General features: G+C 38.6%; 1 protein-coding gene and 1 long non-coding RNA gene across 2 annotated transcripts; both read left to right on the forward strand.

Annotated features, from left to right (window-relative positions):
• The first annotated feature begins 7093 nt into the window (after nucleotides 1–7093).
• gal3st2 (galactose-3-O-sulfotransferase 2) lies at nucleotides 7094–22317 on the forward strand. Its single transcript, XM_081369685.1, has 5 exons — nucleotides 7094–7342; nucleotides 7454–7700; nucleotides 13472–13582; nucleotides 18335–18986; nucleotides 20465–22317. Exons 2-5 carry the CDS (start codon nucleotides 7627–7629, stop codon nucleotides 21596–21598), a joined length of 1971 nt encoding a protein of 656 aa, XP_081225811.1. The 5' UTR covers nucleotides 7094–7342; nucleotides 7454–7626; the 3' UTR covers nucleotides 21599–22317.
• A 42140-nt stretch (nucleotides 22318–64457) lies between these two features.
• Nucleotides 64458–65141, forward strand: LOC308693070. Its single transcript, XR_014030404.1, has 2 exons — nucleotides 64458–64576; nucleotides 64823–65141. It is a non-coding gene; the product is annotated as an uncharacterized lncRNA (long non-coding RNA).
• The last annotated feature ends 6948 nt before the right edge of the window (nucleotides 65142–72089 follow it).

Raw genomic sequence — 72089 nt, forward strand, 5'->3', positions numbered from 1 at the left:
ATATATATATATATATATATCTATATCATATTTCAGAAACATCTGAGATATTAAAAATATCTTATTTGTTATTTATCCATGCTTTGGGCTTCATTTCTGTTCAGCATTATGTAAATTGTAATTCAATTGATTAAACTTCTATTTGTTGCATTGAAAGTCTATATTATTATTTGAGAAATGTATTATTCCATATTTGGCACATTTCTGCACTTTCTCCTATGCTTCATTAGTCACTATTTTTTTCCACTAACGCTGTGCTCCATCATCACTAAATTTTTACATATTTATTGTTTTATGTCTGCCTCATTATAGTCCTTGAATAGGCCTGTTATATTCAAATGTTTGTGGTTACTAGTGAGAGATTTGAGCATGTGAGCATGTACAGTGTGTGAACATGTTTGTGCGAGAGATAAGGGAGGGTAAGAGAGAAAGGGAGCTGCACAGAGAGAAAGATAGAAAAACTGTTTGAGTTTGTTTAGGAATGTGAACCAAAAAACGGAGAGCTAGGCATTCCTGAGCTGGAGCAGCGGCGATTTGTCAAACAAGGACAGAGAGCATCTGGTACTGATGGAGAGCAGATTGAGGTAATCCAACACTTGGGCTTATGGGTAATGTAGTCCCCATTGAGATTGATTTTTGGCTGTGAAGAGAAAAAATGACTAAGACTCAAATAGTCATAGAATAGTTTCCAAAGTGGTTGAAGTGGGAATGGTGTTAACGTGCCAACTTTGCTCTTTTTGTTTTAGTTGGGCCGAAAAAATGTTCCTCATCAGACTGCTGTTACAGAACTGATCTCTCTGATTTTAAGAGGCTATTTTCACTTCATGTGTCTTAATCATCTGAATTGCTTTGCCCATTTTTGGCATGCACATAAACGTGCCTCCTAAAATGGATAAAAGTACGCTTATTCCAACTATTCCCAAGGTATGTTTAAATATAACAGTCCAGTTTAGAGATGATGCTAATGCTGTTTGGGATAGGGAAAGTTTACATACGTGGCCTGAAAACCTGGTTTCATCTTTTAATGCATCTCAAGTGTTGTTTATCTCATTCTCATTATTCACCCTGTTTTTATAAGAAAATCAAGGGTTTATATTTTCTTGTCCCTCTTTTGCCTTTCTATTATTCATGTTATTTTGTATTGTGTCAGTGGCTATGCATGTTTTAGTGCAAAAGAGAGTGATTGAGGAATCCAGATCTGGTTTCGGAGACTTCTTTTTTTCCTGTATAAAACTTTAAAGAGCTTGTTGCATTATTCACTACTTCAACCACAGGACACACAAGCACATACTTACATTGAATCACTGAGAGCCTGCTTCTACTTCTGCCCGTGTGTGTGTGTGTGTTTTGGTTCACTGAATGTTATAGGTGATGTTTGACTTTAATAGCTGTAGTGGGAGAGTGTGTGGTGTTTTAACAGGACTTGGGGGAGTATTTGGCTGAGTTTGGTCAGTCTGCTGGATATCATTATGAACTTCTGGCAAGTAGTTATGATGTTAAATCACATATGACAGCGAAAGACGGTCTTTAGAAATCCACCAGGATATTCACATGTTCACGGCATGCACTCACACACTGGCTCGGGTATGCTTAATTCATTCTGCTGTCATTAGTTCCACGGTAGCAAATCTGAACCTTTTTTCATTCCACATTCACAAGAATAATTTACCTTACAGAATGATTCTTGGATACACTGTTTATTACAGCAATAAACATCTTACTTAAAGATGTGAAAGTGTAAGTAAATTAGAGAAAAGGGGAAGGAGGGGGTGGGAAATGTCTGGCGCTCTTTTTTTTTGAGCGTCACTGTTGGATCAGCAAACACCCAGGCCCAGCTGTACTCAAACATCACTGTGTTAAAACACACACACACACTGAAAAAAGAGTCCTGCTTGCTTAAGTTTAAGAGTTTCATAATGTTAAACTGTAAATTTTATACACTCATGTAAAAGGCAAGCCACATATTCACACTTCAACACCAATTACTTACAATGCAAATGACAAACAAAATCATGTTGATATTTCCAACTGCTCATTTAGCCAGATCTCGTGGCAATTCGTATACAAGATGGCTAATCGATTGCTAACCTCACTCGTATGATTTTTGCTAAATCATACATATTTTTCAAGTTGCACAATTCGTAGGAATGACCTACCCCTGACCCCCGCCCCAAACCTACCCGTCACTGCGGTTTAGACAAACCGTACAAACTCGTACGTAAAGTATTGGCCACCTCGTACTAATTGGTCGTGAGATAGCGTTGGCTTATTAGTGCCCTCTTATTTTCATCAATTCTGTTTGCAGAGAGTGTGCATTGTCCTTATATTGTCTTCTTATTTGATATATTTCTGTAATATTAGTGACTTTGCACTATTTCATTAAATCTGAGTTTGGTTTGTTATGATCTCAATCAACCGGGTGCAACGAGCACAACATTTTTGTGGGTTTTGTGTGTGTCTGGGAATGAACTGAAGAACAGAGCAGCGTATTTTGTGTAGGCACGGCCTTCTGTCTCGCTCTCTCATTTTTAATGTGGTAGAATAATTGAATTATTGAACGCCCTCTGTCTCATTGTCAGCTATTTATAGAGAGATGCTCAAGGCAGAATTTTGTATCCAATACTTTACTAATGGTAATCTAACATGTAGTGTCATAATTGCTGCTGTACTCCACATCTTAGACTGCTGTGATTGTACTTAATATTCATGATTATGCTTTCACACTGGTTTAATATTGCATTTACTGCACTGCAATTTTTATACTGGTAGCAGCACACTGCTTCACACACGCTGAAATATGATTCAGTATCAAGTCAAGAATTAATATGGCAAGACAAATATAAAAAAACATGTTCAAGAAAAACAAAGGTGGATGTTTTTGTTCTAAAAGTCCTCAAGTTTAGTTCACATATCCGATATCTGAAACCGCTGTATGGTGATGGTGAACGGAATGTGCAAGTGTTTTTTTTTGCACAGATGAAGAGTGCTAAGGAATTCTGTGTGGGCGTCGTATGGTTTTCTGGCTGTCATGCATCCTGTTGGAGCCGTTGCTGTGGCAGCAGAGCTTTCCCAGGCGATTTGGAAGGCATCTCTGAGCCGCCCGATCGATTGGTGGAAAACTGTCAGCCTGTAGGCTTTTACTGATGATGTCATCGTTATTGATCTGCCTGTGGGCTGAAATGAAACTAAATAGAAAGCTGCTTTTTTTCTAATGCATGTGAATGCAATGACAGCAGGGAGCGCTGAGCTATGCAGCACAATGATATTTATGAACAGAAGTATTATTCAGCTTGCTTGCACAGTAAACATGTTTTTGGAAGTAAAAAGTATGAATTTCTAAATAATATAGAGAATTTTTTTATGTTCAACAAGACAATATATTGCAGTATTGTTAAACTGTTTTTATAAGGGTAAAACGACTTATAATGTACTGTGAAATCAGTAAAGCTTGTTCCCGTAAGTTCCTGTATATGACACATCAAATTTGATTTGTTACAGTTTGTGTTTGTTTGTTCATATTAGAGTTTGTTTTTGATCTGTTCTGCTCGGTTTAGGTTGGTTTTCAGTCTGTTAATTGGTTTGTCTCTCCCTGTTTGAGTAATTAAATCCATCTTGATGTAAGATTTTTTTAATATTTTGACTGGAAACAAGAAGACAAAAAGTCTAAGTAAGAAAAGCATTTTTTTTTTTTGCAGTGCAGTACATTCATTACGCATTTTTCTATATATATTCAATATAACATTTTTCTATATTGGATATGCAGAGCACATTAGTAAGGCCACTGTATCAGAGCGAGAAGGAAAGTGTGCCTTGCTCTCACGCTCTTTCTGAGAGTTTTTGTGTTGTTTCCTCGACACAGACCCGTATGAGCCAAGAAGAGTTTCACAGGATTGCAGGTCAGTGCTGGAGAAATCAGTTTAAATGAGGCTAATCTGATAAATGGCGTTCACTTGATAACATCTTGCTGTGACCTCTGGAAGTAACCTAATAATTAGAATTTCCTTTAGGATTTCCAGTGTGGTTGGATGCAGTGATGACACACATAATCCCATCATCGCACCTTCCGAAAATTAAACAATACTGAATGGGAGGATGCCAGATGGAAGGGTAGAGATATATGCCGTAACCACCACAGCTGTTAAATAAACTAATTATTCACAATCTTTGTTTCCTACAAATACAAGAGCAACAGTAATTATTTTTCCTGTTGGATTTTATATTTTTTCAATATTGTGTATCTCCTCATCTATCAGTGGTGGTGCAGGTCCAGCCTCTACATTCTTGCTGTTGGCAGAGTAACTTAGAAATTAACAGCTTGGATTAGAGAACATTTAATTATGTGAAAAGAGCATTGTAGGCTACTACATGGAAACCGCAGCGGCACATTGAAATAGACATGGAATTATATTTATTTAATATATCAAATGTTTGTAAAGTCGTGTAGCCTACAGCCATGAACCTTTTATGCTTAAAGATTTAACTGATTGAATTATGGTTTTATTGTTCATTTTTAGTTGCTGCTCCATTTTTTTTTACCTGCAGGGATACCATGAAAATTAGTATTAGTTCAATAATTTACCTTTCTGCCAGTTTTCACCTGATAATATAACAGTGATAAAGAATTATACTTGTGTATTGACTCGGAAGTATGCGGACACGTGAAAGCAACACGTGAAAGCAACACGGACTCGGTTGCGCACTTGTTCAGGAAGTAAAGTAACTTGCGCATGCGTTTTAGCTGATTATTATGTATTTAGTTAAATAAAACGAATGAAGGGATGATAGTGTTGATGATTTACCTTGGATATGAGCGAGAGTGAGACTGCATCGCATAGCGTGTGCAATCAGGGCAACAAATGAATGGAAATCCTCCTCAAAAGAGTCCGTTGCCAGCAACAGAAAGCCACCTTATGTGACACACACAGTAAACCTGTGTTGTTTACTCAGCTGCGCATAATAGCACCCAATTAATAAAAACACAATATAGGCTATTGACCCGCGTTCTGTTTTCTATCATGCGCCGTAGACGTTTGCGATGACGTAAGATGCACACGAACGCACCAGAGTTCGATGTAATCAATGCAGCGTTCCAGTCCAAAATTGTCATGCCCTTCACTGGCTAACTTCCCTCCGTCTCGTTCACTCGGATGTACGTCATTGCTTACGTTGCACGAGTGCCCACTACTGGCGGAAACTGCAATCGGCTGAATTGAAATGTCCTAAGCTATGGAGTTTATTTATTATAAAAAAAAAAAAATCCCTTTAAGAATTTGTTTAATGCAGCATCCAAATGTATATAGGTGTGTTTAGGTTGTTTTAAATTTAAAAAAATATATAATTAATATATCATAGAGTTTGATGATTAGACGAGATATGTGGTTACGTCACAATCGCACTGCATTGTGTGAAATATAGGTACCTGAAGTGTATAGAGCTGGTAAGTCCCGCCCCTTCCGTAAAACCCCGCTGGACCTCAAAGTTGAAAAATCGTCAATGCAAGTGAATGGGAGAAAATAATTATTTTCTGGTCCCGTTTGAATTGTGCCATGAATGTGAACATATGTTGTCTGTGAATTTTTTATATAACTTTTCATGTTACGAGTTTGACAGTATATGGTATGATTCTTCGGCTAGCAGTTGTGGAAAAGACATAACGAGAAAAACTACATGTCGCCTATGTGACGTCACCCCATAAAGTTGACTTACCCGTGGTTTTCACCAACTTCAACGATTTTGTCCTCTCCCTGAAAGAAGGCGGTGAAGTGCACCGAAGACACAGCCATGTTTAGCGGGATCCGTGAGCTAGTGTCCGTGTGCGAGTGGTGTTGACGTTTCAAACGCGTCGAAAGCAGCGAAGAGTTGTAGTCCACAAAGTGCTCTCGCACAAAGTCTAACCGTATCAAACTTCTACCCGCTAAATTGTAGCATTCTTTGCACGAAAAATTATATAAAAAAATTCACAGACAACATATGTTCACATTCATGGCACAATTCAAACGGGACCAGAAAATAATTATTTTCTCCCATTCACTTGCATTGACGGTTTTTCAACTTTGAGGTCCAGCGGGGTTAGCGGAAGGGGCGGGACTTACCAGCTCTATATGAAATAGACTCGCTCCCACGGTCAAAATCGAAGGAACGAGGGTCTGTACATAAACTTTCCTCGTCCACTTCACGAAGTGGAACGCACTTCAAATTCAAAATGCTTAGGGAAGTTCGCAAGTGCGTGTCTAAAAGTGGACTGGAATGCAGCCCAAGTTGAGTGTGAAACCAGACCAACCAGTCGGGAACAATCACGCCCGGGTTCGGACCGCAGCAAACGAGCCCAGTGTGAAAGCACCCTCAGAGTCAACCTACTCAGAGTTGATTGAACTAACTCAATTCAGCTGTTCTGAAACCAAAAACTCAGAATTTCCAATCTCAGGGTAAATCAACTGAAACAGCCCCCTGTTCTGCTCGTGTCTGTTTTTAGGTTGGTTTTCAGTCTGTTAATTGGTTTGTCTCTCCCTGTTTGTCACTATGGTTTCTAATTGATTGTTAGTTCTGTTCAGGTGTGTCTTGTTAATTAGGTCCTCAGTAGCTGTGTATTAAAGCCTTGTGGTTCTTTGTCAGTTCTACATTTCGTTAAGGTAGTTGCTCTGTTCATGTTCCTGAGATTCTGTTTTTTTTTTAATATATAATAATAATAATGAAGTTGCTGTGCTTAGATCCTGTTTCATCCTATATATAGCCAATATTATATTAAAATATTTTTTCTGCTAACCATCTGGTGGAGGCAAAGAAAGAAATCTGACTTTAAAACCATTGCAAGTCACTCTAAATAAAGGACAACGATATTCAGTATACACTGTGAACCTCCACGCTTTGCTCACTTTGCAATCATCCTTCTCTTTCTTGTATGCTTTTTTTACCTGCTGCTCCCCTGGTATTACAGTATCTTGACACAAAGATATCTTTGTGCTCCAAGCAGTCACAAAGTGCTCAGAGTCTCGGCATCAAGTTCCCTCATCAGGGAAGAACAACAAGGGCACATAGAACGGATTATACTTCTTACTCTCCTCCAATGACATCGGGGCAATCAGAAAGAAGGAGAGAGAGGGAGAGAGAGAGAGAGAGGGAGGAGAGAGAGAGAGAGAGAGAGAGAGAGAGGGAGGGAGGAGAGACAGGTGTGCTCAGTCTGTGATGAACTCAGTATTATAGGATCACAGTAAGACAGGCATGGATTATGTCCGTTTTCATTAGTATTGACATCATTGCTTGTGTCTCAAATATAAGAGCAAGACTGTGAAAGCTTTTGGGACTGTTCCTCAAACTTCAGGACGTGGTTTGTGCATTCTTCATTGTAAGGACATGTTAAAACCTACCTTTTCTGTCATAGCTGTACATTTCGCCACTTGAAGCTCTCTTTCTCTGTCACTCGCTCCCTTTTTCTCTCTCTCTCTCTCACACTCAGACCCAACCCGTCGTTAGCGGGAGGAGACTCCCACCGGTGGACCTGAGGGACGGGTAGCAGTGTTTACAGATAGCTCACGAGTTCGGCGGAGCGTTTGACGACTCCGGGGGTCGGGGTCCGAGGTCCGCTGGGGGTGGTTATCGGGTTCGTCGACTCCGGTACAGGCGAGCGACATGCTCCCTCCTCAGAGTATCGCGGGCCGAGAGCGGAGAGCATTTCACTGGAGGACCGCCTCACCATGGACCACGTAAGTGAACTCTTTAAGATTTCACAATATAGGTGCTTCATTGTAAGTTTTTCCTTAGAAAGACTCGTGGTCACTGTCTTCGTCGTTGTAAATAGTGAGTGAGTGTCATTTAAACGACGGTGTCGTGTGTGAAAGCGCGACGGTATGTTCCCGCCGGATGCGCGAGCTGCGCTGGATTAATAACGGTCGCTTCTCTCCATCTCTCATGCACGAGTTCGATGAATTATTCCGGCGCGAGAAGTGTGATGCGCGCGTTCCTCCTGAAATTCCTCACCGCTTAGTTTATTGGGTTTCAACGAACCGAGTCGAGTGTCATTCTGTCTCATTCCAATTGGAATGTCAGAGAATTTTAATATTATTTCATGCCATGGGTACTAAAACTCGTTTAACATGTTGAATAATACGCTATCCTACGTTTCCAAGTTGATCTAATGTATTTAATCAGCATTAAATGTATGTTTGTGAATAGCCTACAGTTTAAAAAAAAAAAAACGTGTGGTAGGCTATTGCAGTTCCTTCATATCAAAACCAGACTTCAGTTCTGTTATAGATTTACAGTCTATTAATTAAGTCTAGTTTGCTTGAGAGAAAACAGTTCAACTTCATTAGGTCCGACTTATTTAAAGAGATCATGTTACTGTTGGTTAGGTTTACAATAGCAAGTGAATTATAGCCTAACTTACACTTCGACGCTTCATTTATTTATGATATTTAATACTTCATTTTAAGCTAAAGCAATGCTTTAAAATAATGCATGTAAAGTCTGTTGAAGCAACAGGCTTCAACCATGTTAAGAAGTTATTAAAACTGTTAAAACTTCTCTTAGGGATGATTTTTTTTTATTATTTTTTATTATTCACCTCTAACTTGAATAATTATTATGAAAAACTAGTGTGCATGTGTGTTTTGTGCATATGTGACACGAGAAGAGGTTAAACTCTCTATTCCAGATGTTTCTGTATAGCCTGAGGTAACACGAGCGGTTTTGTTAAAGAGTTTTAATTTTTTCCTCATGTTTGCATGTTTTTCTGTTTCTGTCTGTGACCACAGCCGTCACCAAATCATTGTTATGGAGCAAGAAAAAACTAGAAAACAATGACGTGTTCTTTAGGTCAAAACATGTTGATTCAGTATATTCTGATATATTCATATCAGCTTGTGTATATATAATTGTTTATAACTTAAACATACTATACTCTTTATATTCCAGCCATTGCTTATAACAAGTTTTAACTATGCACTTTTTCATGAGTTCATATAATCTTTTATAGAGATAAACAGGTTGTTCTCATTAGAGGAATTCAAGCATGCCATACAAATTGTTTAAAGATGTTTACCTTACTTATTCATTCATCTTTTGATAAATGAAATGTGCATGTTCCTTGCAGACTTTAATTGTAAACTACATTTAATGCAAGTCAAGATGGTTCTTATAAATCTTTTTCACATATTTTTGTAAGAAAATATTATGTTTACTTTTGCAACCTTTATTGTTTTATATATTAAATCCACTTTCAAACAGTATCTCAATTTGGACAACAAAATTGTATTTTCTGTAAGCTAATGCATGAACCTTAATCTGGATTTCTTGTGCTTTCTGTTGAAGACAACATTTTTTTAATTGGGCAAAGAGGTAGTTTGTCATATTTTAGAATATATAAATTAAGCTGTCAAAGTTTGTATGTTACCACAGAAAAGCAGTCTGTTGCCTGAATGTAATTTGTGCTGCCTTTTGTGAATTGACTCGGATCTTGAAAAGTTTAGCTGGAGTTTAAAACTTCAGGACTGCTGTTTCAGCATAGTGTGGTTTCGTTTCCTTGGTTGGAAGCAAAATATTCTTTCTCCCTCTCTTTGTGTGTGTGTGTGTGTGTGTGTGTGTGTGTGTGTGTGTGTGTGTGTGTGTGTGTGTGTGTGTGTGTGTGTGTGTGTGTGTGTGTGTGTGTTTATGAAAAGGCAGTCAATGACAGCAGCAGTCTAATTTTAACCTGGCAAATGACTGTCTGTAATTCATTTATGCTGATCTGGAACTTGACTCAAACCAAGCGATTTATGTTGTGGCCAAATAAAAACACAGAAGGGGGCAAGAAGGGAGAGAAAAAGAGAAGTCCCTTATTTTGCATGACAAACATTTTATGGTTAATGTAAATTTTAAAAGTAAATTTCAAAGTAGCCGACTTGTATTTGAATATATGTTAAAATGTAATTTATTCCTGAGATGAATCATTACTCAAGTCTTCAGTGTCACATGGTGATGCTGATTTGATTCTCAAAACCATTTCTTATTATCAATGTTGAAAACAGTTGTGCTGCTTAATATTTTTGTGGAAACTGATAGCCTACTTTTTTTCAGGTTTCATCGAAGAATAGACAGTTCAAAAGAACAATAAGTTTTTAATATTGCGGTGATATATGTGGGGGAAGAAGTGCCACAGTGCAGACAGCAAAGAGGATAAGGAAAGGAGGATCTACAGTACTTGCAGCTATACTTTTATTTATAAACAAAGCAAAGACAATCCAAAGAAGGAAACACATGGAGTAAATTCAGGCTAAACACTTTACAGCTTCAGTAAACAGACAATGCCAGACAAAGAGTCCATGGGGAAATGGGAGGAGAGTGCAAGGAGGAATGGGAGTAAAAATCCATGGAGGAAATTGGAGGAAGAGTCTATGGTGGATTCGGCAGAAGAAGGAGAGCCATGGAGGAGACGAGGCAGGGAGCAACTCAGAGCAGAGCCATTTGGAAAGTAAAGGCAATAAAAAAAAATCCAAGCGGGGAAGAACAGACCTTCAATTTGAAGAATTGGTTGGACACAATTCCGCACCTTCCAGCTCCACTAAAATTCCCACTGGAACGGAAATGGGGACAACTCTAGCACCTGGTCAGACTTGGTGCCAGGATTGAGCTCCAGAATGGACGTGGCCTCTGGCAGGGGGTCTGTTGCGGGAATAGGCTCTTGCTCCGTGTCTGCGGTGGGCTCAAGAGCCGTGGCGAGTGTGTGTTCTAGCTATGGTTTTCTGAGGTCCACTGGAGGATTAGTGGCAGATAGGGCTGGATTGGCATGGATGGTGGGGAGTGGGCATGCTCTTGTCAGTGTCTTTCTCTCTCTCCCTGTCTTAATGGCATCTTTGTATGGATGATGGCCAGTATTACTGATATTAATACAGCTACTGATGTCTCAATGAAATTGGTATTTTCCCCCAGTTTTAAACTTTAATTATAGCCATTCAAAATTACAGTGTATTGAAAGCTATATTTTTTCCTTTTATTTTATTAGATTTTTTTTTTTTTACATTTATACAAGGCTTAAAAAAAAACTTAATTTAAGTGAACATCAAACAATCCTCACATAAACCCATAATAAATGTCTTATTTACCTGTGCCCTCCCTGTCTAAAAGGTAGGAAATATACAGAAATCGAAAAAAGTTATCAAACAATCTGCATTGCATAAATTATAAATTAAATATACATTCATTTTTATTAGAGCTACAAACGTTCTTTAGTCAATAGCAGTGAGTCATTTTCTCTGTTACCTTTGTTCTTTGATTAACTTTACTGACAGAGGGCCCTATTTTAACGATCTGAAACGCAAGTATCAAACGCGAAACGTAAGTAACTTTGTGGGCGGATCATGGGCACTTTTGCTATTATACCGGTGGGATAAATGACTCTTGCGCCTGACGCAAATCTTAAATGGGTTGGTCTGAAGTAGCTTCATTACTCATAGGTGTGGTTTGGGCGTAACGTGAAATAAACCAATCAGAGCGTCATCTCACATTCCCTTTAAGAGCAGGCGCGCTTGTTCCATGTCGGATTGCTATTATAACGGCGGATTTGCCAGGTGCACTCCAGGAGCGGTTCACAGCCGAGGAGACTGACATTCTCGTCAGGGCCGTAAAACACAGAGAAGTGACATTGTATGGGGATGGAGAAACCCACCCGAATTAACTTCAGTTAAACAGGCATATAATAATTTGGGTAAAGGTGTAAGCTAGATTTATGCCTATTTTTTTTTCACATCTTCATAGACACAACAGTGATTTCCCTCTTGTGGAATATTTTTCCTTGCAATTATGTATGATTTGCAAAAATGGCAACTGCTGCGTCTGTGTGAAGATGAGAGAAGCAAAGTGTGTGCGTGTTGTGCACATGCTACACTATGGCCAATCATTCGCCCTTAAAATAGCATCTGAATGTGCCACTGACTTTAGACTAGGGTTTTCCTGGTCAGTGGCGGAATTGTTTTCTGGAACTGCAAAATGGCACCAGGGAATGTTTGGGCCGGAACACGCCTCCTCTTTTCACTGAACCGCCCACAGGAGCGCAAGTTCATTCCGTAATTTACCGACGTGTGTCTGTCGAGGGAAAAGTCCGGTGTGCATCGGGTGCAAAATAGGAATGATACATGCGTTGGTGTACAAAGTCAATTGCGTTGGGTGCAAGATAGGGCCCAGACAGAAAGTGGCTGCTGTCACTTTAAGATCTGACGCTGCTGACAGACGTGGATCTCATCTCTTTTTCTCAAAACTCTTTATGTTAATTTAAAGGAGAACTCCGGTCAATTTTAACATTGAGCTCATTTTTTTGTACATTTGGAGTGCTGTCAATACAGAGAACAACGACAAAAATTGGTGTTGCCTACACCGAGTTATTCTATTTTTAAAATTTGCACCCTGTTGACTTCAATGGGGCAAGTACTAAACCTGCTTTTAGCCTCTTAACATCCTTGATGTGTCATTACAAGTGCACAGAAAATGTGAGTGATTCCTTTAGAGTGAACACGAGTGAATCTGACTGCAGTAGATGTGAAAGATATGTATAAAAATGATGTTATTTAAGCCAGCGCAAATACCTGTGTTTACATCCTGTTTTTCGGTTGAAGTCCAAAGTAGTCGATTGCCGAGTTCACGCGCGTGATATACATATCTTATCTTTCACATCTACTGCAGTCAGATTCACTCGTGTTCACTCTGAAGGAATCACTCACATTTTCTGTGCACTTGTAATGACACATCAAGGATGTTAAGAGGCTAAAAGCAGGTTTAGTACTTGCCCCATTGAAGTCAACAGGGTGCAAATTTTAAAAATAGAATAACTCGGTGTAGGCAACACCGATTTTTGTCGTTGTTCTCTGTATTGACAGCACTCCAAATGTACAAAAAAATGAGCTCAATGTTAAAATTGACCGGAGTTCTCCTTTAAGACTTTAACTCTTTTAATACAGCTCTTATGTTATAAGGATACTCGACAAATGTACATTTTGGCATAAGTGTGTTTTATTGTTCGTTCAAGCGCGCGATACTGCCGCACGTCTTTCTGTGCGGTGTGTGTGTCAGGACATTCACAGACAGCGCAGTTTCTTTTGTCTTATCACGCTTGATTGGTTTAAAAGCATTTGCATGAACAAGAGCGTGATCATATAGCTAATGAAATTAAGAGAGAGAGAGAGAGAGAGAGAGAGAGAGAGAGAGAGACCATTACCCATAGTGGTATGGTGCACTAAACACTTGGAAACTCCGTTGTCACTATCTCTTGAGATAAAGGGCATATTCAAAGGCGCAGTTGTTATATTATTGCGATGCCTTTACAATGTTTGCTTCACTGACCGCAGTGGTTAGATATTCTACTACCCAACTCTTTTCAAATGTTCTCTCATTCTGCTTAAATTCTCACATTTACAGAACTTATCGTCTGTTACATTCACTTTGTTTCTCTTTGTTGTATTTTGTTGTTGTTTATTAACCTGTGGTTCTTTCTGAACTGTGTTTACAGGTGTGTGAGAGTAGCGTGCTGCAGTCGCCTGCGGTTTATGTGGTTCACTCTGATGGTCCTGACTGTCCTCTGCGTGGCACTGCAGATGCTGGGAGTGGTCCGACAGGCCAGGTTAAGCAAGTTTTAAAATTCACGTGTCTACATGAATCCAGAGACATTTGAAAACTGCTTTTTTGTTTCAAAACACTCTCCTCGTCCACACTGAAATATCGAAAAAAGCTTTAATCACCTTACTGCACATGTGTAAAATATAATAAAAGCTCACTGAGATATCATTTTATTACAAAAATATCCCACCACTTAATGGTTTATCAATGTCACATTCAAAATCGCTATTCCATGTATGGTCTAATAATACTAATAAATAATAATAAACTTAATTTAAATAGCAATTGTAAAGCTACATAGCACAAAGTGCTTTACAAAAGGTAAAATAGACATGAAGAGCTTTACAAAAAATACAGTCAAGTAAATAGACATGAAGTTTTACAAATTATAGAAACAGGCCTACATAATAAAACACACAAAAATACTTCACAAAATAATAAAAGTCTATACAAATATATTTTTTAATGAGAATTATTATTATTTTTTTTTATTATTTAATTTTTTTAACAGACACAGATTCCGCAAGTCTAATATCCTCTGGCAGGCTATTCCATAAAATTGCAGCCTTCACTGCAAAGGCTCTGACACATTTTGTTCTGTATCTGAATCTTGGAACAGTCAACAAACAATGACTAGAAGATCTGAGATATCATCTCAGTTACGTATGTAACCCTCGTTCCCTGAAGGAGGGAACGCAGACGTAGTCGACCTGTCGACTGATCGGGATCATGCTTAGGGAGCCTGTTTGTCATCTTCGAGTATTGATAACATGAGCCAATGCACACATTGGCGTGCAAGCTTTGCATCCATGCTCCGCCCCGCAGCATGGGTATAAATACGGAAGTGGATGCACGCACCACTTGTTTTTCACTAAGGATCCGAGCGGAGACCGGAGTCAGCAGTGGTCCAGCAATAGTTGCGACGGGACTACGTCTCCGTTCCCTCCTTCAGTGAACGATGGTTACATACGTAACTGAGATGATATCTCATATCCCTACCAAAACGTCACTAGTGCTGAATCATATAGCCGAGTCTGCTGGTACGGAGGAGCCAGCTGGATCGGTTTGGAGCACTTTCTAGGCTACTACGAACTGGCCCAGGGGGACCAACAGTACCCTACAGACGTACCCGGGGTGAGGCAGCGAGGTAGAGGACAGGGACCTGGCTCGGAAGGCCCAAAGGCGGCCCAAAGCGGGGTCTGAGTGTGTAAAACAACACTTACCTGCAAAATAGGGGAGTCCAGTAACCGAACCTTGTCCGCATCCCCCATATCGGCCAGGTTGAGCCAGAGATGACGCTCCTGGACCACTAAGGTGGAGATCGCCAGACGGATCGCACAAGCCGCAACGGCCATATCCTGGAGGGCCAGGTTGGTTGCGGTGTGGTCGGTTGTGGAGCGGAGCTCACCAATGAGTGCACGGTCTGGGGCTGGGCTACCCTCAGCATTTCGTTTTTGGCCTGGTAGACCTGAAAGCAGAAAACTCTTAAGTTCTTTCTGCGCAAACTTCAAAAGCGCAAACCAGTGAGAACGCAGATGGCGTGCACATGCGTATTACGAGTTTAGTCTATAGGTATGCGCGTTTGAATATATTTGCGCAGGCGTGTAGTCCTTCCCTACAAATCAACCCTCAACATACTACTTGTCTGGCCTTAAAATTAATAATACAGAATTTTATCGCTTCCATGTAGCCACGCGAACCGGAATTATCCCGACAACGCTTTATCTGTAGATAGGAAAAAAAAAGGGGAGGGAGGCCTTCAGAGGGAAGAGCCTAGTTGACATTTCAGGACTGCACTGTTGTCGCGTCCAAGCGCAGGTCCTTCATCAGATCTGGATACAGCCTGGATCCAGCAGACTGCGGTAAACTTCGGGATAAACAGACTAATATTAGGTTAAACGCCATTCTTCTTATGATGTAACGAGTACATCAGGATTTATGGGAAGTGTTCCCAGTTCCGGGTGACCTAATCTATGTAGCCTAACATTGAATTATAAAAGTCTATAATGTGTTATGTGTATGCTAGGTCAAAGAGATGTGTTTTTAGTCTAGCTTTGAACTGACAGAGTGTGTCTGCTTCCCGGACAATGTTTGGAAGACTGTTCCAGAGTTTTGGTGCTAAATAGTAAAAGGATCTACCGCCAGCTGTTGATTTTGATATTCTAGGTATTATCAACTGGCCGGAATTTTGAGATCGCAATAAACATGAAGGACTATAATGCGTTAAGAGCACTCAAGTACTGCGGAGCTAAACCATTTAGTGCTTTGTAAGTCATCAGCAATATTTTAAAATTTATACGATGTTTAATAGGGAGCTAATGCAGTGTTGACAGAACTGGGCTAATATGGTCATTCTTCCTGGTTCTGGTAAGAACTCGAGCTGCTGCGTTTTGGACCAGCTGTAGTTTGTTTATTAAGCGTGCAGGGCAACCACCCAGTAGAGCATTACAATAATCTAGCCTTGAGGTCATGAACGCATGGACTAACTGTTCTGCATTTGTCAAAGAAAGCATATGACGTAATTTAGATATATTTGTAAGATATATAGGAAAAATGCGGTTTAACAGATACTAGACGCGTGACTTTCAAATTAAAGATTGGTATCAAAGAGCACACCCAGGTTTCTAACTGACGACGAAGACTTGACAGATCAGCCATGAAGTGTTAGACAGTATTCGCACCCGTGTTGCTCTTTCAGGAATTGAAAAACACCCACCAGTGCCGGAGCACACAGGGGAATGATCGCGGCAACACTGACAGGGATGGTGCACCCTGTACCAGTGAAGCACTCACTTTCTTCACCCTCAACCAGCCATCAGACAAACAAACACAAAAAGGAATGCTGTTAAAACAGCAGTTGAGAGCTCAGAAGGCTCTTTGAATGAATCAACAGTCTTCAGAGACACCATCATGAAGACCGATCGGCTCCGAAGCAAAAGACAAGTGGTGCGTGCATCCACTTTCGTATTTATACCCGCGCTGCGGGGCGGAGCGTGGATGCAAAGCTTGCACGTCAATGTACACATAGTGTACTAGTGAACTGTATCAAAAGCTGCAGTCATATCTAACTATAGTACAAATTCATAAAAATCCTGTTCTGATATAGATGAAAAAAAATTATATATATAACACCACCTCCCTACAAGCTGATTGTTCAACACATTGACCCAAAGGAGTACAGTACTTGACACCCTTATGCTAGTGACCTTATCCACAAAAAAATGACAAAAACTAGTTAATCTATCAGACAATAAGCAGCATTTGGCAGCGGGTTAAGCAAATTATTGCTTTATGGTAGTTAGTAGTTAAAATGTACTAAAATACTCTTTAAATGCTCAAATGAGCAAGAAGTTTTGTTGATTTCCATGCACGTTCTGACTTACTGCACTCTCTCCTTAAATTACGAATATCATCATTCATCCAAGGTATTTGATTTCCTACTGACCTTTTCCTTAATTTGACTGGAGTCTAATATTGAAGAACATAAATAAGAAGCCATAGAAACATTCACATTCACTATTGAGTCTGCAATAATCATAATATCTCTTGGCCAGGTAGAGTTATTATTTGAAGAGGAAGAATTTAAAAGCGGCATTTAAAAGTGGCATTTATAAACTTAAACATCTACTCTAGGATGATTACTGGTGGAAGAAACCGGTTGTGGTGGTGATGGAGGCTTCCTTCTATTTTTCCTTGTTCAAACATTGGCTTGCTGTGGTGACGCTGCATTCAAATGTATCCGTTGATTGAACACACCATCTTTAGGATCTACTGAATCCACTGGCATTTCTCTGACAAGCCTCAGGCAGTTTCTCTTTCTCTCTAGCAAATGAGTCTAATATTGAAGAACATAAATAATTAAGAAGCTATAAAAACACCTCACCATTGAGTCTCCAATAATCAAAATGTGTTTGGGCCTAGTAGAGTCATTATTAGAAGAGGAAGAATTTAAAAACGGCATTGACAGACTCAAACATCTACTCAGGCAGTTTCTTTCTCTCTAGCAGATTGGACTGCCTCTTTAACAACTTGTGAATTAGATTTTCTAGTTGCTTCAACTCAACCACAATTTTATTATATTCTGAAGCAACAACTCCTGTACAATTGGCATTCACCGTGAGGGCTTTATTAGGCATCGATCACTCAAGCTCTCCGCTGTATTGAGATGCCAACATAATCGCAATTATGTTGTAATAATTGTAATAATCTATTGCCCTCTCATGTTTTGCTGCAGGACAACAATTTTCTGTCATTTTTGCAGGAATGTAAGATGAAGATTGTACTAAATAACAATGAAAATGGATAGCAGGCACAAAATGCTGTTATAACCATATCTATGGCTACTATCTCTGTCACATGATTAAACATGCGTCTACGTTTTCTAATGTTTTCATTTTCAAATTTTCACTGTCCACACTAATGCAAAAATAGAACAGTATTTCATACTGTATTTAACAACTTGAGAGAGCATCTTTAAAAAGCTCCATTACATAGGACAAAAACAATGTCTCAATGTGGATGGAAGGCCAAAATATATAGAAAGATGCATTTTTAAATGCATATAGTTTAATGTAGATGTAGCCTTATGTATAGCAAATTATAAATATAGAGGGAGACTTTTTAGTTCAGATTTAACAGCTTGCATTGGATGATATTTATATTAAAGGCAATATATTGGACATGAAATATTGCTGAATTGTGTAGGTTCCATTAAGGTCAATATCTAAAATGTACTGTCTCTTTTGCTCTCGTTTAGGAGTTCCAAGGTTTTGAAACTTGTGAGTGAACAGATGGTCAGGATGCCTGCAGAGATCCATAGACCCGTGAAACGCATAGACTGGGAAAATCTAGGAAACCTTTGGTCCGTCTCAGCAGCCATTGTTGAGGAACCTGTCGACCAGCATTCTTTCATACAGAGAAGAGGCGAGAGTGTAAACTCTCATTTAGAAGAGGAAAGGGACCAAGTCTTGGAGGTTGCAAGAAAAAAGCTTTCCAGCATTACCAAAGCAGTTCCACCAATAGAGCCGAACAAACTGTTGCTTGACCAAGAAGTTGCTAAACAATTTCAGCACCAGCCAGTTATCGACAAAAATGACCCTGAAATTCAAAATCCACCACGCTCTGATAATGATACTGATAAATCTACATTAAATTCAGAAGCTGTCACGTGTCAACCCAAAAACCACATTGTCTTCCTCAAGACGCACAAGACTGCCAGCAGCACCATATTGAACATTCTCTATCGTTACGGGGACAGCCATAACTTGACGTTTGCCTTGCCGATGAACATGCACAGCCAGTTATTTTACCCAACATTCTTTGCAGCACACTTTGTGGAGGGTGTCAGGACTCGCAGCGTGAAAGAGTTCCATATCCTGTGCAATCATATGAGATTCAGCTCACACGAGGTCAGTCTGAGAGCACATTACTTCAAAGAGAGAGATGTACCAAAGCATGCACCCTAAAGTTGTTGCAGAATTAGATGCATAAAAGAACGATTCATGAAGTTAAAATTCATAATATAATATAAGCATGGAATAATAAATAAGGAGAATGTAATCATTACTTTTTATTATGAGTCTGGTTTGTGCAACACAAGGCAAAAAATATATGCAATGCATATGGGCACTGTTTTTGATTAAATAAATAGCATTATGTGAGATTTTAACAGACTGATGCAAGAGAGCAGATGGAGCAGACACCAAATAAAAAGTAATGCCTTTTTTATGTCACTTATTTATTATTCTGTATATGTTATATTGATTTGGCCTTATATTTAATTGGTTAACCCTCTGGTACTGTTCACTTGTCGGTCAAAAATTATATTTATGCAGTAGTTATAATCCATTTATTAACTTTTTAAGCATGGACCTGAAAATGAAATTTCCAACTTAAACTGTCATAAATCTTGAATGCTTTGGAGCACAGACTTAAGTTTAGTCTCTTTTTAAAGACGACACTTGTCAGATTATTGCTTATTATAATTGCAGATTATTCATTTAATTATAATTGCAGATTATTCATTTAAAAAAGTTACCTTGAAAAAAGTTATTACATTTTACATTTATTATGAAAAATGCAAAAAAACACCATTTTCAATTTTTATATGAAATACTGTACATATTTTACAAAACACGTTTACTCTAAAACTGAGAAAATCAAAGCCATAAATCTAAACAAGCTGTGTTCCAAAATTGAGGTTGATGTCTCCAAAAATGTAACTTTCAGTAAGAATTTGTTTGGGCGCAGTACGAAACGTTTCCAATAAATTAAATTAATCTCCCATTCTTTTCCAATGTGGTCATTTTGACTGTGAACAATACAAGAGTGACTATTTTTTCCAGACCATTTAACCTTTTAAAGTCATGTCCATGATTTATTTTTTGTGTTCACACAGCAAGTGCTAAAACCTTTACCAAGTTTCATACCACTCATATGAAGTAAAAGATTTTTTTTTTAAATGTTTACAGCACCAGAGGGTTAAGCATTTACCATTAAACACATTTGAGGTGAAGAAGTTCGCAATTTTGTCAAGACTCTGTGTTGTGAATGCAATCCTGAATGTGCGTAGACAACTTGGCAAGCACATAAATCATTTGAAACAACTGACTATTTTAATTTTCAAGAGGAAGACAAATCACCCAGTGCTAGATTGATGTAGGCAGGTGCAGATCCGAATGATTTAGAGGACATTTGCACTGATTGCATTTTGTGATGGAATTTCAGTTAAGCGGGATATGTTTATCTGTCTTTGACAAAGAGCAAGATTCAAATTGTACATTATTATTTGTAAGTTAGTCATAAACAGTGTTTGAAATCTAAAAAAAGATTTTATTCATCTCTTTTATTCAAGCTCATATTGTCTTTATATCTTTCTGACTTTCAGGTGAGGAAGTTGATGCCTAAGGACACATTCTACTTCTCCATTCTTCGGAATCCGGTGGCGATGATGGAATCCCTGTTTGTTTACTACAAAGCGATCCCGGCATTCCGTGTTGTCAAAAGCCTTGAGGAGTTCCTGATCCAGGGTGGGCGGAGCTACAACACCTCTGTGCCTAATAACCACTATGCACGTAACATTTTGACCTTTGACTTCGGTCTGGATAATACAGCGCCCGAGGAGGACACCGATCTGGACAGGCGTAGCGCCGAGGTCATCACTGCCGTGGAACGCGACTTTCCGCTGATCCTCATCTCGGAGTATTTCGATGAATCACTGGTGCTTCTAAAACACGCCCTCTGCTGGTCACTGGATGATATTTCGTCTTTCCGCCTCAACAGTCGCAGTGAACGCTCTCGCCGACCCTTAAGTGCAGAGACCGCAGAGCGGATAAAACAGTGGAATTCACTAGACTGGCGATTGTACCAGCACTTTAATGGCACTTTCTGGAAACGCATAGACTCCACACTCGGACGGACGAAGCTCCAACAGGAAGTAGAGCTTCTGAGGGCAAAGAGGAAGAAGCTTGAGCAAATGTGTTTACAGGAAGGAGGGGCAGTTGATCCTGCGCATGTCAAGGACTCATCATTAAAGCCGTTTCAATATGGTGCAGCAGTTATTCAAGGTTATAACCTCCGACTGGGGTTAGATAATGACACTTTTCGGCTTTGTCAGAGGTTGATCACACCTGAACTGCAGTACACATCAGGCTTGTACACCAAACAGTTCCCTCAGCTGGCGGCCGCTCGTGTCGCTGCCGCAAAAAAGATTGCGGCCTCCAGAAACGTTGCTACGCACAGAGCTGTTAAGCGCAATATTGAGACAAATGTGCACATAGCAGTGACAAACAATACCTCACATATCAATACAAATACAGCCATTGCAGATGAACATAGCTTACACGTTTTGGCTAATTCTGTTGTTCATAGTGAGAGACGAGACAGTTTGGAAGTACATAGTGTAACCAAACATCATAAAAATAAAGAAATAAAAGGAAATTCGGATAAAAATACCACACAGAAATACGTTAAGAACTCAAACATACATAAGGAACCACAAGAATCTGCTTCGCTGAGATGAATTACTTGATGAGAAAGTATTGGTTAACTCAAAGGAGCAGTCAGAAATGAAGATGTTAAAAAAGTTATTAGTGTAGCGATGTCTGAAGCACAGCTCACACAGAAGTCACTTTTAAACCGAGCAGCTTTCTGTCCATCAACGTTGAAGAATTCTGTGTTTTCGGCCTCACTGAGTCCACTCCTGATCACATAGATTCCAGTTGAAATGACTGGATTTAAATGACGCTGAATATCTCCGAGTAACGGTCAGTGCCGGTGCAATCGCACTGGTTGCTTCACCCTAAGGATGGTCATGGTAACAGTAATGTGGCCACACTTTACAAATAGATCAGTTTAGTCTAGCGCTTGAACGAAAGCTTCAGTTCTTTTGATGAATTGATCAAAAAGACAAGTTTGAAAAATTGTTCATTGACTTGAATCAACATCTGAATCACTTGCTACATTTCAAGTTATCATTACTTTCAGTGTCCGTATTGAAATGAAGCTAGGTCTGCGTCAGTATTGTTAATGACTGATTGTCCACATGACAATATTAAATATCTATGTATTGATTAAAGTATTGTTTCTGCATATGAATGACATCCATCGATGTATTTATGCTTTGCCTCCAGCAAAACCATACCTGATACTTGATCATTTTGGCTCTTAAAATATCACAGGATATGATTATATGCTGTGAGACAATAATAAAGTGTGATTCACTGTCTTAGAAGACAAAGTAAGTCTTGTTTCCCTTGATTGCACTTTCTGTTCTGATGAAAATCAAATTTTTGTGCTGAAAATCACTTTCCATTTTAGACTGGTTCATAGAGGCTTTTCAGCTGTTTTATGTGTTTTGGAAAATGCTAAACTTTCTGTACCACACTGGCTAAATATGACTTTGCTATTTCTCTAAAACCAAAGGTTCAGGTTTCCAATATGAGTCAGAAGATTATATAAGATGGATAAAGTATGTGTTTGGCCTTTTGCAAAAGTATAAATCCAGTTGACCTAGGTTTTTGTTACAGCACTAATTGGGAATTGAACTGTTACAGCAGTGTTGTAAATAACGTGGAATATATTACATAAGCTTTCTAAATCCAGCTTTCTTTTTGTACCATGTGGCTTTTCAAATTGATTTGTTGTTAAATATGGAAATATGTCTCTGACAGTTTCAGACGCATGAATCAGAGCCTAATGCAAAATACATCGAACGAATGAATTTGTTTTTGTGCTATTTCCAGTGATCTTCTGAACTGTCTCAGAAATACAGCGGCCTCTAAAAGTATTTTGACACTAAGGACACAAACTTAAAAATGCACGAGTTTGTCAGTGCTGTGGCATATTGTGCACATGCTGTCGGCTTTGAGTCTGACCTGAGTCATGTCCTGATCCTATTTTCCCTGTCTCTCACTCTCCAGTCTGCATTTTACTGTTACTATAAAGATCCTTTTGGGTAATGGAAAGGTTCCATGGATGTAAAAGGTTCTTTGTGGAACCATATTCCAATAAAGAACCTTCATTTGTAAGAGTGCATTATGTGACCACATGTAGTTCATCACAATAACTATGAACATGATCCAAATCTAAAAGTCCAAATACTTGTTTTTATTTTGTCTTAATCTACTGTATTGTTATGTCATTAAAAACCTAAAGGCCTGTTTACATCTAGAACAATAACTATAAAGATGATGACAAAGATGTTGGTCTAAAAAGTCCAAAACACATCGATAACGGCACAGTGAAACAATGTCGTTGGAATCACTTTCAGACTTTTCCCGCCCAGAAGATGAACGATAAAACATTGACAGCTAATCAAAATCCATCCTGCTTTAAAGGAGAACTCCGGTCAGTTTTAACATTGAGCTCATTTTTTTGTAAATTTGGAGTGCTGTCAATACAGAGAACAACGACAAAAATCGGTGTTGCCTACACCGAGTTATTCTATTTTTAAAATCTGCACCGTGTTGACTTCAATGGGGCAAGTACTAAACCTGCTTTTAGCCTCTTAACATCCTTGATGTGTCATTACAAGTGCCCAGCCATGTGGAGTGATTCCTTCAGAGTGATCACGGGTGAATCTGACTGCAGTAGATGTGAAAGATATGTATAAAAGTGATGTTAATTCAGCCAGCGCACATACCTGTATTTACATCCTGTTTTCGGTCGAAGTCCATAGTAATCGATTGTCGAGTTCACGCGCATAGGTTTAGTACCTATGATCACGCGCGTGAACTCGACAATCGACTACTTTGGACTTCGACCGAAAACAGGATGTCAATGTTAAAATTGGCCGGAGTTCTCCTTTAAGAGCTCAAGCATTTAAAGCGGCAGATGACAATGACTGCAGCACGCGTTTAGAATATACAGTACGATATTGTGTGCTACTAATATAGTTATCTTTATAATTATCGTTCTTGGTTTTAAGAGGCCTTAAAGGAACAGTTCACCCAAAAATGATCGCCCTCATGTTGTTCCAAACCTGTATGAATTTCTTTGTTTTGTTGAACACAAAAGAAGATATTTTGAAGAATGTTGGTAATCAGATGGTTGACGGTGGCTTTTGAATGCATAGTAGGAAAAAATTATGACAAAACTTAAATTTTTGGGTTAACTATCACTTTAACAAATGTCGTTTCATACATGGTTTGTTTGAAAAGTGAACATTGTCTAACTTTCTTTAAAATAGACTGTGCTTGGTTTGGCATTTTATTATTTAACACAATGACTCTAATTAAGTGTGTTGTAAGTGTCCAAATGCTGTATTTAACGGAGCATCTGTTCCTCACAAGTGGAACCCTAATTAATGTAAATGTTCTGTATTATGATGGATTTAATAGAATAACCATCTACAAGACCAGCCTGGAAACATAAGACATCATTGAGGCCAATTTGAATGAAGAAAGCAGACTGATGCTAAGAGCTAATGCCTAAGTTTCACCAGCCTTACTGAGACCCTGAAGGACACGGACCTGGATCATTATACCAGAATGACTTTCCAGCCTTCACGAAAGATCATTTGTACCAGCTTTAATCTCAAAGCCTGCTTTAATGTTTGGAAGCAATAAATGTACAGCAACTTATTTCAAATCTCTGAAAGCTATATTTGCAACTGTTTCTTATTTATGAATAAAAGATGATTCTCTGATGATGGTTGTCTTTGTCACTTGACTAAAAGCCAAATAGCAAAAGAGCTGTTGTGTTTAAAGATAAACTTTCACTAAGATGTTTTTCATTGATGTATTTGGATAGACATGAAACACTTTTTAGAGTAGATCTGAGTTTCCTGAGTTTCACCCGTTATAAAAAAAAAAATGTCAGCATGTGGTCAAATGTCTCAACAGAACATTAAACAAGTAAAAACAACCTAAAAATATCTGCTACATGAAAACCAGTGATCGTGCAGGAAGCTATTTTCAGAAGTAACAAAATCACCAAAGTTCACTTCTCATGCTTCACATTTCTTGCTTATGAGTGTCTTATCTGTATTAGTATGTGCATGCGTAGTTACTATGAAATATTTTAATATTAATAATGAACAATAGTTAATATTAATCATTAATTAGTCCACGTGATTGTGAATAAGTCCATGCTCTTAAGACTGTCCACACAGCTTACGAATCTCATTAAATGAAAAACAAATACAAATTTTCAAATAATAATGTTATCTAAAAATATTATTATCATATACATGATAAAAAAGGTAAAGAAATATTTTAATAATAATCATCAATTAATCAATGCACTTTAGACACAACTTGCAAATTTACAACAACAACAATAATAGTTGCTAATAAATAATTATAATATATCTAATAAATTATATATAGGCCTTCACTGACTTATTGCTATTATTATTTTACTGAATACATGATAAAAAAAACTGTATTCCATCTGTTCAGTAACTATGCATCGAAATGATGAAAGTACTTTTATTTTGTGTTTGTTTTTCGTGGCGATTGTCGCCCTCTTGTGGAGACATTTGAAGGTAGGCTAAGGCTACTTTACCGCGATGAATTGGAGCTGAAGATATGCTACTGCCTCTCTCTAAACAACACAGCAGCTGTGGTTGTCTTTTCAGGTTTGCATCTGCAGGTCCAGGGGAGATGAATCAGTCGGACTTGTGTTGGTGAGTACCAGATGTTACATGGCTGCTCAGCACAAAGTGAAATTAGCTGTGCAAAAAGTATGCTAGTTACCACAAAACTTAGTATGATGAAAACCAGACATTCAGGCAAATTAGGTTCTAAAGAGAATTTACTATGTCGTTTTTACCTGCTTTAACAAGCATTTATTGATTCTGTTTCTTAATATTTAAGTTTGATTAGGAAAATTGTGTTTAAACGTGACGTGACCATGTGTAAATATAAGCCATATATATATATATATATATATATATATATATATATATATATATATATATATATATATATATATATATATATATATATATCACACTTTCTCCCAAATCATTTCAAATTAATGAGGCAATTGACAATCCTCCAAAAATGTAAGCTTTCAAAAAATGTTGTCATTTTGCTACCTCAATTTTTATGATGATGGTGATGGACACCACTAAATTACCGTAATTATTTTATTGTAATGTTAATGATAGAAGCAAAGGTATATGTTGGAAAATGTGGTAAAAATAATTTTCAAAAGTTGTTTTGTTTGTTTTTATATTTATAATGTAATATGTCTATTTCAGACAGCATTTTTTACAAGCCTCATGTTTAAACTTTTACTCAGTTTCATAAAATGTGAAATTCTTTCATGTGTCTGCTTTTGATCTCTCCACAATTGCTACAGAAGTAAATAACTGAATATGCATAAAAAAAGTAAAAAAAAAGAAAAAGGGTGAAGCTGATGTAATGATCATAATGCCGCAGGATGTTGTGGAACGTAAATTGCTTTCTAAGTTGACAGACAGGTGTTGAAAATATCTTGATCCTTTGAGGTGTTGCATTTGGAGGAATGTTACCTGATGTAATTTTTGACTTTATTTGCACTGGATATTTTTTGTGATGGAATCTGGTGTGCCTGGAGAAAGAAATGAAATATTGAGGATCAAGTAAAAGAAAAAGAAAAGAATATAAAGTAGGAAGGGGTTTAAGAGACGTATTTGAAAAAGTAGCGAGATTTTTTTTCTTTTATTTGTCATAATTAAAAGTTTCACCCTCCAACTGCAACAGACATGGACTGAAAGCAGCAGCTGTTATGAAACACCCACACGATCCGCAGTAATACAGTCATTAGTGTCAGAGTTTCAGTGTGAATCATGAGACGAGAAAAGCATATTGCGTTCACATTATTCTAACTGACAATCCAGCCACGAAACAATCCACAAGTTTATATTCACAGTCAAATTTTTCCGAAAGCATAACCATAATAGTTAAGCGTTAGTGATGGAATCTGTGCAAAGTTATAACCCAGTGCCATACTGTAGTTCACCCAAAACTTAAAATTCTGCCATCACATAAAATCACTATAGGGGTTTTCAAACTGGTAAAAGGGGACTAAAAAGGGGTGGCGGGGGTCTGTGGAAAAGTCAAGAGAAAAACTGGAGAAAAAATAAAATAAATAAATAAATATTATGATAAATATTAATTATTACTTATTATTATTAACTAATATTTTTAATTATTTTAATCTATTAAATAAATATAATAATGAATATACAAATACATAAACAATAAATCAAACAGTACATTATTATAGCGAGTAGAAAAAAACACCATAAAGTCCATGTGTTATATTTCTGAAGCTTATTATCATTTACAGCTTTTTATTCACCTAAGCTGTAGCTGTCAAATCAAATATGAGCCAGACAGGATTACAATTTTTAGGAGAACTATTACTTTAGGTTTTATTTAAGCTCGCACAGATTCTGTCTAATTCTATACAGCATAATTATTTAAAAAAAATATATGTAAAAAATATATTAAAAAAGGAAATATATCCTCACAATTGGTGATGCTGTATTGAGTCATGCAGTTCTCATCATCAAAGCAGTTATGAACGGCACATTAATTCTTTATTTGATATTTACTGATGTTTACATGCAGTGCGTAATTTTTCTTCAAATTGTGTGTAGAAATGTCTTTGATCAAATAATATTAAGAAAAATGAGATTTTCTTTTTCTTTCAGAGTTCAACATATTGTTAATGAAAGGTTGAACACATTGCACAGTATATTATACAGCACATTGTGCTGTGCATTTTAGTAATTTAATTAGCAGAAATGTTGCATACTGTACACACAGTGTGTATATTATAGAACGTCAAGGCCTCAAAGGGTGCTCTCTGTAGGGCTGTCAAGACCAAGGAGAGGTCCCAAGAAGGGGTGAGGCTTGGATGAGGAGGATTCAACCTCCTGGCACCTCTCAGGAACCTGATGATCAAGTTGGGTTTTCCCAGAGACTTACCGTCTACTGAATCGTGGTGTGCGGCAATAGCGGCAACATACACTTTCAGAGTGGAGGGAGACAGCCTTCGCACCAACCCGTCTTGCAGGAAAGAAAGCACAACATTGATAGGGCATCTACGGGGGTCTTCCCTGCAAACAGGTCAACCTGGGCGACCCCGAAGCACTCCAAAATCTGCTGGACTGACTGGGGCTGCATGATTGAGCTTTAACGGGATGTAAATGGCACGAAGACACCTGAGTCGCTTCTGACCCCACAGGTGGAGATGTTGGGCGAGTTGCGACATACGACTGGAACATAGACCAACTTGGTGGTTGATGCACGCAATGGTCGATGTGTTGTCCGTCCGGACTAGCACATGTTTGTCCTGCAGCGACAGCAGAAAACGGTGCAGGGCAAGATGTACTGCTAGCAACTCGAGGCAATTGATATGCAACTGCAGGTGAGGTCCTGTCCAGGAGCCCGAAGCTGCTTGCCCATCGCATACAGCACCCCAGCCCGTGCTGGAGGTATCTGTTGAGACAACAACATGCCTGGACACTTGTACTAAGGGAACTCCTGCCCGGAGTAAAACAAGGTCCGACCATGGGCTGTAAGTACATCGACAGAACGGAGTGATTTCCACTTGATGTGTGCCGTGGTGCCATGCTCATCTTGGGACTCAGTCGTGAAGACAGTGAAGAATCGGTCACATATGAAACAATCTAAGCGGCTTAACTGCGGTTGCGGATGCCATATGCCCGGTCTGTGTCGAGGTAGGATCGGGACTTGGAAGAACGTGTTCTTCAGTTCGATCGCTGCAAACCAATCTGGCTGCGAAGACACATGAGGATGCGTTTCTGCGTCAGCATCTTAAAAGGGAACTTGTGAAGGGCCCAGTTCAGGACACGCAGGTCCAAGATAGGTCGTAACTCACCTCCTTTCTTGGGCACAATAAAGTATGGGCTGTAAAACACTGTTAAACCCTGATAGAGACCGGCTCTATCGCTCCCTTCACCAATAGGACTGCGATCTCCACATGCAGGACAGGAGCATCCCTGTCTACCACTGAGGTAAACTGGTCTCTGCTGAACCTGGGGGGACGCCGGGCGAACTGAATCGCATAGCCGAGTCTGATAATCCAAACGACCCAGCGAGACAGGCAGGTAAGCACTAGCCAGGCTTCCAGACACCGTGCAAGGGGGACCAGTGGGACAACAGACATGCCCATGGTGGGGCAGCACTGTGGAGCAATGTGGAACCCTAGACGGACAGGTGTTGGCAGCAGCATCCCGTCAGGGCAGGATGTGTCTGATTGCCTCCGTCTGCTTCTGGACTGCCCAGAACTGCTTGGCAAAGTTCTCGATAGCGTCGCCTAAGAGGCCGGCCTAAGAGATGGGGGAGTCAAGAAAGCAAACCTTGTTGACTTCCTTTATCTCGGCCAGGTTCAGCCAGAGATAGCACTCCTGGACCACTAATTCTGCCCCAGGGACTGCGCAGTGACTTTCGGCACCCGGAGAGTGAGGTCCGTTGCTGTATGCAGCTCCTGCATCAATCCGGGGTCAAAACTACTCTCGTGCAGCTCTTTTAATACCTTGGACTGGTATACTTGCAGGAGAGCCATGGCATGCAGGCGCTGTAAGCCTTGGCCGCGAGTGCAGCCGAGAACTTACTTGCCTTGGATGGGAGATGCGGACAACCCCGCCAGGTGGCAGTATTTTGCAGGCATAACTGCACCTAGACTGCACGCTTCCATTGGTTTCTGTTCAGCACGCCCCGCCCCTAGATACCAATCATCCAGCCGTAAAGGTTCGGGACACGGTAGAGGGTTCCACTCGAGCACGACACTTGTGGCGGCCCAGGAAAGCATGGCAGTCAGCTCCGGGTCAGACTCGAACAACGCTACTCTCCCCGAAGGAGGCAGCTCTGCCGAATCTTCATCCCCAGAGGACTCTAGTCTGCCCTCTGATGCAGCTATCGACATCCGGTCCTCCGGGGGAGCCCCGAATGAGATGCTGTGACCTCAGTTAGAAGGCCCAGCAACCACTGTAATACTCAGATAAGCCTGTGTATTAACCGAAGTGGCCCTCTGCTGTGCAGAGGAATCAGATCAAGGAACAGCAGAGGGGACTCTTAGAGCCTTATTATACACCCGGCGCAAGTGTTTTTTGCTAGTTTCAGCCCGACGCAGTTATCATTTTCACGTCCAGCACCACATTGTTTAAATAGCAAATGCATTTGCGCCCATCTGTGCGCCCATGGGTGTGCTGGTCTGAAAACGAGGTGTGTTCGGGCGCATTGTTGGCGTGTTGCTATTTTGAGGCAACAGAAATAGACTGCGCCATTGACCAACTGAAACCTGGTCTAAAGTCAATGGCGCAATATTTTTGTTGTTATTAAAATAGGGCTCACTGTCTCGATCTCAACATCGCAATGGTCATCTTCCTGCAGTGGGTACATGACTCATCAACGAACACCTCCCAGGGGAACAGCCGCTGCACCAGACTGTGCACACTCAGCAACCACGAACTCCGCTGGAACGCACCGTCACACCTACACAAGAACAGGTACAGGAACCCTCTTATTCTGATACATAGGAACGATGAATGAAGAGCAGAGTAAATCAACGTCCGCTCGGCTGCGAAGTGAAAGCTTAATGTGAGTATTCAATTCAATGTGCGATGCAAATCTCACTCGCCAATGTGCATTGGCTTGTTCTGTTACCATTCAAAGGTGATTGGGCTCTCAGACGAGATCCCAATTCGTCAGTTCAGTTCTGACGTAACGACAATTGTGACTGACTTATAAGGAACTAGTATGAGTAGTATGCATTGATAGTAGTTAGACGCATATATGAATATCTACATCTGCAATAGACTGATGATTTTGCTAAACCAACACAATACAAGACAAAGGTGTAAGTGAACACAATATTCAAAAATGGCTGTTTAAAAACCTACTTAATAAAGATTAAAAATGTGATTAAAATAAAACAAAATATTAGTTGTTATTAATCTATTAAATAGGTTAAATTAGATTAAATTATATATTTTAAAAAACATTAATATAAAAAAAAGTATAAAATGAAATGTTCAGTGTATAAATTGGGTGTTTATAAAGGATAGATGCCTTTTACATTTCAGGATAAGGGTCCCTTATATGAGGATGATCATATTTGTGGTCCATGGTGTCTAAAAGGTTAAAGAACCCAGGGTTAAATCAAAGAACATTATTTGACTCAATTCCATTTTGGGATTTGTTAAAAACGAGGGAGTAATAAGCCACTGTGGTTGTCAAAAACAGTCCAGATTTCCTTAAAACAAGCTAATAATAAAAGCCATATAATCCAAGAACAACATTCTGAGTCCATAACACAAAGAAGAGTAAATTTAAACCAAAGTGAATTATGTACCACAGAACAAAAGAAGCATTTAACTGGTCTTTAACTGGAAAATGTAGACAAGATGCGCTGTGACTAAAGCAATGCATCTCTAGAGTCTGATGAGAGGCCCTCTGCTGACTGATACAGGTATTAAGAGATTTAATTTTATTTTATTTTCATACACCGTAAACTACTTCATTTGCAGCATCTTGCACATTCTATTGATTTATATTTGACCACATAAATGACTCTTCCACAGTATGGATGCAAATCTGATCTGCTCTTTCCTCTATATTTGCAAATATAAATATGATATGTTGAATCTATTGATCTCAGAGAGATAATTTCAGTTGGCTATGTCTCTGCAAATTGCTGTCAGATTCAGACCAGCAGAAGATCAACACTCTTGACCCTTTTAATGTGTGCTGTAAAAAGACTGCGGTCTTGTCTTAGACAAAAGAACCGAGACCTAGACCAAGACTCTACTGTAAGTAATGAGACCCCGAGGCAGGTGAAGGCCAGGTTAATGTAGTTTTGAGAGTTCTCAAGACTGTGGCCCTTGGTTAGTAGTACTCTGGCTCTGCCATATGATTATTTTAAGAGCCTCACCAGCTTTTGAGGATCTGCTGGCAGGGCTGTTCACAGGGGGGAACTGGGGGGGTCAGAGTTTGACTGGTTAGCATGGCCCAGTTTGCACCTGCTAGTAGATGTCGTAACTGCAGCATCTGGATACAAAAACATCTTTCTCCATGGACAGCCATTCACAAGTACTGTAGCTGTTTATTCTGGTGGAATAAAATTTATGATACTGCTATAAATTGCAAATGTTACATTGTATTACAGTAGATGTTTTAAATATTTCATTCTGTCCAAGATATTTTTCAAAAATATGCTAAATATGTAACGTAACGTTTTTTTTAACCTTCAAATGCCAAAATGTACTTTAAAGGGCAAGATGGTACATTTCCAGCCTTAAAATAGGTTTAAAATATAATTTTGACAATATTTTACTGTCACTTTTAAGCAATTAAGGTATCAATTTGTAATATATATATATATATATATATATATATATATATATATATATATATATATATATATATATATATATATATATATATATATATATATATATATATATAGCTCTATGGGCTGCACCAACTGAACAACTTCCAGTGGAATGAACGGTAAAGCTAACGGAAAGCTTTCTCCAGGAATTCTAGACTTATTTGACTTTGGAGCCAGGATCGTTTTCAAGAGCTGTGTGAGTTTAGGATGTAAACACCACAGAATAAAAAAATAAAAATATAATATTGACTTTTTGGCTCACAAATCTGACTTTTTTTTTTTTTTTCAGAATTGTGAGGTAGAATGACGCAATTACTTTTATTTATTTTTTAGCTTCCATAGTTTAGTGACAGTCTCGTCTGCAAGTATATGTGATTTGTGTTTCTGTTTTGTGTCGGTGACTCTGTAAGCCTGTGCTAAATGTCCCAGTAGGAATTGATCCCGACTAGCGTTATCTTCACAATAATTGCTTGAATGCCACAATTAAAGCACTGTGAGGTCGTGATAATTGCTTAATTGATTACGGTTGATCAATAACGGAATGGTTCTTTTCAATTAAAGTCCAGAGCCGATGTGCTCTGATGACATGATGACTGTGCACAGTTTTCACACACAATGATGGTGTCATACGACTGGGACTTTCTTAGGAGGGAAGAAATGCTTTGGAGGCCAGTATCTCTGCAGGCAGTGCACACACACACACACACACACACACACACACACACACACACACACACACACACACACACACACACACACACACACACACACACACACACAGAGTCTCTTCGGTGAACTGTCATGTGTGACTGCTGATAGAGCAGGAAGGTGTTAGTCAGGCAGGCAGTTTGTCTTCCTCTAGAGTTTCAGGAAAATAAAAGCAACCTGCATCTGTTCTTGCGATTCCTTCTGAATACTGATGCTCACATTCCTCTTGAAGGGGAATGTTTGTGTGTGCTTGCAAATGTTTCAGTCATATGTCAAACCGTTCAAAAGTTTGGGGTTTTTAAATGTTTTTGAAAGAACAAAAACATCAAAAAATACTCGCCAAGGCTGCATTTATTTAATAATAATAAAAAAAAAAAGATGAGCAATATTGTGAAACATTATTGCAATTTCAAATAACTGTTTTCTATATCAGTATATTTGACTATGTAATTTATTCCTGCGACGCAAAGCTGAATTTGCAGCATTTTTATAAATATATGAAAATCTGGAACTAGGTCATGTTCTCAACACTAGGTGGAGCTGTGGATGAAGCCACAGTTCATTCCTGTACACTCAATTTAGATATGTTACCCATGCATTTATAACGCCTTAAACCTTTATCTGTACCTTTTATTTAAATATCTCCTTATTTTAACAATTAAAACGAACAAATGCCTATGCAGGTGTTTTTGCTGACTGCTTATGAATTTATTGCCGAGGAATCTTTCACCACAGACAGGCTAATGCCTATTCTTCATGCATGTGCATGCACATAAATCTTTCTGTTTCCATCTGTGCATCTCCATATTCATAGAGCTACATGCTGAGTGAGTGTGTAAGTCTTTGAGAGAGACACTTGTTGTGTGGATCGCATGAATCATGCTGAGTGTTTGGGATTAGCACTTCAAAAGGATTATTAATTTATCAAAGCCAAGATGGTAGTGCATCACAGGCTCAAAGCGAACGAGAATAATCAACTTCACACACTCACAAAGCAACATATATCTCATCGTCTCATAAATACAATATCACAGCCCACGCAAACATGCTTAGACATGCGTCCACACACCCACACACTATATTTTCAAACTAAGAAAATGAGACAAACACAATTAAGTCTAGACTCTCAGTGTACTATGGTTTTACTCTTTATTTTAGTTATTACCATTATTATTTGTGATAAATACAATACTGTTCAGAAGTTTTGGGGTCATTAAGATCTTTTTTTTTATGTTTTTTTTTTAGAAAGAAGTCTCTTCTGCTCCCGAAGGCAGCAATGATCAAAAATATTGTAAAACCAGAAATGTTGTGATTTTTTTTAAAGAAATGTTTTCTATGTGAATATATGTTAAAATGTAATTTATTCCTGTGATCAAAGCTGAATTTTCAGCATCATTACTCCAAGTCTTCAGTGTCACATGATCCTTCAGAAATCATTGTAATATGCTGATCTGATGCTCAAGAAACCTTTCTGATTATTATCATTGTTAAAAACAAAACATATTGACTAAAGTATTAATTTCTTTCAAAAGAAATCTTTTGAACAGTTGTCTATAATTAAATGTATGACATGCAAAATATGATGCTTTTTTGATATGATAACTGGACAACATGCATAGACCTGCTGCTGTTTTGAAAGTTAGTATGTGTACATTTAAAAATATAAAAGTCTTTGAACACTATATATACTGCCTAGGAAGTGTACTGCACCAGGATGTGTGCAATGTGAGGCAGGTGGACTGGAAACGGTTCATTTTTTATTTATTGGTATGTTCAGCCCAACAAATGCAGCTGCTTTACAAACACTCAAACAGGGTTGTAGAACAGCACATACCTTGAGATTTTTGCACACAAACAATGTGCAAGCAAGAAAGAACGCTGTCAGAGTTTTCCCTCATGCACACACACACACACACACACACACACACACACACACACACACACACACACACACACACACACACACACACACACACACACACACACACAGAGAGAGACACACACAGGGGGTGGTGTTGCATTCAGGCATTACAAAATGCTCACACAGAGTCTGTTCCACACCTTCACAGATTCAAACTGCCATCTGGACCCATCTGGAGGATTTGGCCACCAGAAACGCACACATAGGCTACACACTACATCTCTGACGCACGGCACATAGCCTACTACGTGTTCATGCATGCATGCAAAAACAAACATGCATGTGCACACAAACCGTTTAGTACAGCAGCACAGCTCAGTTACTGATATAAAAAGTGTTGGCGCTATATAGGGCTTGCCTATGTGAAAGTGTGTCACATTTCCTTTAATGTATGTGAACACGCACAAGTTGGACCGCTGCCCGGATCATTCCGAGGACAAACAGAACATCAGTTCAGTCTTCCAATACGTTCCCAAATGTGGCGGTCGGCCAGTAGGCACAGGCATACACATGCAGACAGTGAGTGAAAGGAGCAAAGAGAGAAATGAGAGGTTATTGATTACAGGTGTGATTCTTGATAAAGCGTCTTCTGGTACAGTACTAATGATGCAGCAGTGTTTGTGTGTGTGTGTGTATATACTTTAGGGTGTGTGCACACTTTACAGATTTAGTTTGATTAAAATGAACTCCGGTGTGATTGCTCTGTTCAGTTAGTCCGAACCTTGGCACGCACCAAGCAGACCGAGACCAACCTTTCCAGGTCTAGATCTGCTTCCAAATGAAATCTGGTGCGGATCAACTGAAATATGAATGCAACACAGACCAAAGACATCTAAACAAACCAAAAACAGGATGTGATTTCAAAAGCACACCTGTTTTTTCTCGTCATAGTTGCGATGTTGCCCATCATAATTTCCTTGCAGCAGATCTTTGTTTGTGTGTGTGACAGAGGAATTCATGCCGCCGTTTTGACACCTCTACACGTTTTATAAGCTCTTTGTGAGTTTTCAGCTGGTAAAAAATATCATATATATATACTGCATATATAGATTATTAGCTTGACATTAACTTTTTTGTTCACCAGCCACTGTGGCTAGTGGTTTTCCAAAGTTACTAGCCCTTCAGCATTTTCACTGGCCACAATTTTGACATTGATACCATATGGAAAAACTGCCATGAAGATATTTTTAATATGATCTCATAATTTGGCAGCAGGTATATTAGGCTGCTGTCACTTTAAGACCTGACGCACGGACCCATTATACTGTTTTATATGGCAAATATGCTTGTTATTATGTGCACACACTTTGGGTGGGAGCACAAAATCTGCGGGAATGAGTCAAATTATGCTCAATAAGCGCAATCCCTCGCCGAAATTCAAGCCCTGTAACGAGCGAGTAAAGGGACGCGGGTTTGTGTCACCTCGCTGTTGGAGAGATGGAGAACGCGCAGCTGTGTATCATGTGGAAGAGTTTCAGATATTTCAGTATCGATATGTATTGAAAAATCTATATTTTTGACAACACTAAATTTGCACTTAATTTATTATTTCAGATGCCTTTTCAAAAATCTACAATTGAAATTATATAAAATTCAACCCGCCGAAGTGTCTAGTAGGAGTGACTGCGCTACACTCCGCAGTCATATTTACTATATATATGTGTGTATACGTACAGCAAGCACATTTAGCCCAGCACATAGCATTGTTTTGGATGTTCCGTCGCAAAATATACGCCATAAAAGCGTTTTTTTCCCTTTTGGATCTTCAGGTTTGGTGTAAAAATGACATGTGTGAACACCAAGCGAACCCCGACTAAATCATTTTTCATAGAAATGAATCAAGAATCGAGAATCAAACTACAAATGTAAACGCCCTGAGATACAAAATTGTCCTGGGAAGTTAGTGAAATCTGACAAAACCTCTGTTTGGGTAAATATTTAATAAGTAAATAATGTCTTATGTAGTCGTGTATTTGTGAGTGTTTCATGAGCTCTACTCATCCATGCACACCTGCTTTACTAATGCACTGCAACACGGGGATTTATTTGAGTTGTTAAACTGGAAAATTGACACCATCATTAACTCTTGACTCGACTGAAAGCAGTATTTGTGTGTTTCTTCTATTACTGGTGCCACCGTAGTTTATAGGCAAATGCATAAACGCACACAATACTTATCTGTAGATATGTTTCCATTCACCTATTTCAATGCGAATTTGGGGATATCTTAAAGGTTGGTTTTGTAGTTCTGAAATGCCTGAGTCAAAGTCTGCCATTTAAATTGTTGGGTATAATGTCCTACCGAACCTGTCTCGCACAATTGTGTTCCAAACATCAGGCATCTCATAATATGATGGTGTTTATTGTGTTTTGTCTATTTGATGTACAAAAATGTACACCAATTGTGTTGATTTTGTTCTCTTGAGCACATGGGATGGAAACTGCTTTATTCGCAATGCTTTATGTGATATTCCAATTTTGCACATAAGTTAAAATCACAACTTTGGATGGCAACAGATTCTGAAACATGAGAGGTAGTAGGCCTACACTTACTGGGATGTGTGTGTGTGTGTGTGCGTGCGTGCGTGCGTGCGTGCGTGCGTGCGTGCGTGCGTGCGTGCGTGCGTGCGTGCGTGCGTGCGTGCGTGCGTGCGTGTGTGGATATCAGTTTGAGTTGAAGGACATGTACAGAAAGACACAATCAACCTTCCCCTGTCTTTCTATCACACATACAGCAGACAGGTTTATGGGGCAGGTTTTGTCATCTCAGCGCTGACTGATGAGGTCAGATACCTGAGTACAGATGAGAGAGAAGAGACACACACACACACACACACACACACACACACACACACACACACACACACACACTAGAGGGTTCTGTGAAGAACTGTTTGACATTTTTTGGAACAAATTAGTAACACAATTTACTGATTACCAGCATTTGGAAATAACATTTTCACTCTATAAGAGCTGAATTGGATCCCCCCCACACACACACACACACTTTTCTAATACATTCTGCACAACAAATCATTAATTTTTGGTTTTCATTTCTTCAGTCGCTTCTAATCCCTGAGCATAATAGTAGACCGACGTGGAAACTCATTGGAGTAATGGCACAGCCGTCTCCGTGACCTACAGAAAACTCTGTGACGATGTTATTGGAAAATGTGTGCAGTCTTTCTGTTTATCTGAAAGTAATATGTATGGATTATTTCACTGGCAAATGGAATATACAATTGTCCTAATGGATAACTCGTGGATAAATGAACTTGTCATTGCACCAATTTGACATCAGTAAAATTTACCATTCTAAATCCAGCATAAAAATATATTTTTTAATACTTTTAGTAAGTTAGTTAAAGCATAAACGTGGAAATATTAATCAAATTATTGTACAGTTGTACTCAGTTCAAACATGAAGAAATGAAAGTCTGAAACTATTAAGTATATATTACTTAGGATTGTTAAATTTATACTGAATTCTCAGTTATTGTTTCTAAACTAGAAACCTTGTACAACTTATCCAAAAACTTGAGTGTTTTTCAACAGTGTAAAATTAAGTAGGCCTAAAATCTACTTACTTAAATCTACTTATCTTTTCAACCTTCATAATATATTTCCAAGACCCTTGTGATGGTACATCGACTTACAATAGGTTGAATGCCACGTCTGCCATAGCCTGACGGGGTCTGTATCGCTTTTACTGGCACTGCGTAACTTCGGGGTTCGGGTAGTAACCGAGGACAAAAAGAACTACAAAATTCGACTGCTTTACGGCATACGTCACTTCCCCCACCACTTCCTCAAATTTGGACGTGAGAGGCCAACCAGCGTTTGTTTTCGGCTTTCGTGCGTATGTTTTTGTCATGGGGGCTGTTTACACCTGGCCACTTCATGCGTTTTCTCAGATCGGATAGCTATTCGATCGTAAAAAAGACCAGGTGTAAATGCCCTTCGAAACGCATTCAATACGGATTTGAATCCGATCGCTCAAACCACTTCAGGAGGAGGTCTGAGACGCATTCCAGACGAAACTGGACATGTGTAAATGCATCTAGTTGTTGAAACCACATATGTAAATTGTACTCCTCCCAAAAATGCAAAAAAAAAAAAAAAGAAAACCGTGTGAAAGCGTGTTATATTTACGACAGTGCAAGTATTCCAAAGCGACTCTAGGGGTCGCTGTTTGACAAAAACACAATTTCTCCACAGTGTGCCTTTAAAGTTGCAATGCAGGCATTTCCATGCATTGGGGTATAAACAATTAATAAGGTTAATTGCATTTTTTTACAGTTCGCTAGTATTATTTGCACTGTTGCATTTGTAGATTTTTGTTATCAAGTTTGATAACTCGCTTTGCAAAGACTGGAATTACTCCGAATTAATCGTTTGTGCGCAAAAAAATAGTGTTGTGGTCTGTGTTTGCATCTGGGGCTTTCAGTGTTTTTTTTTTTTATTCTTATGCTTGTTTGTATTCTTTGCAATCTTGTTTTTAATTGCATTACAGTTTTTAATTATTATTACTCTGTTGTAGAGCTTTGTGTTTGTGAAAAGCACAGTATAAATAAAATGCATTATTATAATATTAATATTATGTTGTTTCAAATAAAAACAAAATGCATTCATCTCTCCTTATTTTGGACTGTTTGAAAAGCTTAAAACTATTTATACCTTGCATGACAAATGTGTATATTGTTCATTGAAATGTTACTTCTGTAGGATATTTAAATTATTCAGATTTGGAAGTAAAGCTATCTTATAAACTGAAATATTCTATGTTACTGTAGATTTACTCACTCACTTTGTTCATTAATGTTGTGGGATTAAATATATTTACTTAATTTGATTGTAAATCTTGATAAATCTTGATAAATCTTACTTTAAAATCTAAATCCAAACTAATTAAAAAAATGATGTGACTTTATGCTTAATACAAGACCAAATATCTGCCAATGGGGTCAGACAAATAAATGTTTTCCCTTTGAATTAAGTTTATTTTTCTGACCCCATTGGCAGATATTTTTTTATCTTGTTTTAAGAGGCCACTTTACGCCCAAAGTGTTTCAAAAAACACATTATTTTTCACATATTTTACATTATTGCAGCACCTCTTTTTCCAGTCTGTCAGTAACGCTCTGTTTAGTTCCTGTCTCTTAAACCCCTCCTTCTGAAAAGCACAATGTGCTCTGATGGGTCAGCTGGACTAGTGTGTTGTGATTGATCAGTTGCTTTGAGCGTGTTTTAGAATGTCATGCCCCAATGGCGAGTTTCAGTTTCTCTCGTGTTATTACTAACAGTGAGGTCTTATCAGTTCAAACCCGAGTCAGAGTATCAAAATATTGAAGAACAAGCAGATAAACTAAAACCATCTTTGCATGCATGACTTGAACTAGAAGTTAACCACTGTTTCTAAAGTTTGTCTGCCCTAGGAAGGCCAAAAAATTGGGTTTAGATTCAGGGTGGAAAAAACAAGCACCTCTTGGATATGGCCAAAAATGCACTACTAATGCAACAACTAATGTTCAGCTTAAAGTGGTTAAAACAGAGTCAGTACTGACGACGCTATCTAACAACCAATTCATCCGAATTCATACGAGTGAGTAAAAGGTGGCTAATTATTTGTCTCCCCAGTGATGGTTAGGTGTAGGGGCGGGGTCAGGGGTTGGTCATTTGTACGAATTCATACGAATTGGGCAACTTGTAAAATGTATTAGATTTAGCAAAAATCGAACGAATTCGTACGAATTAGCCACCTTGTAAAATTTGTACGGATTGCCGTGAGATCGGGTTGGTACTGAACACTGTCTGACACTGCAAATGATAATCGAAGGTGAGCTCAATTGTGTTTCCAACGCTATCTAACGACCAATTCGTACGAATTCGTACAATTTGTCCAAACCCCAGTGATGGGTAGGTTTAGGGGCGGGGTCAGGGGTAGGCCATTCGAACAAATTCATACGAATTGGACAACTCGTAATTTTTTTTACAATTTAGCAAAAATCTTGTGAATTCGAACGAATTAGTCACCTTGTAAAATGTGTACAAAATGCCTTCCGCACTCTTGCACTCGCATGAAGTGCACATGTGCACCTGCAGTTAGTGATGGACAACGTGCCGAGGCAGTGTGCTGTGTTGGAACGGACGTGACTGAACATCTGACTAATTTCGGCACACATTGCACACACACACACACACACACACACTTGCCCTGCAGATAAATTGTTCTCTTGTGCTGCTGATGGACTGCTGGATTGCTCAGCATCTCCCCTCTCAACTCGCACAGCAGATTACCTCAGTCAACACCTCTGTCTTTGTCTTTCAGTCTGTTCATCCACCCTCGTTTCTATTCTCTTCTTACGTTTTTCTAATCTGTCAAACCGCATGCTGGCTGCATGCGTAACCTCTGCTGCTTAAAATTCAAATGTGTGTGTTTGTGCTTGTGTGAAAGCGATTTGGTTTGATTTGGGAGGGATTTGAAAACTCAATATGCTCCAAAACTACAGGAGGTAAAGCAGAGAAAATATCGGGTGAACAACCAAGAAAGCAGTGGGAAGTAGTAGTTTGCCAAACTAATTAGTCGGTTTTGACTTATTTTAAAGGATCCTCAGATGTTTTTACTGAAAAACTAATACATTTACTCAAGATGAAAAATTGCAAAAGAAATCAAGACTTGTTTTTAGAAATTGCATGTTGAAAATGAGTGTGTTACACTGGCAGATTTATTTTAGGTATAAACTTGTTTAAGTGGAAAAATTCAAGACAAAACTATGAAAAAAGGCTTAATGTATTATGCAATGTTTCTTATAAGATGGTAGCCTGGTTAAAACTATGGTTACACTACGCCATATGTACTCTTTTTGTTAAGAAAATGTATTTACTTTTGAATGTGTAGCAAAAAAGTAGGCAACTTTGGGACATACTACTTCGTCATCTTTATCGGACGGATCTGTCGCGTGCATCCCGTCATGTAAACTGCCCTGTCAATCATCTTGTCACAGTTAACATCCTCTATTAAATCTAATTTAATTTCCTACCGTTTCGGAGAGAAATGTAGTAGCACGTTCATCTGCCAGTGGGTCTTTCATGGAGACTGTCCTCATGTGTTTGCAATTTGAATATAATAATGCATTTAAAAGTTGGTGTGCTTCACCAACGGACGTCGGAGTGGACGTCGCTCAAATGCCTCTGGATAGGCTAGACCTAAAACCAATCAGAGCGATCGTCATGTGTAAAGCCCGCCTCAACGTTTCTGATTGGTGCCTTGATTTCTCGGCATGGGGAAATGGACTTGAATGAGCTCTTTGCCAGACTTACTTGCAGAGCAAATCTAAATTTGCCGGAAGTTGTCTGGGTTTTCCCAGGCTAATAAGATGGACAAAATTACAAAAAATCCTACTCATAGAAGGAAAAGTTCTATATAGAACCTTAAAGGATCCTGTCAGCCACTTCATACATATGTTTTTTGTTTGTTTCTTTTAGTGGGAAGAACATTTTAATAATCTAAAGAACATTTTTTCACTATGAAGAACCTTTTGTGCAATGGAAAGGTTCAATTGATGTTAAAGGTTCTTCATGGAACCAGAGATGCCATTAATGAACCTTTATTTTTAAGAGTGTAGAACCTTTTAGGGGTTCCCATTATAGGATCATTTTATTGTTTTTTTTATGGATATCAGAAGGCCAAGTCAGTGTGAACGAGGGGAGGAGCTTGAGGGTAATTAGCACCTGAGCAATGTGATAAAGCTGCTTATAATACTGAATAAACCTTATATATATGGATGCTGTAATAGGCGTTGTATTCCTATAGATAGATGTGGATCAGCTGAGAGTCAGCAAATGTGAGCTTGACTGAGGTGACCTGCCATAACTAACACTATGCTTGATTTCTCTTTATATAGAATCTTTTTGTCATAAAGCGTACTTTAAAGGTCCCATTCCATGGATTATTTTATTATTTTATAATGTTTCCTGGGGTGCCCTTATAATGTTAGTATGTTTTTTAGATCAAAAATTGTTATAATTTAGAAATAAAAGGCATATTTCCTAGCCTGATTTCATCCCCTGATTTGAACGCTCTGTTTGAAGGGGCGTGTCTGCTGAGAGACTTCAGCGTAAACGCCCTCTGCTGTGATTGGCTGACATGCTTGCATATGAAATGTCTGGCATTACATGTGGAACTATCTGGAAAACTTTTACTATTACAGCTATTATACATTTTTACTATTACAGCATAGCAAGTATTTAGATCTATTTCAATCACATAAAAGGTTGCAGTGATGAGCATTGAGCAGATGACAGTCGATCGCATGAAAAAAGATCTTATCATTGCAACGCAGTTTCTGCACTCACTAATGATTTCACCAATGCAAACATGAGGTACATAAATACATTAAGAGCTTCGTTGTGCAGTGTAACAGCGTCATTGATTTCATAACGAGTTTTGGCAAGTGTCCAGATAAACTCGCGCTGTGTGATTGACAGCTTGGGCGATTGGAAAGGGGTTGTTCTTTGATCGCTTTCTGTATATACTAATCACAGTTTAAGTAAGATTATTTTCATCCTACTAAGAGAAACGATGTGAAGTTAATCGCTACTTCCATAGTAAATCACTACTTACCGCTTGCTGGAATATAGTTGAAATTGCCCCCTTCGTCAGTATGAAACGCTGAGAGAAGCCTGCTTGATATTATCCCAGGTTAGAAAAACAGTCCGTGGTGAAATGGACAGAGCAAACTAACAACTTCGAATTAAACTTTTGCGGTATCCGACTATAGATAAACATCAACCACGTCTGTTGACATTTCGCCATCAATACGCCTGTATTCCTGTGGGCGGAGGTTAGTCAAAACATGGTTTTAATGACGTCATGAAAGAAGGAAGTAGAGGGATGTAGTCCAAACGGGCCGTTCGATGTAGTCAACTTCTGTTAAATAAAATATCTCGCTTGGCATTGAACTTTGAGCTTGTTACAAACTCTTATGAATTGCAAGATCAAAAAGAGGTAACATTGAAGTCATGACCCTATTTGGTGTGGTAAAGGTGGCAAAAGACAACAGGGCAACAAAATAAAGCGGAAAAAGATAATTTATTATACATAAATGAAATAACTACACGAAGGGAAAAAAAAGATAATGATAACAATAATAATAATAATAAGAAGAAGAAGAATGAAAAATAAATATAACAATGAAAAAATAAACAACAAGCGGCTTGTAGATCAAAAAGATACTAGAAAGGTAAATAAATAACCTAAAGCAAGAGTAATGAGGGAACGCAGTTAGTGAAGCCAAAGAAATGAAAGTAACAAAACAAAACTCATTCTAACTCATAATTAAAGCTCTTACCTAACTAACAAACAAAAGAAAAGAAAAGACATAAACTCTTCGGCGTCATACGCCCTAACTTCCCTACTCTGTCTCACAAACCAAAACATACAGGGGGGTGGCATTCACTTCCTTACCTGATGTTCTATACAAATCGAGTTACCTACGTGTTTGTAATGTAGGTCACGTGACATATAAACTGTCCCCTCAACTTTACACTCTTTCCGTAACACGCCAAACAAAAATCAAACTGAACGAAAGGGAAAAGGAAAAAACAAGGCAACAACAAAACCAAACGGCAGAAAACAAGTTGCATCCTCGCTCTCTGTCAGCGTCCTTTTAACTGCCTCCGAGGAACTCGATTGGCTGCGAGGGTGGTGGCATCACGCCACTGATAGCAAACGATCACCCTCCAGCAAACGGGAGGTGGAGCAAACCTAAGAGCGCGAGAGAGAGAGAGAGAGAGAGAGAGAGAGAGAGAGAGAGAGAGAGAGAGAGAGAGAGACAGGCACGCGCAACCACGCAGGGCCGTAACAAGCTTTATAATTTTACAGATATTATTTATACTCTAACAACAACATTACACACTAACTAAAGTTTTAAACATGGGATCACGAAGAACGGGACCTTTAAAATTGAATCAAAAACCCTAGGGTTCTATATCGAACCCCATTGAACCCATTGAGTTTTTCCATTCCACTGTGCTACTTTTACATTATTTTTCAATGTAAACACAAGCTAGACAGATGTGTTTGACTGTTGCGCTCGTTCGAACGCTTCCATGGTGCGGCGATCTAAAAATGTGGCACTCAAGTTCAACTTTAAAAAAATGAATCCTTTAACCGCAAAAATGCGTTCTGTGTGAACCGGCCCTGAGAGTGTAACAACCAGAATTTATGCAGGTTCTGCACACAAGTACTTAAGTTTGCTGTTAATCATTAATTGTTTTTATATTGGTCAACATGTTAAGTTTTACATTTAAAATAATCGTCATACTTGTTAAAGAAACGTGTAATCTTATACACTGCAAAATAGCTGTACAAGAACCTGAATTTATATTCAGTACAATCATTAGTGTATTGTTTGGGCATTTTTATTGATTGTACAAATAAAGAGTTCAGATGCAAAAGCCTCTAAGTGCCATCTGAAATTTTCTTTTAGAATAATAATTTTTATCAAGCTCGTATATTTAAGTTCAGTAATTTCACTTAAATGACAATTAATAGGTAATCTTCATTGCCATTTAAGGGAAATAACTGAACTTAAATATACGAGCTTGATAAAAATGATCATTCTAGAAGAAAATTCCAGATGGCACTTAGAGGCTTTTGCATCTGAACTCTTCAAATACAAATGCACTTATTGACTGAAAAGCTGCAACTTCATGCAATTAATTCGGAGGTTAAAACATGGTGCTTTTAATATTGTTTGGCATAAAAACAAGGCATCTGCTTTTCTATCCTTGATTAAAATCCATCCAGTGGTATTGAAGTCAATTTTGTGGTGCACTGCTGCACAATGCGGGACCTTGTAGAGGCGATGCACACTGCTGCGAGGCTAACAGTGATGGCACTTTTCCTCTGAGTATAAACCAGGCTAATGTGGCTGAGCATATGAATGTGCTTCTTGGCCAAAATGCCCATCTTGGCGAGGTATTAATGTACACAGCCACTTGGTCTTAAGTGAGTGTAAACAGGCAAGACAAAAATAATAATTGGATTTGTGTCAAAATAGGGGATCTGTGCTGTAGGATTTGCAATGTAAATTAAGTCTAATAGACCTGCCAATGTCTATTATGTTGGCCATATTAATCAACAATATTTGGAATTAAAAGACAAAGCCACTCATTGCTCTTAATTTATTTCTTTGTTCTTTATTGTAGACTGTTTACAAGAATAATTTGTAGAAATGAACAATATTTACTTCATTGAGAAATGCTTGAATGCTACAAGCTCTTGGCTTAATTGAATTGCCATTGGAGTTAATTTTGGCAACATATTACAGGTTATATACATTAGCATCAGTAAACAAACTTAATTTTTTTATTTTTTTTATGATCATTATCAATGAGCAATACAGCATTTTAAAATGAATTTACATTAAAAGTTGTAAAGTGTTACTGTTAATATAACTTCTATCAATGATATCACTTTTTAAATAAAGCCGTGTGTTCAGTAAGCATAATATTATTACTGTGGTTTTGACTATATACAATAGACTACTGACTGTTTGGTATCGTGACAACCCTAGCTTGTACCCTGTTAGCTTTTGAAAGGCTCCTGTTGACTGCGGCAGAGTAGAAGAGATCCAGTAATACAGAAACAGTGTTTTTTCTGTCTATTTTTTTTAGTCTCAGTCTGTCGGGAGAGTGGAGATCTCAGCGGTCTGTTTCTCTTTTCCAAACACTGCTACTGTTCCTCTGCAGCTCTGAGTTGAACTTCCATCAAAGCGTGTCAGGCTACGGCATCCTTCACTTGCAGTGTGTGTGTGTGTGTGTGTGTGTGTGAGAGAAACTTCTAGACTGCTAAACAGAGTCGAACTGGAACTCTGTGTTGCTCTGTTCCAATCGCAGTGAACTGTCTACGGAGGCAGCATTTTAAGGCATCACTGGTTCGCTCTCCACACATGGGTTGTTCCAGAAGGTAGCACTGAATTCTACAGCGTTTATTATTGTGATATTGTCTATTTTTGGGAAACAATTAGTACATAAAAAATCTTACTGATATAGATATAAGCTGACAATTATTTACATGTTATGGCCGATATTAAAATTCAAACTATTTTGTCTGAATACTGTAAATATATTAGTATATATTTTCAGTTTTCCTTTTAGTAATTTTTTATACACTTTTGACATTTATATATATATATTTATATATATATATATATACAGGGCTTGACATTAACACCCGCCAACCCGCCAAATGCGGGTGGATTTTGCTCGTGGCGGGTAACATAGTCACTCCAACTAGCCACTTTGGCGGGTTGAATAATTGTAGTCTTTTCAAAAGGCATCTGAAATAAGTGTGACACTACGTCTACGACACTACAACTCCCATGAGTATTAGGGCTGTCAACGAATATTCTAAATTCGAATAGTTTTAAAAAACAGAATTTCGAAGGTGAAAATGAATATTCGAATGTGGAAAAACGCCCGTGGTAGCAGAGGCGCGGCTGTCTGCTTTGCGAGTGGGCGCGCTGCCTGAGGGATCAGGGACAGGTAACAGGAAGAAGCGTTGACACATTAAACAGAAACATTACTAAAGTGTAGGCTACTGTACTGACTGAATAGATATTGCACAAATAAGGTAGGTTAGATACAGCAGTTTCATGCACTACAGGCTTCCACTGGTTTGATTATTTACCGTTTCATGTCAAGGAAAAGTTCCGTTTACCACAGCACAGCTCGCTCGGAGCGTTCAATGTAGGTATATACTGTAAAACTTCAATTAATGTTAATAATATTTGTTTCAATCACTGAATGAAGCCTGCTATATAAGTCGCGACCTTAAATTGCTTGCACAAAACTCTTCATTTGCTTCATCAGCACTCAACATTTGCTTATTGTTGTTGTTCCTTTAAACCGTTTGTGCAGAGAGCTTGACGCCTCATTCGCGCCGCAAGACCTCCAGACGCGCATACCCAGCTAACAATTTATGGTTCCCAGAACGTTCTCAGAACGTTAGTTTTTGGTTGCAGGAACGTTCCCTTAAGGTTAGAGTTTGGTTAGGTTTTGGTTCCCATGGAAAGTTTTCTTAACGTTCAGGGAACGTTAGTTTTTAGTTACATTGCAACCTTTAGGGAACGTTCCCCTAACGTTCTCATAACTTCGCAACCTTTATGTAACGTTCCCATAACGTTCTCTTAACGTTGCAACCTTTAGGGAACGTTCCCCTAACGTTCTCATAACGTTGCAACCTTTATGTAACGTTCCCCTAACGTTCTCTTAACGTTGCAACCTTTAGGGATGGTTCCCCTAACGTTTTTTTTTACATTCCCCTAACCTTTAAAAAACTTTAACAATTTTATTATTACTTTAAACTGTCTGTGCATGAGCAAGATCGAATTATTATATATTAGCAGGAATGAATAAGCAAACTTGATGGGATTTAAATATAATACTTTAATATACAATATAAAATTAACAATAAAAGGCCTAAAAATATAATACAAGAATCAGAATAAATTTTATACAGTTTTAGTATACAACTACCGGTATACAAATAAGACATAATATCAATACAAGTACAAATGGAGTGGGATGAAGAGTGCAAAGTAATAGTGCAAATGTAGTGTGCAAGATGCATTTTGGAATGATAAAGTATGTAATGTTTAGGTGAATGGCCAAAGTGGCAAAAATACAATTGGTTTAAATAAAAATACAAAACATAAAGATAAAAAAAAACAAGTAGAGCTCCATGGTTTTGAAGGCTCTATAATCCCTTCTCAGCTGGCCTAAAAAGAAAGAAACAAAACAAACGTTTATATGTCATACTAAAAATGAAAAGCAAGACAAATTGCCTTACTAACAACCCTGTTTTTTTTTTTTTTATGATCACAATTATTGATAGTTTTCCCATTGCTTTGATTATTATGAACATAATATAGACGAATTTCAATTTACCATCTGTGTGGGGCAAACTTCAGCACTTGCCCAATCAAGTCCTCCACGTCTGCTGCAGTCAGCGCAGGAAAGTTTTTCTGGGAGGCCGCTAGAGTAGAAGTCAAAATGAAGCAAAGTTACAAGTCAAATTAAAACCTCCAAGCTAAGCAAAATACTGATGTTAATGAAATAACACATGCCTGTTATAACCCTGCAGATTGTCAAGTCCTGGAAGGCCTTCTTTGCCTTTCTGCCCCGCAGACTATAATGTTTCAGCACGTCGTTGGTTGCCACTCGCCGTAGCATGCGACGGATGGCAGTACCTCCGGTCGAACCTCCAAGGGTGGTCAGGAAAAGTGGCTGTAAAACATATAGAAATACAAATTATACATGTAGAACAAAGTAGAGAGCTTGTACAATCTCATTTTGTAAGAGCCGTCAGTTCAGTTATAATGATATTTGAAATTATGCAATTATATAGTGTAATCTTAAGGCAGGATAGGGCAGGACTATGGCCACTTAATTACCATTTTGTCCCTCCTCTCCTGTTGACCGAGACTCCTGTCGAACTCCTCCAGCTCTGTGACTGTTGAGCAGGGCGACAGCAACAGGTCATCGACTGGAGCAGAGGGAGGTGACTGGGAGCTCCTTAAGAGCATGAGCAGCTCATCCATCTTCGGCTCCATCTTCGCCTCAAATGCGTCCATCCGCTGTGCCATGCGGGTAATGGTACTATCTGATATGGTACATTCTGTAAAAAAGAACAAAGTTGTCAGTCACTGAAATATGATTGTTTTGCTTCATCAAATAATTATTCTGTTTAATAATTACCTGGTAAGAGAGCCCTTGCAAGAGCGCCATCATAGTTAAGTTATACAAAATATATAGAAAACAATCCTCCCTCTCTCTCTATACAATTCATATGACAAATTGCAAAATGTTACATGTAAATTGTCTATGTTTTTACTGCACAATAATATTTGTGGCTGCTCACTGCATAGGGCACAGAAATATATTATATTTCTTAACGTTACAGGCCCCGCGCAGAAGGCCAAGTAACGTTAGAGAGATAAGACAGTTCTGCAAAATAAGTGCATCCTATCTTTATATGTATACATAACTTAATAAACCAAACACAAATAAAAGTAAACTCATAATGAACACTATAACCTTGTAACTGGAGTCCATTTGAATCGAATTAAACGCATTTCAGTCACCTCGTGTGCTACAGCGTTCACAAAATGGCGGACAGCCTGCATAGACCTATATTCAACATATTCACAACCCTGAACGTCATTACCCGAAAAATATCTGCGGTATGAACATTACAGATCTCGTGTGCATATTATCAAGTTGTTGTAACAATAGTACCTGCAAAATAACAGGACAAATTGATGAAACAGGAGCCACCGCATCACGTCGCACCAAATCCTCAGAAGATGTGAGGGGGCGCAGGCGCGCACAGAGTCCTCCTTTCCGTTTTCAAAATTGTCCCGGTTTCTCACCACAAGACTAACGTTATATTCTTACACTAATCCTGTAATGATTCACTTTCAAGTCCCACATCTCCACATGAATAAAAAGAAACTTTTGCTTAATGTTAACACCTTTACAAAAATGTAATTCAGACCAAAAGAATAAGCAGGCTATCCGTGCTGATAACAGCTAAACGGCTAACATTAGCTACGTTGTTTGCCAAACCAAACAACCAACTAGCCTCGACAATATACAGATACTACTTTAATAGATAACGCAACACATACAATGTGAATTAGACATGTAGCGTACACATACCTTTTATTATTTGTTTGCCTCGCTGGATGATCAGTCAGGTTCTCTGCTGTGACGAGCGTTCGGTGTGTGGACTCTGGCGGTGATGATATGATGACGTTCGAAGCACAAACAACCCACGTGCTGGGTCAAACGATATAATGTTGGGTTGATGGATTTTGACTCAACACCTTTACAGTTTATGCTCAACACATGAGTTGCACAAAATAACCCAAATTCCATATTAATAACCCATAATGGGTAAAGAATTTCATAACCCAGCGGTTGGGTATATTAAATAACCCAGCATTTTTAAGAGTGTAAATCAAGTGACTGCAAACCTTTTATATGCTACTTAAATGTAAATGGAGCTGGTTTAAATAAACATTTAAAAACCGCACTCAAAAACAACTAAAAACAACCAAACGGGAACGTTGTGTGGAGGTACAGTGCAACTACAGGAGAACGTTTTAGTTGGTTGGTTCCCTAACGTTCCCTAAACGTTAGTTTTTGGTTTGGTTCGAACTAACTTTTAGAGAACCATAAACTAACGTTCCCTAAACGTTAGTTTTTGGTTTGGTTCGAACTAACCTTTAGAGAACCATAAACTAACGTTCCCTAACGTTCCCTAAACGTTCTGTGTTAGTGGGGTAAACGCGTCTTTACATTGAAATCACTCGCGCCTGACGCGCTATTCGTGTCCGGCGTGAACGCAGCAGGGTGAGGGCGAGCGAGAGAAAGTTGATTTACTTTTTTTTGTGTAGGTAATACGTTGTCAAATATGTTTAAACTTAAATAAACTACCTATACAAGTAGTTATGTCTCTTTCTATTAATTTGTCCTGTTATTGACGTAAGCGCGCGTCATTGACAAAATGCGCAACCAGATGTTCGAATAGTTCGAATAGGCAATAGGCTATGTGTTTAGCCTATTGCCGACTAATGTGTTTTTTTTTTGTTTTTTTTTTTTAGAGGGAATATTCGAACGTCATTTTTGAGCAATTTTGACAGCCCTAATGAGTATTACATGCACACAGTGTTGCCTTGCGCGCTAGTGACCGACAACACAGAAACGAAGAGACAGCTAGCTGCTCTGCTGGAGTTAGTCGTATGCCAGTGGAGCTATGTGGCGACATATAATACATAATACATGGTTTTATTTAAAAAAAGGAGCTTTACACACAACCTTATCAGAGCTAATGATAATGACAGCTGTATTGTTATATATTTATGCAGTCTTGATTTGGGTGTGTACAGTGGTTTTACATTTAAAAGGGTTGTAAATCTAGTTCAAGTAAATTTTAGCACGCCATAGTCAACTTTTATCAGGTAATTTCACAACAACAAAAATGTGGCTAGTAAAAATACTGTGTGGCTAGTAACTTTGGAAAACCACTAGCCACATTGGCTAGTGAGCAAAAAAGTTAATGTCAAGCCCTGTATATATATATTTAAAATTATTTCTATTTTATTTTTAGTTAGTTGCCAAGGCAAGTTGCCAAGTTTTTAATTAAATATTTTATTTTATTTCAGCTTTTATTTTAATTAAAGAAAAACTTTTTTTTTTAATACTGAAGTTTTAGTTACAAAAACTTGTTTAGTTACCATAGTTCTAAAGATTACTTTCAATGGTCTTATTAAATTAGTGTTTTTAAATATTTTAACTTTGAGTGTTAGATGATGGCAGAGACAATCTACATGTAAAAACAGGGAAAATAAGCATGAACAATTAAACTTAATAAACTAAAATAACTTCCCCTCCCTCTTGCAGCTCATCCCTTCTCTTCTCTGATGATGTTTACTGGCATGAGGGCGGGGCAACCTGTCACTCACGTGAGATCCACCAATAGCAAACCACAATCATCCAATCAATTCCCCATGGACAAAACCAAGTCCCGCCCTACATTTGTTCTTGTTCTCTTGTTCGAGAAGCCATTTCACTCAGATACATGTCACACTAGGGATAAAAAGGACTTCCATTTGATGCCAATCTGTAATAATGACTGAAAACAAATATGCTACCAATATATATATCATGCATTTCCAGCCCGTTCCCATCCTAGGGACATTTCGTCTACATGGAACGCACATGGCACCCTTTAGCGTCAATATGAGACGCAGATAGAAATGGGCCAGAAGGCGCCTCTAGCGGTCTAACCGTAACCCTACACCAGACCTAAACCTACCCATAACCGAACAAAGCTCTGTGCGTCTCATATTGACGCTAAAGGTTGCCATGTGCGTTCGATGTAGACGAAATGTCAAAAGCGTCAGTATATGACACCCAAGGATGAGAATGCGTTGGCATTTCTTATCTATTTGATATGTACCCATTCCTACATCAAACCAAAACGAACAGTGCTTGGACACTTTACACATCAGTCAGATGTTCTGTTTCTGTTAGAGGCCTAATCGTTGCCATACAAATCTGTGAAGTGACCAAGACTTTGCAAAAGTGTGACACTAGGATGTTATCTGTGTGAGAAAGCAAGGCAAAGGCTAAAGATTTGCAGTATGGAGACCCGAGGTTGTTTCTCGTTGTTGACCGACTCTGCAAATCTTATATTGTTCTTATGATTCTCCTCACACGCACATTCTGCAATCTGCCACTATTTTAGATTTAAATTAGAGCAGTAATGACCTTATATTCCCTCTGGCAGAGAGACAGACTGAGAGAGCGGGAGAGGCAGTGCCTGATCGCATTGTCACATTTGCATTGATAACGGTCCAGCAGGTTTAATAAAGAATTTAGCTTTGTTAATTCATTGGCAGTGGCATGAACATGAAAAATGAAAGTGTGTCAGTGCATGCAAAAGTGATTTTTCTGAGCTGAATCGGGGTGTGCGCGCAATAACGTAAACAGTTTGCACAACAAACCTCATTTTTGTCTTCTCTGATGATGATGAAAATTATGATGAAAATGAAATCATTCTAAATATCATGTCACAATCCGCCTAAGAGAGGGGCGGCTGATCGCATAAATAGAAGAAGGCCGTGAGAGAGATATAAAAGGTTTCCACTAGGCATGAAGTGAAGAACAAGCTGATCCTTTTTCCCACTCTCTTTCCCAATCTGTCTGCCTTTAGCACTGTTGCATTTCACACCCAGGTGTTTGAACATGGATTTTCAGCCTTGTTTTGGAAACTGGCCAGTTTAGCGTCCACGCTAGCACGTTTACAGGCACACATGCTCGGTCTGGCCAGCGGCCACGCGCTCTCACTGCTGGGTTTCTTAATACTTGCTGCCTTTAATATTCAGCCAGCCCTTTGATGGCTACGCTGAGGCTAAAACATTCTGATCTGAACTTCCCACAGTCCAACCATTCATTATTACAGCAAACACAACACAACTGCGCCCACATCTATAGCCAAAGGCTGTCATGCTAGTAGCTTTATTGTCGCTCACACTGCTAGCAGCTGCTCGAAAGAGCATTAGCCCTCGTGTAGCCTGGTGTCTGTAGCTTTTAAACGCTAGCCAGTGCTGTTAGCTAGGTATATCTTGCTGGGAGGTAAAGTGTTTGGGTTGCTGAGTGACATATGTTTCAAGACAGAGCTGTCAAAGAATTTTAGCCTTGCTGTTTTTACCCTTCAGTGTATTAATTGATGGATCTGAGCTGTGTGATTTCATACTGGGGCCTTTTACATTAAGTGAGCCAGAATTGAGCTCAATTAGCATTGTTAGAGCTTTTTAGTGGATCAGTTTTATAAGAAACCCCATTGGGATGTAAAATCACAAATTAGATGTCAATTTTTTCCTTCTCGACAGCAATGAAGATATATGAAGAACTAGATGTTTTGTTGGGGAGTGCGTCCGCATAGAAAATAATATTACTTTAAAAAGATTTATAATAAATGATTTATCTGTACACATCATTATTTTTTTAAGTTCATGTGCTTTCATAATCGTTAATCAGAATAAATTCCCCTCTCTTATCTCTCATCCCTTCTCTTCTCTGATGATGTGTTTACTGGCGTGAGGGCGGGGCAACCTGTCACTCACATGAGATTCACCAATAGCAAACCACAATCATCCAATCAATTCTCGTGGACAAAATCAAGTCCCGCCCTGCATTTGTTCTTGTTTGAGAAGCCGTTTCACTCGGATATGTCAAAATAGGGAAGTAAAGATGATTGCAACTTCTGTTTCATGCCGACTTTAAACATTTGGGTATTCACACTTCGGAATATGCTTTACAAAACCCAACTCAAACCTCTTTCTGTAATCATAAAATGAACAAAAACAAAAAAATATCTTTTCAATTGAATTTTCATAGACCACATAACCACTGTGTTTGTTCCATTCAATATGACTATACATTTTTTTTTTATTGTGATAATTATTAAATATAAATATTAAAATAACTAATATATTGCAATAATACATTTGTACTGGGAAATGTAAGGAACTGAGAATTTAATAAAAAAACATTTTAATTTACAGCTGTAAAATGATATACTGTATATACTGTGTGTGTGTGTGTGTGTGTGTGTGTGTGTGTGTCTTGCAGCCCTATCATCAAATGTAATTTGAGTGTCATGAATGTAATTCAAATGTAATGAGTATAAAATGATGTGAGCAATGATATCCACATTAATTTCATAAATTACAATCTTACCGTATGTCTATAATTATCGCATTTGTTTCAGTTAGCATTTCTTTTCATTTTAGGACACATCTCTGAGAACAAGTTGATACTTGAATGACACATAACATCTGTCTCCTGATTTTCACATACTGTAACTTAGAAAATAAGTTTCTTAAATTATGAAAGAGCAAATCTACAAAGATACAAGAGGACAAAACAGAATACCATTAATGGACAGATATACTAACCATCAGAAATACAGTTCGGGTACAAGTTTCTCAAAAATCTCTGTGCACGTTCCTCAAAAGGCGTCCTGCAGTGAGGAGCAGATGTCATTAGTGCACCGAGAACTTTGGTAAGGGTCCTTGAATGGAGAGAGCCGCTGTACTAATGGCGGAGATGAGGTAGACGGTCATCAGTGATACAACCAGATATACATTCATCTTCATAACCGTGAGCGCTCCCATTAGTCTCTCTCGGCTTTCGTCCTGACAGATATCCATTAACACTAACTACAGAGAATGAGAGAGGAGAGGGAGTGAATTAGAAGTGTTCTGGATGTGTGAAAGGATGGGCTTGGTAAGACCTACTTGTGTGTGAATGTGATTAGATGAGCTCATAAGCTAGATTCTTAAAATTACGATTGTGTTTGTTTATGCAGAACCCGCACCACTATGCTGAGTGGTTGTCAGGGTGTTGCTATGTGGTTGTTAAGGTGTTCTTGGAGGTTTTAACGTGTTGCTATGGGGCTGCAAAGGACAGTGCTGTAAAATACCCGTAATCACTAGTTACTTTTTTATTGATTACATGATATGGTATTCACACAATGGCTGTTAACTCTTCATAATTTATTGATTGTCCCTAATTCTTTTTATGTTTTAAATTTCCCTTTCTATAAAAGTCTACTGCTTATATATATATTCACAAGGTCTTCCAGGTTTGTGGAATCACACACACAGACATTTGGAATCAGTAACGGACTACAATTTGTAAGTAATCTACTGGATAAGTTTTTTTTTTTTTTTAAATGGTTTTAAAGTTGCAATACAGTTATGTGTGGTTTTGATGTGTTGCTGAGTCATTGCTAAGGCGTTTTGAGTGGTTTCTTGCTATTCAGTTTCTACAGTAAGTATTTGCAGTGGTCATAATGTGTTGCTATGTGGTTTCTAATGTATTCTGAATGCTCTTTGATATTGGTCTCTAGATGGATCAGTTTACTCATTTAGACAATGGGAAATATTGGTACTGATTTTGTCTAATTGCTTCATGAAATAAAACTGTGTACTGACTACTTAAAACAAGATAAATATTCAACCCTACATAATATATTAATTGTTTTCATAGATTATATCATGAAAAAGTGTATTTGGTCTTACCTCATTGGCAGATTTAGTCACTTGTTTTTAACTTTTGCACTTTTTGTTAAATACACTTGATAAAAGAGATACTCTCTGAAAACAATTCTTAATATCTTATGCAGTGTTGCTTTTTAGGTAGCCTATCTTATCTTGTATTCAATGAGTTTTAGTTTTTTTTTTAACTGGAAAATTAGACCAAAGTACTTAAGAATAGGAGTAGCAACATGCTTTACAGAAAGCACTGATCTGTTTGGAGAGTAATCTCAAAAAAATGAACTGATTTCTTCGGGAGCAGAGGAGAGAGGACAGATATTTTTCCTCTTGGCTTGCATGACATAGCCTACTAGAAGACAGAGAAAGAGAGGATGTGTTTGAACAGCGTGTCTGTGGATTGCTGATACGGATTTCGTGTTTGATTGGCAGTTGTGTCGCTGGATTGACCCAACACCATATCTCAGAGTCACTCAAAAGAGCATTGCGACAGTGTCTCAAATCCACTGTGTGTGTATGTGTGTGCGAGGGATAGAGACAGGGAAAAAATGAATGTATTTGCGTTCTCACAATAGAAAACGATAATTATCCACGGTGTGACAGACAATAACAGCTGCTTTATAGAGATGCTGTTCTGACTTTTTCTCCGCCTGACAGTCGAATTGTGACAATATCTCTCCTGCCACACTCTGGCAGTGAAATAATGTGATCATTCAGACAAACTCTCCTAATCAATCAAGCTTCCATGCTAGTGTTTGTCTGTCACTGCAAAACTGGGTTGCTGAGTTTGCTAAATGTACACTCTTAGAAGAAAAGGTTCTATGTAGGCAATTAGGCGCTTCATATATAGAACCTTTCATGGTTTCCCATTATAGAATCATTTTATGGATTTAGTTAATGAATTAATTAATTTAAATCAACTTTTTTATTATTAATTTTGAATTAAGCATCTCATAAACATTCTTTATCGCTAGAAAAATCAAATAACCTTTTAAACATGAAATTGTCATGCAATCATTTAAGACATTTCTTCTTTTATTGAAAATTTTTGGCATAAAGCCTTCTTCAAAGTGCCCATATAATGCTTTATGAATATTACCTTTCATGTTTACAGCTGTTTGTGAATGTAAAATGTCTGCAAAGACTTAAATATCAAAGTCCACACCAAATAAAGTTATTGTTTCTAAAAATAAATAATTCACTCTGAACTGCCAAAATGAGCAGCAAGAGCAGAGTAGACCAATCACGACAGACTGGGCCAACTGACCAATCAGACTAGAGTAAACCAATCACAACAGACTGGACCACCTAACCAATCAGAAAAGAGTAGACCAATCACAACAGACTGGGCCGTCTGACTAATCAGAAAAGAGTAGACCAATCACAACAGACTGGGCCAACTGACCAATCAGACTAGAGTAAACCAATCACAACAGACTGGACCACCTAACCAATCAGAAAAGAGTAGACCAATCACAACAGACTGGGCCGTCTGACTAATCAGAAAAGAGTAAACCAATCACAACAGACTGGGCCGTCTGACCAATCAGAAAAGAGTAGACCAATCACAACAGACTGGGCCGCCTGACCAATCAGAAAAAAGTAGACCAATCACAACAGACTGGGCCGTCTGACTAATCAGAAAAGAGTAGACCAATCACAACAGACTGGGCCAACTGACCAATCAGACTAGAGTAAACCAATCACAACAGACTGGACCACCTAACCAATCAGAAAAGAGTAGACCAATCACAACAGACTGGGCCGTCTGACTAATCGGAAAAGAGTAAACCAATCACAACAGACTGGGCCGTCTGACCAATCAGAAAGGAGTAGACCAATCACAACAGACTGGGCCGCCTGACCAATCAGAGTGGAGTAGACCAATCACAACAGACTGGGCCATCTGACCAATCAGAAAAGAGTAGACCAATCACAACAGACTGGGCCATCTGACCAATCAGAAAAGAGTAGACCAATCACAACAGACTGGGCCATCTGACCAATCAGAAAAGAGTAGACCAATCACAACAGACTGGGCCGTCTGACCAATCAGAAAAGAGTAGACCAATCACAACAGACTGGGCCGTCTGACCAATCAGAAAAGAGTAGACCAATCACAACAGACTGGGCCACCTGACCAATCAGAAAAGAGTAGGCAAATCACAACAGACTGGGCCAACTGACCAATCAGACTAGAGTAAACCAATCACAACAGACTGTACCACCTAACCAATCAGAAAAGAGTAGACCAATCACAACAGACTGGGCCGTCTGACCAATCAGAAAAGAGTAGACCAATCACAACAGACTGGGCCACCTGACCAATCAGAAAAGAGTAGGCCAATCACAACAGACTGGGCCGTCTGACCAATCAGAAAAGAGTAGACCGATCACAACAGACTGGGCCGTCTGACCAATCAGAAAAGAGTAGACCAATTACAACAGACTGGGCCACCTGACCAATCAGAGCAGAGTAGACCAATGACAACAGACTGGGTCATCTGACCAATCAGTACAGAGTAGACCAATCACAACAGACTGGGCCACCTGACCAATCAGAGCAGAGTAGACCAATCACAACAGACTGGGCCACCTGACCAATCAGAGCAGAGTAGAACAATCACAACAGACTGGGCCACCTGACCAATCAGAAAAGAGTAGACCAATCAAAACAGACTGGGTCATCTGACCAATTAGAGCAGAGAGACCATTTTTTTTAATAAACCTTTTTCAGACTCTTTGAGAAAAGTGTTTTTGGGACTTGGATACATGTAAACCTATTGTAGGAGTCCAAAACAAATGTTTTAAAATAGCATAATAGGGGCACTTTAGAATTGATTCACGAACCATAGTGTTCTACATAGAACATTGAACATTTTATTCTAAAAGTGTTGTTACCTTTTTACTTAATGAATTTCATTGGTGGTTTGATCATACTCTGGGTTCAGCGTTGTTTTATTTAAACTCTTAACTTTAAATGTAACCCTGCCCACACAGTTTGCACTGCACACATGAATGATACCTCAATTTGTGCAGATTGTGTGATTTTCTTCTGTCATGAATGCATGAACTGATAAAATGTATACTTTGAATGCAGTGCAAGTCGTTTTGGCAAAAGCATCTGGCATAAATGTACTGTAAAATGTAAGTTTTGCATGGACAAGCACCACTCACATTTTCCTCAGAAAATCTAATAGTCTGCTTTAATGTATGTATGAATGTTATATAGAGAATATATGAATTACACAACATGAAATAAACGTTTATAGAAAGAGATTTAGTTGATGTAGCAAGATCACTTTGGTCTATGGAGAATAAAATGATGCTGGCAGAAAGACCAAACTGAGTGAAATGCATCCAAAATGGTGTTTGCAGGATTAACTTCAAGATGCTTTGTTTCCCCAGATAAAGGACAGACGTTGGCATTGTGACATCTTGAGAGACTTGCTATAGACTTGCCATGTTGAATCTTTTGTTTAGTAATAGGGCTGGCTGTGAAATTCGTAATGAATTATATTATAAGTACAGTCCCTCTGAAGCAATAAAAAGACAATGCAAGAGTGGATGTCTCTTTATCCTAACAGAAGCAAAGCAAAATAAAACATTGTAAAAAATAAAGCAAACATGACGAACGAATGACAAGGAAGAACAAAGAATGAACATAGCCTACATTACACGAGTATATACTGTACAAGAAAGAGTTGGTTATTAGTCGCCAGCAGCACACACTCAAAACCAATGTTACTCATGTAAAGAGCAGAAACAACGCAACCTTCACGTCCGTTTTCCTCGACTTCTGCTTTCCCGCTTAGGTCTCTCCAGTGCTGGAAAGCTCCTCTAATATTAAAGCGGGTCCTAAAGCTCTTGCCTGATAATAACCTTTCTTTTTCCAGTGATATTCCTCTGACCTTTTTTCTTTTGTAATGTCTCTCAGCCATCTCTCTTTCTACAGTCTTCAAATCTCCCTCTCGGTCACTTTCTCTCCTCCCCCATCATAAGTGGACACACCCCCTACTTCTGATTGGCTCACTCTCCTCCCCCATCATGAGTGGACACGCCCCCTACTGCTGATTGGCTACAAGTGTTTTGGTGCTCAGTTCGATCAACTTTTAACGGCATTTTTCACAAATTGCTTACTGCAACTTTAACTGGATCCACTGAAATATTGTCGTTTCACTTTTTACTTTTCAACCTCTCTCCTTAAGTCTCAGCTTCAGGCGTCACACCCATGGACCGTTGGCTGAACATCTGATGCATACAGCACACAAAATTGGAAACACTTCAGGAGCTTCATAGTCGTCATCTGATTGGATGAATCCTACAGGATTTCTGGGAGACTTGTATGTCGTGTTCTTTAACGTACCACCTGGAAACAAAGCTGTCTAGGTGCCAAACCCTCTCATGGAAGAAGAAAGCTGTCGTGTTTACAGCTGTGACAATGAGCGCTTATCAGAATTTGCTAAATGCTGGATTTTTTAAAAGTATGTGAATTATGTGTAGTTTACAGCGTAAACTCTTTAAAATACTTCCAAGAGTTTTACATGCTGGTCTGTTATTATAGGGACATTGATTTGACATTTCCACACCTCTAAACATGTCGCTGAATAAAACGAACTGTGATTGGTTGCTTTACATGTCAGTCAGACGGCCTCTGGGCGGTCCTTAGTTAATGAAAACTGTGATGGAGTCCATCAGTCTGAAGGTCTGGTTACGCGAGACTAACTCTTCTCCTCCTCATGTCCTGATTTCGCCAAGTAAGACATGTTCCTGGGTCAACATATTTTGTTGATTCTTTAGGTTCATTGATCACCGAAACATTACTAGTAGTTTTTGGTAGTTTTGATCAGCTGTTAAATACATTTCTATTAAATAAATAGCAATTTAGCAGCATAGTTTGTGCCCTGGTGTTTTTTTTTTGTTTTTGTTTTTTTACAATATTTGTTGTAATTCACAATGTTAGAAAGTTCCCTTTATAAGATTAACATATTTAAGCAAATGGATTTTTAACCCAATACATTAGAATTAGAATCATACTTAGAATCAATTTTTCCATTGTCTTTCCAAGCTAAAAGAGTCCCTGTCACTGATGCTGAGGTTTGATGGATGTTAGAAGGGCCATTTGAAGCAATTATTTGTGATCACTTTTTCATTTTGAATAATCTAACAAGGCTGCCCTTTGAAGTACCAACGTAAGTGGCATTTGAGGTTTGGAACGGGCTGTCTGTCTGCTGCTATCTGCTATTAAATTTTGCACAACGAAGCATATGTCATTGTAATGTATCAAATGATTCTTCAACCAGCCAGGTTTCACCACCTTCATGACCTCATTGTCTTGTGTAGTCCCACAGACGGCTGGACACATGACTGAATACGTGACAGGCAGCTGGACTGAAAAACTGATGGGCAAAGTTACTATGGACAAGATGTTCTTGGTTACTTTATAGTAGCTGTCCATCACAAGCTCACTGGAGCATCATGAGTTTGCTCTCTGAAGACTTCACCTGTGCTCTTCCTTTAGACACTTCCTTCAGCACAGCATTTCACAGACATAAACAGGTGTTTTTCCAACACATAGACCACTTTATAACAGGGTTATTAGAGTTGACAAAAACAACAGACTGGGACGTCTAACCAATCAGAGCAGAGGGGACCAATCACACTGGGTTGTCTGATCTATCAAAACAGAGTTGACCAAATCACAACAGACTGGGCCATCTGACCAATCAGAGCAGAGTTGGCTCTCGGAAAGGCAGGGGTTTAGAGAGACCAAATCTGGTCAAAGTCAAATTGTCTGTGTGTTGGGATTCAAACATCCATGCTCCGCGTGTTTGTTTTCTGTTGTGAGCGCATGGGGTGAGTTTTCACTCGTTCTCGTGCGCTCTGTCTTGTCACATGAGTGTGCTGTTTTGATTTCGCTTGAGCCGTACGCTCTTTCGTCTGCGTGTGTTTTTGTGTCCTGTGTAGCACGTGGTTCGTGTTTACATCGGCCGCGTGCTTTCATGTCATGTTTTGTCATGTGCTTGTGTCTTTTGTCATGTTTGGTGTGAGCACATGGCTTGTCATGTGTTTCCTTGTGCCATGTGCTCTCCTGTTGATTGTCTAACCCTGCCCACCTTGCTACCTGATTATTGATTCATTTTCCCCACCTGTCCTCCCTCGTTACCTGCTTTGTTTGCTCTCCCTATTTATACTCCCTGTGTTTGCAGTCCTGTGCATGTGCTGCGTTCCATGTGTTGCGTTCCATGTGCTGCGTTCCAGTCCAAAATTGTCATGCCCTTCACTCGCTACGTCTCGTTCACTCGGATGTACGTCATTGCTTACGGCAGTGCCCACTACTGGCGAAAACTGCAATGGGCTTAATTGGAACGTCCTAAGCCCTTAATCACTTGGAATCAGCTGTGGAGTTGATTTTTTTTTTTTTTTCCTTTAAGAATTTGTTTAATGAAGCATCCAAATGTTTATAGGTGTGTTTGAGTTGTTTTAAATAAAAATAAAATAAAATTAATATATAATTGTTGTTTGTTGTGGTGGTGATTAGACGAGATATGTGGGGACATCATTGTCATATACTGCATTGTGGGACATATAGGTCCCTGAAGTGTACATTTGAAGTAGACTCGCTCCCTCGGTCAAAATCGAGGGAACGAGGGTCTGTCCATATAAACTTCCCTCGTCCACTTCACGAAGTGGAACGCACTTCAAAATGGCAGCAGGGATTCCCCCGAGGGGAAGTGCTTAGGGAAGTTTGCAAGTGCGTGTCTAAAAATGGACTGGAACGCAGCCATGGAATGGTGTTACATGGAATGTGTTACCTTTGTGTGTGCTCCGTCAAGTCTTCCCCCTCTGGGTAGTTTTTGTTTGCTTTTGTTTTATTTTTTATACTTAATAAAAACCCATCTTCCTACAATTGACCATTCGCAAAACCCCGCCCTCGAACGGTCCTCGTCCAATCCTAGCTCAGCAACTGTAACTAAGGAGAAGGACCACCGTCAAACATTGCGATTTCAGCAAGATGGTGAAACGATGCACCTATGGCACCTGCAAGTCTGACACCAGGTACCCCAAAAGTTTAGAGGGAGGGGTCGTTTTTTTTCGCCTTTCCAAAGCTCAAGACCCAAGCGGGAAGAAGCCGATAATGGATTAAGCAGTGTGGGAGACCTCGCGCACAGCTAAACGCCTCGAAGATTAATAAGCATACATATGTCTGCTCTAAGTAAAGCTAGCGAGCTAACTTAGCATATCAATTATCAATAAGTAGTTTAAGTAGCTAATAGGGGTGTAACAATACACGTATTCGTATTGAACCGTTCGGTACGAAGCTTTCGGTTCGGTTTTCGGTATGCATTTTCAAACCGAATGCACTGTAAAAAATTATTCTGTGGCTTAGTAAATATTACAGAAATTTTTAACTTTATTAACTTAATAAAATCTCTGTATATCGTTTACTTGATTGTTTGAGTTAAACATACCAAAATAATTGAGTAAAAATCCAACAGTTAATTTTATCTAAAATTTACAGATATATTTAAGTTTTTTTCAATAAAATTATTTAGTATTTGACTAACCAATTATTTCTTTATAATATACTTAATATATATGTGAAATTTCTATCAAAATATTTGAGAATATTGAATTAAACTGATCTGTTTCAAGAAACAAAAAAATTACTTAATTCAAATCAATATTATTAATATATTAAACACGCTCTTAAAATTGAGTAAGTTTACTCAATTAAAACAATGCCCCCCCCCTCCCCCACCCTCTGACGTGACGAAAACTCGACGGTTGGAGTGAGCGTGGCTGTTTGAACTCTCCAGTCAAGAACAACAGCTCTCTTCTCAGCGTCGCAGATTTGGTGCATTTTCACTGTGAAATTCAGGTTGGTGTATGTTTTATTTTATCTATAAAATCATTACTGTGCTTTAAATCATATTTAATGCAAAACAACATAGCCTACAGAGGCGTAATTCGACACCTAAACGAGACGAGAGCCGCGTTTGTCTTTTTGCGTGATTGAAACGCTTTGCATAAACACATGACTGACTTTCATAATGATAATGAATATAATTATTATCATTTGGATGATAAAATGTCCTCAGAACTATCACTTTTTGTTTATTGGCAGGTTATGTCAGTCGCTCGCAGTATATTTCGGCTGTGCCTCAGACAGTGACTGTGAGTGAAATGCAAGACGGCGGTATGAAGTTCAAAGTTCACCCGCAGAGCGCGAGTCTGTCTCCGGCACGAGGACCAGCGCAGATTCGGTGGATATTGGATAACAGAGTGGTTGATTACACTTGAATTTGGCTACCTGAATGTTTAAATATTTCATTTTTACTTGTTAAATAAGTTTAAATGCAGGCAATATTGTATACATGAAAAAACAGTCTAAAATGTGCTGTATTGCTGTACTCATTGAAAATAAAGGCCAATGTAATGTATAATGGTGGTTGTCTGGAGTACTATTTTTACAAAGGTTTAGAGAAAATAAAAAAGTTAATATTACTCATTAATAAAAACAGTTAATATTACTCATAAATATTGTTTTTTTAATGTTTAAATGTTAAATTATTTCTACTCAATTTTATTTGTTAATGTACCAGATGCAGTTACTCAGATTTACTTAATTTTTTTACTTGCATTTACTCAATTCATACAGTATATTTCATTGATTTCACAGCTTTAAAATTTACTCAATTTTTTTGAGTGTAAAAATGTTTCACCAATAAAATTGAGTAAATAATAGTTAAACTTTTTACAGTGTGGTTCGTTGGACCATTTTTCCTGCTGACCAAAATTTTGTTATTTCAAATGTAGGCGCGTTGCGCTTGGCAAGCGCGCTCATAATGTAAGAGACGCCGGCGCGACCACAACATTGCCCAACATCAAATGGCAAACGTAATGCAAGCGAAATGAAACTGCTCGTTATTGTGTGGTTGACGGACCGTTTATCAGTTTGGACCAGTGCAGCGCGAGCCGATCTTGATTAAGCGACACTGTTACTACACAGGGCTAATAAGAGATCCAGTAAAGAAAGCATTTGAATTCGCCACAGAAGTAATAACAGCGCTGCGAGATCTAGTGAGAAACATTCACATTTCGATAGGTATGTAGCTCAACCCAGCCATATGTGTCTGGTTCTCAATTGTTTGACGGGCGTAGTAACAATAACTAGGCGGCGTGGCTTTTGCGAACGGTCAATTGAGTCCTCGCTTCATCTCCTCAACCCCCACACCTGACATTGGATGCATGTAAACCTATTGTATGAGACCTCCAAAACAAAATTAGCAACCTTTAAAATAGCATGATATGGGCACTTTAACTTGATGTACTAAAATATCTAAAACTGAAATAATGACAAAAATCATCTTGCTCATCATCACAGCATTTTCAATGACACAAACTGGTATTTTTCTAGCACATAGACGACTTAATCACAGGGTTATAGTTGACAAAAAGTAAAACCATGTTTGTTACTTTAAATAAAATAAACGTTACTAAAATGTGCTAATATATTAAATACTGCACTAAAATAACAAATAAACTCAATAAAGATAACAGACATATTAAAAAACCTATAATAAAAAATGAGAAAAACACAAGAAATGTACTAATACTGAATATAAAAAATGTATTAAAAAAAAATCTTATAAAAACCATAATAGTATCTCATTTATACTAAAATAACACTGCTTAATGGGCATTCTGAGCAAGTATTGCATTGTCTTCTCAAAGGAGCCAATGCGATGGATGATCCGGCTTGACTTCGTATGATCCGTGACTAACCGGTGTTAGCTTTGGGAAATGTAGTCTTTCTTTAAGTGCGGACAGTAAATAGTATTAGCTTTAGCTTGAGTGGCTAAATCACCCATTAAAAAGTTGCGAAATGAGTAATGGACTAGCATACTCGGTTTAACACTAGCGAAGAGCTAACGTGAACGGTCGCCCCTGTGACGGATCGTCCCATTAAAGCAGAGCACGAAAGAGTAATGGGCCCTGTGCCTCAAGCCAGCACCAGGTTTAGCTCCACTGGCTAAACTGGCTATTACAGCTTCCCACGGGAATGCGTGTGTACAGAAAAGAGTCTCTTTGCACACATATATACGTATATACGTGTGCGCCAGACCATCTCAGTGAGAAATGGATGTATCCTTCTCCGTTTCGCCTCCCTTGCTGACCGCACAGCTGTGTAATGATGCCCAGTTGTGTGGTTAAAGCGGCTGCTCAAATCATGGTTTTTCGAAAGATAAAAGCTTGTCGTGAGTCATAGCAGTTACAGTATAGCGTCTGTCTCAGATAGGGCTGGAGGTGAGTTTTAGCCTGACTGCTTTTGATAATTTGCCAGCACGGAAAGGAAAACGCAAGTGGCATTTTGGCAGATACGGGATGTTTGGATGGGTAGGCGGATAATTTGACTGTAGGGTTTAATTGCTTGATTGAAGTCTTTAATTAGATAGGAAATTGCATCATCTGGTTGTTGAGCGAGAGAGAGAGATGCTCAATCCTACACATATTTTGTCTTGTGTACAATACACATCCCCTGCAGACTGCAGAAACGCACGGATGCAACACCCCGCGGTGAGTTAACAAGTTCACTTCACAAGACTTGAGAGGGGTCAGCTCGACAAATCGTATGGAAATCTGAAATTATTGGTGTGTATTCAGACTTTTCTAAAGACATGTGGTAAGGAAAGGCATGTGAACAATGAATGTGTTTAGGTTTTAATTGAATATATGAATATTTGCTAAGAGAAGCCCAAAAATTAAGATAGTGAAAATATGTACACTACAGTTTAGGGTCTTTGGTCATAACATTATTATTATTATTTTTTTTTTTTAAGGATGGATTGATCAAAAGTGACAGTAAAGACATTTATAATGTTACAAAAGATTCTATTTAAAAAATCTATATTCATCAACGAATCCTGAAAAAAAAAAATGTATCATAGTTTTCATACAAATATTAAAGAGGACTATTATGCCCTTTCACAAAGTCTTGATTTTGTTTTTGGGGTGTATGCTAGAATATGCTTTCATGCTTGATTGTTAATAAAACATATCATTGTTCACATATTTTACATTATTTTAGCTCCTCTCTCCCCAGTCTGGCTCGAATGTGCCGAACAGTTCCGCTTCGCTGAAGCCCCTCCTTCTGAAATACGAAATGTGCGCTTAGTGCGTTCGGGAAATGTCCCGCCCCTTCATAACCACAAACTCTACTCAGATGTAAATATTAAAGGGTTACTTCAGGATTTAGCATTAAGCTTTGTATTAGTAGAAAACCTGTAGTATTTTCGAATTACCATGCTTTCCCCCCTCATATCCCCCTGAGAGGAGAGATTTATGTATTTTTTGTCTGGAAAAAATCCTCCGATGACGCAAAAATCGTCATTTTGCGTCATCGGAGGATTTTCTGTCCAGAGGCAAAAGACTACAGCCAGTAGATGGCGTTGTTCCGCATGTTTTCAACCCGCCCATAGAGGGTGGGATCTCACTCACAGAATGTACACAGTATCAGCCGTCTTTCTTTGGAAGCTAAGCTAGCATGCTCTTGCTCTGTGGAGAAAGCTGAATAATAGGAGAAAGCTGAGTAAGGAGGGGTTACCATCTTCCTTTTACCGGACTTGTCCGGCGGGCGAGACTGTTAAAAATGTCCGGGATTCGGCTTTTGCGTTCTGCGGTCGCCATTCATTGTTTACATGCACACGTCTCGTTTCAATCTAAGTGAATTAATTCCGATCGGTGAATCTGACTGTAGTGTTTACATGAACGCTAAACAAGTGATAGGTTGATGTGCGTTTTAACATTGCTAAGAAAATTCCCGCTCCTCCGTGAGCGATGCGAGACCCGGCGCGTCTCAGTAATGACGCCACCGGCCTCGCGCCGTTCTCCCGCGGCCGTCAGCCTCGTCCTGCTCGCCACAGTAAACATGATGAATGGCGACTGTAGAACGCAAAAGCCGAATCCCGGACATTTTGGGCGAACTCTAAATCCCTGGCAAACTCATCACTTACTTAGGCTAGCCTTGTTGTTTTCAACTGTGCTCTCTAACCGGTAGGCGTGGCCTCCTAAGGCAGCGAAGCAAGTGCATTCTGGGAGTTGTTGTCTTTCATCCACATAAGCCAAAAATACATTTTCTGGCTTTTCTCAGTCTAGAAAGCTCCAAATTCAAAAATTTCTCCACATTTCTTCTACTTAAATGACCTATTTTAAATACACATTCATCTTCCCAGAGGTGAAGTATCCCTTTAAGGATGGCGTCAATTTCAAAGCAATTCAAGCTTGATTCAGACTTAAAGGAATAGTTCTCTTCAAAATTTAAATTCTGTCATCATTTTCTCACCCTCAAGTTGTTCCAAACCTGTATGAATTTCTTTCTTCTGCTGAACACAAAGAAAGATATTTTGAAGAATGCCGTTAACCAAAGAGTTGACGGCATCCATTGACTTCCATAGTATTTTTTTCTACAAAATATCTTCCTTTGTGTTCAGCAGAAGAAAGAAATTCATACAGGTTTGGAACAACTTGAGGGTGAGTAAATGATGACAGAATTTAAATTTTGAAGTGAACTATTCCTTTAAGAATGTTAACAAACAAGAGGATCATCCAGAACGGATGTCATGCACAGGCTTTGCAAGCACAGATTTCACAGGACGTTTCTTTTATGCGAAGTTATAGACCATTTAATCATGATATTTTGTTGGAAAACTATGGTAATTTTGTAATCGATCATAAAACTATGGTTAATTTTCCTAAGGGGCGGTGAACAGTCTTACAAAAGCGAGAGCTTACAAAAGTTAAAAAAAAATCTTACCGACCCCAAACTACTTCTTCTTCTTCTTCTTTTTTAACCAAGCATTAAAACCAATGCTTTGTGTTCAGCCACTTCAAATTGCTCAGATGTTATTGGAAAATCTTTTTTATGCAATTTATGCCTACACATGGTGTTGCTGCTGAATTGAGGATACAGCCATTATAGCATAACTGGAGCTGGTGAACGAGACAATTTGCAGTCAATGTTCCACAGGCGAGGTCGAAACAGGCACATTTCATTTTTACTACAGATTTGACCAATATAAAAGCAATCGAACACCTTCGAAAGACCTTTCAGAACGCGTCAGTGGAGAAATCAAATGATGAATCTCATGTCAGTGGAAGGTCACATTGTCTTCACAATGTAGCCTGAAAGACTACAATGTTTTTTTTTTTTTCGTTTTTTTTTTCAAAGTTCAAAGTTTATCAAAGTTAAAATGTGCATGATTTGTAGTATTTTATAGCATATCACTTCATGGCCTTGGAAGTGTGAACTTTCTCAAATGTTTCTCGTAAAAGTCCTTAGAACGAATAAAAGTTGTCTTTGATTGAACACATTTCTGAGTGCATAGACATAAATCTGCCAGAGACATGAATCTGATAATCAAAAACAAAACCATTCTCTCTTTATTTTAACTCATTGCTAACTAGGAGAAACAACAATCTCATTGGTAATTTTTCTTTCCTGTGGGTGAATAGCAATTTCTCATTTTTACCTCATTATCATCACTGTTATCCCAATGTCTGCGCAAGGGTACTATTGATTTATTGCTTTCCTACTTATGCTTCGAGTCATCCCTCATATGCTAATATAATAATCCTAATGCATATGCTACCTTCAGGTCACGTCGCAACAATTACATTTACGAGATGAGCGGAGACGAACGCCACCGCAATGTCGTATTTGCCAAGATTTTCTTAAAGCTCCGACTTGCAGTTGAGGCCTTGTCGATTTGAAGAATCATGCTGGAAGCAAATCTGTATTGATCATAATTAAGTTGACTGTGCAATTTAGCATGCATCTTGTGTAGGATACTTAATGCAGAAAAGCAATAAATCTTACTAGCAAATACTTCTCAGCCAGTTTAAGGCAGCACGAGAATGATAAAATACACCAATAAATATCAATTACACACCTTGTGCGCTTCCTTTCCAGTTTTATTTTGTTAGTGCTAAAAAACGTACTGTGTTTGCCACCAAGTACATTATACAAGTGAGGGAGGAATACGAAATTGCCTAATCCGTCAATTTTATTATGACCAAAATCACTTGAACGCCCATCACATCATAATAACGACTTCCGCACTTGTAAGTATGAGCGTCCCAGGAGGATTTGAAGGCAGCGTTAGGCCTCTTGCTGGGACTGATGAAGAGATTCCGTACTCGAAGTGAAGTTATTCCCACATAAACACTGAAGTGCACTATAGCCTCATTAATCAGCCTCATCAATTTAGAGAGTTCAAGTTGCAAAGAAAAAAAAACATCTAAATATGCTCAAGAAATGTTCCTCAGCTATTTTTTTTTTGTGTGTGTGAGAAGACTATGCAACTTAGCTAGAGAGAAGGTTGTTGCGTGTGTGTGGCTGCAGGTTCTCGTGTCCATAATCAGTCTTTGAGTGCACAAAACTGTGTGATATTGATTATACACGGTGAGAGCATTTTCAATTAGCGCGCTCAGAAAGAGGCTAATCAAATTTAACCATGCGCTAATCACCCTGACTTGAGCGAGTCTGCGAAATGAAATTCCGAAGACCTGCACATGATTACACGTTCTGCTTTCTACATCCCTCTCTCTCACTGTCTCTCTCCATTTCATTTAATGTAAATGAGCATGATAAACATGTTTCCTGAGAGAAATGACAGCAGACTGTTGATTTAGGACGGGAAGGAAATTTTCTTTGATAAAAAATTTAGAAGTACAAACTACTCCGCATTCAATATTAACCACATATTTTTCAGAAGTCTTGTGATGTTTTCTCACCTTAATATTCAGTCTCTGTGCATATGTTATAGATTTGAATCTTTGAAAAGAGTTTTGTGGCCTGATTCAGTATGTTTATTCTTTTGATCCATCTCATAACAGTATCCATTGGAAAGTTTTGTCTTTGAACGCAGAGATCCAGTTTATCATGCACCAAATCAACAACAAACTAACTCTTTTGGTTGTGTTTCGTTGATATCTATCTATTTTTAAAAACGACATTGCAAACAAATGAATCAATTCCAGTGGTCAAAATGAATTAGTGTAATGACTGAATCGATTCAAGTGATTCTTGACATACTGGTGTTTTCTGTGAATGTTATGTTGTATTTGAGTCTTGCGAGAGTTAAATTAGTGCAGATTCTAACTGGTTGTTCATACAATGTATTTGAACAGATTAAATTAGTAATAAAAAGTCAGTTAAAAAGCATTAACAAAGCAGTTTTTGTTTAGTACATTTATTATAAGTATGCACAATGAAAGAACCGTTAATATATTTAGGAAGTGCAGCAATGAAGTTAATTGTAAGAAAATTGATACTCAGGGTACGTTTACACGACTGTAGTCTGATGAAGACGATGAAGATTTCAAAAGGTCTT

This window comes from Scardinius erythrophthalmus, assembly GCF_964197995.2.
Source record: "Scardinius erythrophthalmus genome assembly, chromosome: 7".
In the NCBI taxonomy this organism is placed as follows: domain Eukaryota; kingdom Metazoa; phylum Chordata; class Actinopteri; order Cypriniformes; family Leuciscidae; genus Scardinius; species Scardinius erythrophthalmus.

What these genes read in the sequence shown, in the direction of transcription:
- gal3st2 (XM_081369685.1), top strand. Translation starts at nt 7,627, where the DNA reads ATGCTCCCTCCTCAGAGTATCGCGGGCCGAGAGCGGAGAGCATTTCAC. An exon ending in ACCGCCTCACCATGGACCAC is followed by an intron (nt 7,701 to 13,471) that starts GTAAGTGAACTC and finishes CTGTGTTTACAG; the next exon opens with GTGTGTGAGAGTAGCGTGCT. An exon ending in GGAGTGGTCCGACAGGCCAG is followed by an intron (nt 13,583 to 18,334) that starts GTTAAGCAAGTT and finishes GCTCTCGTTTAG; the next exon opens with GAGTTCCAAGGTTTTGAAAC.